General features: G+C 39.0%; 1 protein-coding gene across 2 annotated transcripts; it reads right to left on the reverse strand.

Moving 5' to 3' along the window:
* Positions 1–25,843: 25,843 nt before the first annotated feature.
* LOC124283074 (glutamate receptor-like) lies at positions 25,844–54,799 on the reverse strand. 2 transcript variants are annotated; one of them, XM_046719094.1, is made up of 17 exons: positions 54,117–54,799; positions 45,047–45,205; positions 43,168–43,416; positions 40,733–40,932; positions 40,122–40,175; positions 39,141–39,305; positions 38,514–38,675; positions 38,078–38,185; positions 37,289–37,393; positions 36,251–36,457; positions 34,975–35,327; positions 33,258–33,456; positions 31,726–31,973; positions 30,330–30,441; positions 28,857–28,994; positions 27,903–28,016; positions 25,844–27,165 (listed from the first exon to the last, which is right to left on the reverse strand). In XM_046719094.1, exons 1-17 carry the CDS (start codon positions 54,181–54,183, stop codon positions 27,094–27,096), a joined length of 2,712 nt encoding a protein of 903 aa, XP_046575050.1. In that variant the 5' UTR covers positions 54,184–54,799; the 3' UTR covers positions 25,844–27,093. The 2 variants fall into 2 exon arrangements, with proteins under 2 accessions (XP_046575050.1, XP_046575051.1); XM_046719095.1 differs by having other exon boundaries at positions 27,859–28,016.
* Positions 54,800–72,089: the final 17,290 nt, after the last annotated feature.

The following is a 72,089-nucleotide window of genomic DNA, read 5'->3' on the forward strand; positions in this document are numbered from 1 at the left end:
TGGCCAAGATGAATAGATCTATGTATTGACCTACAACTCTTAACCAGCATTCATGGAAACCTTTAAAAAGTATCCCTTGTTTCAGATTTAAATTGATAATTAAAACAACACTGATTCTATATTCGATTTAACTTAAGATGAGGAGGAGGAAATAGTAAACTATGAGTTAATTTGAAATGTGCAAGTGATCTTACGTATTACAATTATGTTGTGTTCGCCGGAAACCTTTAAAAAGTATCCCTTGTTTCAGATTTAAATTGATAATTAAAACAACACTGATTCTATATTCGATTTAACTTAAGATGAGGAGGAGGAAATAGTAAACTATGAGTTAATTTGAAATGTGCAAGTGATCTTACGTATTACAATTATGTTGTGTTCAAAGTCACATTATACCGATATGAGTTCATATCTTAGCAAACCAACCCGACGTAGATGCTTGCTACTATAGCCTCTGTTAGCAGTCACTGTTAGCCATAAAACAAACTGTAGAAAGTGTCAATTGTAGTTTTAAACTTATGGATAGTTATGTAATTAAGATCATGAATTTGGTGAAGGCGGATTCACCATCCACCTCAGTCCATTCTCAAAACAGATGACAGGCAGTTTTTTGTGCTACAAAGCTCGATAATCAATAAATACATATCTGTTCACAGAAGTAATTACGTTTATTGATAACTAATTGTTCAGAATATATATGTGAACCAATAAGTGAAATTCCTTTAATACAATCATTCAAAATCGATGGTGACGCGTGTATTGATCGACATGTCTTAGCAGTAATTAATGCTTTAGATATTTTCCCCGAAACTAATGTCGGTTCTTGGTGATAATATTGTTGAGGATTTATAGTTCCAAAACTAATTTTTTTTTTTTTAAATTCTAAATATTGTTGCCTCTTCCCAGGACAGGTGTACACACTTCCTTAAAATAGTCCTTGTTTCTTCCAATCCGTCCTTTTCCTATGTAATTACTTCCGCTTTGTTATCCTTAGCATATCGCCTTTTAATATGAATCAAGAGAGTGAATTTCATGTTATGGTGGCATCGGTATTATTTCAGTCATGTATCAACGAGAACATGCGTCATTAATGTCATCATTATGATTGAAACCACAGTTATCAATCGAACACCTATAACAGTATAACGACACCATTTACATCTGTTTTATCACACGTGTTATAAGCCACAGGCACCTAAAGCTGATCAGCATAGCTGGGGATCTTGTGGACTTACAGTGCGTCATCTTCCTTATGTCCCTAAAAAAGTTTGCTTGTTTTTGCAACATATTCCACACTGAGGAAGTGTTAAATTTCCAATATGCCCTATGTTTTTTTATTAGGGCATTAAGAAGATTACATAGAGATACAACCAGGATCTGATAGCCCACGAGAATAGAGCTTTCTTATGTCAAGTTGACCAGTTCAGTAGCTGTAGAAGAAACGTATCTTGTCTTGCTTGTTGCAAAGGGTTTTTCTTTTCATAATTACATTGTTTGGTTTCTCTATGCTTATATGGCAGTGTCATTTATTGCCAGTAGTTATAAGCACAGCACAGTGATACAAAACTAAAAATGCGAAACTAAAAATCACTCCTGATTTGTCTGTTACTTCTGTCACTTAAGGTTCATAGATTTCATTACATGTTTATGGCTATACAGGTTCATATAACTATACTTTGTGTTGATCTGTGGCGCGAGATTATGGCTGGATGTATATCATGTATATGTTTGTTTCAAACTGTATTAAAAGTTTTCAACTTAAGCATCACTGTCTGTGCTTAATACCGTAGGGTTTACAAAATAACAACATTCATTGTAAGTGTATTACAATGGACTTTAGGGGGTTTTCAGTGAAGTTTCATGTTAGAATGTGTTGGCAATATTTGGTTGTCATCAGTTTATTACTATGTAAGAAGTGGTGGAGGAGATACAATGTTTTTATCCTTTTGAAAGAAGTGAGATCTAGAATCATTTCGTGAGGGTCTTTAGACCCTAAATTGGGCAAAGACATCAATCAATCAATCAAATTAGACATTTGTATAGCGCTACATATCCAGAGTCCTGCTCATGTGCGCTTAGTCGAATGTTCGTTTGAAGAGGATGGTTTTGAGACAAGATCGGAAACTGTTGATAGGTCTGTAAAAATAATAAACCGGTGTTTGCGTGAAGTTCGCTTTTAAGTTCGCTTCGTCATATTTGGGAAGCTAGAATATGAACATTGTTATCGTTGGGTTTATTCCTGTCCCTCGTTCTGTTGTATTACTGCCAATGTAAATGTACAGTCAGTGAATGTTACTGCCACATTCCTGAGTACTACCATTGTAATTACTTTGCAAATAATTGTTTTGATTAGCTTTATTGTAAAATATAATCAATCATTTATATCATTGCTATGTTATTTGATGTGTTGATACCCAATTCTTGTTCTTAATGATTTCCGGGTTAACTTAGTGTTTCAGTTTGGAAGTCGATCCAAAACACGTATTATGAATATTAGTTAAGGAAAATCATGTTCTCATCTTTACTGCCGAGGGTATTGCATTCCCACAACAACTGAACAGCTGCAGTGACCACGTGTACATGATTTAATCTATTTTGACTCAGTTTTCGGTATGATGACTGAATGTGACCATTGTAATCTAACATTGTGTAGTTTGTTCTGGAATCACACTGGTTGGAATATGCACTTGCATACTGGCAAGAAAAGATTTCATGTTGTTCTACTTCCTGTAGTTTTGTTGAATGATTAATATTGATGGTTTAAAAACATGGAACAAAGTATCGCAGCATATATTTCATAATATTCAATATGGTACCATTAAACGTAGCAAAGCAACTTTTCCAAACCTCAATTAGCTTACTATGTGGCTAAACTGACCATCAGGGGCTACTCAAAAGGCAAATCTAACCACAAAAAGAACGAAAAACTGTAGTTATTCACAGAAGCAAGCATGGCAAAATTGACTCATACAATTGGAATACAATCCTATAAATCGTATAAATAGCCGAGCACAATATCAATGTCTTGTGTAACCTGTAACCTAACAGCAATAACATCCCTGATCCACCTCCTAATTGACTGTATCAGACGTTGAAGTATTTTGTCCTATTTTTCGTGAGTGACATGTTCAACTGCATCAATATTTTTTACTTGAGGATCTCTCTGGCGTATTCTGCGACCATGTTCCAACCGAGCTCTACAGGATTGAGATTTAGCGGGCCAAGGTAGAAATCACCAACGGCACGTGCACGTTGTGACCTAGCGTTGACGTCCACGATTACTGGCCTTCTGTTCTGAGGATTGACATCGAAATGTGGTACCACAACCCTGTACCATTGTCCATTCAGATTTTGTCAGATCGTCACAAGGTCGAGTTTACAGATGTGAGAGGCACTATCAAACGGTACTTTCCCCATATTCTCAAAATCCAGTGACGTCGAGCTTGAAACCCCGGGTAGTCGTGCTGCTTTGTGCTCTTGGGATAACAACGGACGTCTGGTACAAAGGTAGTTCGTCTGGTTCTATACACCGTCGATGTCGGGCTTGTGTGAAAGCTACTCTGTTTTAGCATGCCACTTGACATGAACGGATGAAGTCTTGTGATTCTGAGAAGGGGAGTATGCTCGCTAGGAGTTATCACTCGTGGTCAACCTGACTGTCCTTAACGTCATTAGTTCGCTGATGTTTTCCAACCAAACAGCTGATATCGATCATGATAATTTATCAAGCTGTTAGGACAGTTTACTGGAACTTGATGTTTGCCAAATGACGTTTACACGTATTGCACGTGGTGCTGGCATTAGTTCGCAGCACCTGTATATCTAAAATCAGTGTATGGTGGGCCATTCATCCTCTTGGACTGATAGGAGAACAGTTGATCCAGATCTCCAGTGGTTCGCACAGATACACAGAGATCTGTGTGTTCATCCAGCATGGACATTGTCTCGGGAAGATCACCCGTACCGAACCTCGTCCAGGTTCCTGGTGCAGGTATGTTCCAGCATCAGAGACATTAAAGAAACTGTGTACCTGTGTGAGAAGTGAGGGCGGATATATAGTGATCTGTGTGTTCATGCTGTCGTGCAGTGTGATAACTTACTCTCTGTGAGAGATCAGCTGTGGTGTGAGCTTATCAATATTGGCCCTGTGGACTTAATTGTATGGTTCCACAACTTGTCAGACATTGAGATGGTGTTGTGTCTTCTGTCATGTAAGCATCAGTATGGACTGAATGAAGAAGACCAGAGAACATTTACCAGTGTGGCTGTAATTTACATTCATCTGATGTGCAGAGAAGTCACACAGCACTAAGCAGTGGAGCCAGCTTTCTGAGAGACATTGTGCCACGTAACGATCTGACAGTGATGTAAATATGACCTTTTGCAACATGTACTTTGTACTCTCCCAACTTGGAGGATAAATACAGAATGTATCTAAAATCAGTGGGCCTGAAGAGTCACAACGATCATACAAACAAACATAGTTATATATATATTATTGGTTCCCAATATTACAATGTCATATGTACAATTGTGATGTACAAACAGATAGAGTGAGTGAGTGAATGAGTTATTATTTAACGTCACATCGGCAATATTTCAGCCGTATCGTGACGAGGACATATGTGCATTGAAATGGAATAGATACAAACAGATAGATGATGTACAGGTACTATGTCAGTGTCATGTTAATACACATATGTAAGTCAATAAAAAGAGAATATTTCTTTCAGAGTTTTTATAAATAGAGTTTTGTTTGGATAAGTATTCTTAATACTCCATACGTAAATGTGTCTTTTTGGTGCAATGATGATGTGATTTAGTAATTTAAGCCAAATTTCTTGGTTTTTCCAAAGAGTTTGTGTCTCCTGACATTCTCAGTACACATGATTAACACTCTCATTTAGATCATTGCAGAAACAACATAGAATGCTATCAACCTTTTTCATTTTAAGCAATTCCCTTTTTGTATAAATAACACCTTGCAGAAATCTATATTGAAAATCTATAAGTTCTGTGTCTTGCAATCCTTTTCTGTACACTGTAAATATAGTTTTCAAATCAAAGTCTATTTCAGGAAATAACTGCTGCCATTTATTACAAATATTTGGGAGTATATCATTGGAAATACGTTTATCATAAAAGGTTCTGCAGCCTTTAGATGTTTTTTTCTAGATAGATCGGGCATTGGTTAATATTTAAATCCCTGACTGGTATTAAATGACAGTGGTTAAGAGTATTTTTCCAAGAGTCAGGTCATACACTTAGTAAATATCTTTAATCTAAAAAAGTACATTTGATACCATATATTTCTTGTAAAGTTTCTATTGACATAAATCCAGTTTCACCACAAATATCCCTAATATTTTAATCCCTTTATCTGCACAGTTCTTTATGAAGTTTAATGACTTTTTAAAATTATGATTAAACCATAATATATTCATGTATATATTGATGTGCGTTACTTTGTTTCATATGTATATATCAAAATTTTCTATTGTGACCATATGACAACGATTTCCCAAAGGACACTTTGTTGCCAAGTAACATGTCAGTTTTAGTTATTTAAAATTAAAGACCAGATACTAACTGAATTATTTGTGTGAGAGTTGGATAAATGGAATGTAATTCCATGATCTCTGTTGACCGAAAGTAATCTGATTACACTTGTTCAGTTATATGTTCAGTATGAATAAACTTAACTCGACCCACATCTGCAACAAGCAGAATGTTTTCTGTATCTTCGATGCAACCATTTTCAGAATCAGATCACGACTCACTTTTTATTCCTGCTCGAAATAATCCCCCATGATGTCTTTTTTCCAACGTGTTAATGCCGCTTGAACATGTACAAAACATAAAACAGATCAGCAACATGTCAGTGGCTCCCCATCAAAGCAAATCATAAGTGATATTTTGACAATTCATGTGCAGTACATTGGCGATGATACCAGAGGCCTCACATACAAAAAAGCCAGAGGAATATTGTGAAAGGAGCTCAGTGCTTTCAGCGATGATTGATAGACATACAGCCGAAAAAAAGGCCATCATGGAAACCGATACTACCATTACAACGTGATATTTGGCAACTATTTTAATTGTATCGATTAAACATCACATCTATTAACCTTTAAATTCATAAGAACGTTTGAACATTTGTATCTGTTTTGGGGTTTTTTTTGGACAAACTATATCGTATTACAAGTTTGTCGACTCACTTGAGTCGGCTTACTTTAGTTAAATATCAAAAATGATCTTTTTACACGCGTAGACTCTTGATTATATGCTATCATTGTGTATCTGGGAGTGTCCTCATATACACGAACAATATAGTCCTCAGTCCGGCAGGTAACTCATGAAAAATGAACATAATGTTCACAGGAAGTTATTTTGTATGAATGAAACTACCATCACAATTTTAGTAGCATAGATTTTAGAGTAATTTCAATAATAACAAACGATGAGACTGCAAACAAATAACATGTGGTATACCTGTGTAGTATATACTTGGCGCCGCGTATGTTTATTTTTTTTCCTTTTTTTTGCAATATTTGAAACTGTTATCTTGATTATGAGTCTGCAATCGATTGTCTCAAACGCATATAGGCACAAACATGCTCAATTTGGTCTTGTTTGAAACAGCTTTTAAAATTATGTTGTTAGGTGCCAGTAGTGTTAGCTGCGGTAAAAGTTGTTGTAAATATGTTTGTAGCAATTTTTAGCGGGTGAAAGATATTGAAATGCTTGTAAAACATTTCAACAGTCGACATGTGGAGTGGAGCTATCCTGAACGGAATTGTTCTGTAATTATAAAGTCCTTCAGATGTATCACCCTCGTATACGTGAGTGTATAAGGTTTAAAAGTTAGGAAGGTTTTGTGATGAGAAGCTTTCTCAACGGTTCTCTGTAACCTACATATTAATATGACAGATAAGAAGGCAACTAGAATGTTTTTCGACGTGTGTGAATACAGAATCTGCTAGATTTCAATTCAATACTATACTTGATTCAAGACACTGCACTGTATCAAGACTTTCGACACAAACGTAATGCTATCTTCTGTTAATTTCATTGATCTCGTATAGTCATACACTGACATTACAATTTAGTTATGTACCGATTTCCCCTTTAATCTGTGTGATTCAGTTTGGACAACAACTCGTAACAATGTATTCAACCGATGCATATAACAGTAATTACTCGTATTGATCACCGTACTTTATATGTAGTGTTATAGTATGAGTAAATGGACGTATTTGCCGATAACAGAATAAAATACAGGGTACAATCAATAGATATTTGATGTTATGATTCCTAACGTATCGACTATTTTATCTCCATCCTTTTCAAGAGTCAATAAATCTGATTCCTGGTTTAGTCTCTTTCGAACCGAAGTTCGACCTTGGTATTTCTTCGCCATAAAGAGGGGAAGACATCCTTTGCTTTCAATGATTCAGTACCCCTCCGTATATTGCTGGCCACATACTCGAACGTATGATTTACGCTATTGCCTCGTCACAGGTATAAAATTCTTTGGATGCCTCGTATCAAGATGACCTTTCTCCAACGTGTTACGTTAAAAGCGGAATGACGAAAACCAATTACCAAGCGTTGTTAGTTTTAGTGCGCCCTTCATGAAAAATGCAATAAATCTGGAAAATGGAATTATTTAATTTATACATCACGTCTGTAATGGCCTGAGGTTGCAGAAAGTACTACCATCGTTCCGGCACTTCAAGAAGCTACCAGTAAACGTTATGTGTGACAGTTTAGGCCACGTGACCTCAGTCAGAAGTGTCAAATAAGCTGTGATGAATGTTCCCATAGGGCCATTCCTCGGAATTAATTTTTCCAATTTTCTTTCATCTGAATGAGAAGATTCCTGGAACATATACACAGTATAAAAACATAGTTTCAATCTTGCCAAGAGTGCAAATCGATATAGCCTAAAGTTTCTGTTCGAGAAACACATGTAGATATAAACCCCATACGTGATGGCATCAATGGCTCTGTATTAAAAGTCGAAGTATAAACCACTCGTTGTTGGTGTTCGGTGGTTGCCATCAACATGACTGCGAACTAGCATAGATTCTGAACCACATTCAACTATATGAGGATTCATAAGCGAAGATATTACATCGACAACATTCTGCAAATGAATACTAAGCATAAAATGTCCATATCACCTGGGACGTTTGCAAGGAGAGGAAAACGAAATTACTTCAGAAAAACTAAAGAACTAAATCACGATGAAAACGTGATTCTCCCACAGAATATAACTGGTATTACATTTACAATTTTCATTTTCCACGATCAATAATTTATCATGAGTTAGAGGGACTGTCGGCGTGGCATAACACGTATTCTGTTTTGTACTTCTACAGATGTAAACTACAGTTGTAACGAGTGAGTGAGTTTGGTTTTACACCGCTTTTAGCAATATTCCAGCAATATCACGGCGGGGAACACCAGAAATGCAATTCGCAAATGTTAAGTTTGAAAACCTGAAGCATGGGAGCTAGCAGATCTTGGATTGTTTTGCGGTTATTGAGAGTGTGAAGAGAACACCAACGGATCCGGTCAGTTAACTAAGGGTAAGCGAGCGAGACGCTCAAACTTTGACCACTGGGCCCCCTAAATACAGTCAGTTTTCATCAATTAGACCCCATTTGGATGTAATCAATCCAGCAACAGTGAGTGACTGAGTTTAGTTTTACGCCGCTTTTAGCAATATTCCAGCAATCTCACGGCGGGAGACACCAGAAATGGGCTTCACACATTTTACCCATGTGGAGAATCGAACCCGGGTCTTCGGCGTGACGAGCGAACGTTTTAACCACTAGACTACCCAAATCCCCTCACATTTGTAACGAACGCCTGTAATGAAATGCGATGAATCAAACTGTCCTGACTACTTACTGTTTATCTGGGTCAAAATGCGTGTCATGCACTACGGTTATAATGAACTAAAATGAGGGATCATTTTGAGTTCTGCTGATTTCTGTATATCTAACGACCGGAAATGTGTTTACTTCAGCCGATTTCGTCACGTTTGTAATGGTATTGGTGTTGATGAAATATCAAATGCACTACTTTACATCGGTGTCCATACCTGTCCATTATCCTGGCAAGTATTGTATGTCATATGATTAGCAATTGTATTCCAAAATGAACTAAGTTTACAAATCAATGCCAAGGTGTCACTATGGCAGTACACAAGTGTGTGTCAGTACACACTCGGAGGTAATATAATACAATACCAGTGATTAAAGCAATAAAGACAACTTGTAACTATGGCTAGGCATTGTAAATGATCATCACTGACAATGCTCGCCTGCTGGTGACTTCAGATGTAATGTGAGATCAGAAGCAATAGCCAACCTCCATGACGAATACTTATTTTATCGTATTTACTCTTTAGAATGACATTATCATGATCAGGACTATCAGTCATCATATATAACAAATTACACGAACTTTTAGCCAACAATAGTACTAGTGTTTTTTCGCAAATTGTTTAAGTCGAATAAACATACAGAAGCTTGCGAAAACCAAGTGCATATAGCTATATTATGTTGCAACAACTGTTCACCCAAAACCTAAACATGTGAAAATTGGTAAAAGTGGCCATTGTATCGGATCGGGTAATTGAAATGCAGTCAACATGCCTAGAATAACCGTCCCACACAGGTCCCGATTGCTTGAAATAGGAGCAACAAAACCCTTTCCACATCCATAAATAGATCTCTTCTAAAAGCTCTGAGTCGATTGTACTATTCTGACTATATCATGAGTATGTATTTTATTCAGCAGTATAGCATCTGTACGATATTGTTTGTAAACAATCAAGTTTGGACCAGTCAATCCAGTGATTGTCACCATGCGACAGAGTATATGTTTATGAATCACTATCACATAATGCTGATAAGTTTCGCGAAAAGGTCAGCGTATCCTGTTCCACTGGTGGTAAAATCCCGACCAAACAACCCCGATCAAGAGTTTAAATACAACACCCTGCTAATTGCATGAATGTACTAGCATCGCAAAAAATGCCATCCCATATTTCCGGGGATATTTAATTGTCATATACGCCAGATTCAGAACAAATGCCCTCAAGTACCTGCTCATTAAACACTTGTGTTCCTTAAAATTACAATCGTAACTCCCTCTCCAAATGCTTGCGTACCACATGCGTAATAAGACATGAACTCAGCAAAATTGGTTTGATATATAGAGGATACTAAACCAACTTCCGTGTAATACCGTTTTTAATGAACGAGTTAATGATTTGGTATCAAAAAAGCGAAAGCGAGTTTGATACAAATCCTTCACGAGTTAATAAAATTGGTAACCTGGTAAAATTGGTAAACATGTATGAAACGTTTCATATAAAATTCAGACATTCCGTTATGTTTAAGCACAATTATGAATACTTGGAAATACTTCATGTTATGACCACGCATTACAATCATTTGGCACATAAAGACCAATATCATTTACTATAGGTAAAATCGTCCATGGACATAGAAACCATCAAGTCCAAACTTGAGGGCATACATGGAAATGCATTATTCCATGCAGTATTTGTTGTTTTAAGCTGTCGTCAGTCAACAAAAACCATTACGACCTGGAAATATATGACGACAAAATGCAATTCCAAGTGGACTTCAAATGCCATCGCTGGGACGAAGCCTAATCTTACTCGCCACCAAGCCCAACCACAAGATCCATTCCAGTGAACTCACACACGCGTGGGAATCACAGGAACGTGTATCATCCCGATAACAAGAATGTTCAGGATATGAAGTTTGTTTAATCCGTTTCGATCTCAACACCTGAACTGTTCAGATGAATACCAGTAGTAAGTCTTCTTGCAGGTATATTGCCATTATGGTAATAATACGTCAATCAATTTTCAATAATAACCAGCTGCTTAGGGAAAGACATAAGTAATACAAATGGTGTGTTTCATGAATTAAGACAATTGTTTCAGGTTTTACAATGTACTTTCCATTGTTCAAAGCGTTTGAACAAATCTTACGAGTGAAATGTCTTTTGATAATTTCAATCAGAAAGTGGAGCAACTTTCGTCTCCGTCAGCAAATTGATCGATGTTAGCAAAATAAAGATACAAACAGAGACGAGGTCTCAGTTTTACAAACATATTTTATTGAAATTAACGTCGGTTAGATGTACTATTTGCTTTTCACAACGACCGTTGGGAATGATGTAAACGTATAGTCAGTGTTACCAAATTCTGCATGTTAAATAAGATCACTAACGTGGTGTAACAAGCCTGTGTCTGTCTGATGACGATGACCCATGTTCGGCAAATCTCGATTATATATTGGCTAACCTAATGAGATAACTGTTGTCGGAAATAAAAGGGCTCTTTGTTCTTTAATTATTGAACAACATTGGACAGTTTATTTGCACACAACTATGCCCCAGATACTTACAATTACACGCAAATGAAAATTTCCAGAAGCTCCAGGCGTTTTAACGTCAGTTGATTGTGCTTTATTTGTCTAAACCCTCATTAAATACGTAACCCACAACGCAATCTCGGCACGGGATGGCATGCAGTGTGAACAAATACCTCACGGTTCCAACATGTCTATAGCACAGTCATATAGCAGCAGGACTAAAATAAACATGGGCTGTACAATCCCTAAAGGTCATATACATGTACTCCACAATTTTATATCATGAGCGCAATGTTAGACATCTGACTCTGAAATGATAGAAATGTATCCATATTTGGTTCAATGGCGCATATGTGTTCGCAATATTGCTGCACCCTACGTCAATCTGAATTCGATGGCTCCGCCTTGAGTTGTTGCTAAGAACAACATGCGTGATGTCAATCCGTAACGGTCCGGGTTAGATTTGGTCTACACCAACCAATGTTTGTTGTAATAGGCAACCACAAGATCGAGTGGTCAGGATCACTGATTTGGGTGAAGCCTGTCATCGTGTTCCAATTGAACAGATGGTCATGATTTTAATCACTGAAATCTCTGGTCCAAACTTGATTATTTACAGACCTGCTTTATCTAGCTGGAGTATTGCTGAATGCAACAAAGAAATAAACCAATGTAATGTTAGACAAACAAATAAAAGAAAATATGTTTACTGTGGTCTGGTCGAGTTTTTACCCTTCTGTTTGAAGATTCACCGTTCCAGTATGTTTGAAGTCAACGTTTACAAGAAATGGGATTTCCTCCAAAACCTTCAAATGCTATTTCAACTACAAATTACTGGCAGCAATCCTGTCAACTTACACGTGATTGCGTGTCATCACCATTGCAGGTGACCGATGTGTTTCTTGCATCCTTGGGAAAGAAAAAAAGACAGCATGACAACGTACATGGAAGCGAAATCCAATATATATATACTCTCCCAAAAAAGAAACGCATATATGAATTTCAACTGTATTTTTATGTTTATTTTGAAACATCTTGTAGGCTTTATGAGTCAATGAAATATAGCGAAATTGCACACTGGGAATGCAGACTTATCCCTCTTTGGCACAAACTCGAGGAAAGTCAGTTTGAGTGTCACATGGAGACGTGTGGTGGCGCTGAAGTCAATACCTCGTGTGACCACCGTGGGCATCCAGAACTGCACGGCATCGCCTCGGCATCGAACGAATAAGTCTCAGAATCTCGTGTTGCCCAGTCGCAGCCCACTCTGCCTGACGTGCCTGTGCGAGTTGCTGAAGTGTCTGGGGCTGAGGGTTACGGCGTCGCACCCGTCTGTCCAGGGCATCCCACAAATGTTCGATCGGGTTTAAGTCCGGTGATCTTGAGGGCCAGGGGAGCACATTGATGTTGTGCTTCTGGAGGAAGTCTCTAGTGTGACGTGCTGTGTGGGGCCTGGCATTGTCCTGTTGAAACAACTCCCTCTGGCGATCAATGATTGGAAGGAGGTGTGGGCGTAGGATTTCGTCACAGTACCGTTGAGCTGTCAGGTTGCCCTGGATCATCACCAAATCAGTTCTCTTCTCCGGCAGGTGATCGCTCCCCGAATCATAACACTTCCCCGACCGAATCTGTCCCCCTGGGGAACGCAAGCGTCGGCGAAACGTTAACGTCGACGTCTGTACACCCGCATTCTTCCATCGCGTCGTTCCAATAGAAATCGTGATTCATCACTGAACCAGATTCTACGCCAATTTGGTAGGTTCCAGGCCTGAACGTTGGTGCACCATTGAACTCGATGTCGATGATGTTGTTGTCGAAGCACAGGGCCAAAATAAGGTCTTCTGGCATGTAAACCAGCCTCTTTCAACCTGTTCCTGACGGTCTGTGCAGAAAGCCTCCTCAATCTGGGTATTTGTCGAGCGGTACTGGTCGCCGTAGCTGTTCGATGACGCAGGTGATGTACCCGGATGTAGCGATCCTGCGCCGCAGTGGTCGCTCGTGGTCGCCCACTACGAGGGGCATCTGCTACCGCATTCTGCCGGCGATATCTCTCCCAGAGCCGTGAAATGGTGCTTTGGTGAACATTCATGCGTCGGGCAACTGCACGTTGAGACTGGCCAGCTTCAAGCAAACCAATGGCGATATGACGGTTGGCTTCCCTTAGACGTTGCATTTTGCGTTCGTCAACAATATTCCAAATACAGTGAATAATCGACAAACAGCGATCAACCTTTAATACCCATCACTGAGACTATCTGATCCCCAACTTTCACGTGCATTGCATGTGAATTGTGTATTCTGTGACACTACACGCCGAAATTGAAAATCATGCTGTTAAATATGGGTATTTTACTGATGGTGCGCTTTGTTGTGATGTTTCAAACATAGGACTCATAAACAGAGCAAAACCTTTTGTAAAATGAATCACGTTTTAATTCATTGCTACATGAAATTGCTATTTTCATGATGCGTTTCTTTTTTGAGAGAGTATACATGTTCTCTTTGTTGCTTCAAAGTTCAACTGCCAGACCAAGACCATGTTCTAGTAACATTCTAAAAAAGAAGCTGGAATCGTAGAACTTTGTTCGTGAGTTTTCTTTTTCTTACTGTATTTGTACATGTACGTTCTCTTTTCAAGTTACTAATGCCATTAAGATTAGTATATTTATGTTTCAAGGGATATATATCAAACATGTCATTCTTTATTGTAAACCCAAAGTCACCGCGTTCTTTAATATTATTGGTTGAAAAACATGATCGAATGGTATTCAATTCCCGGAAATTGCAAGGCTATTTACTGCGTATTTACACGTACAAATATCGAAGACACCATTGTATTGTTGCGTCGGCAGTAGTGATGACGTCATTCAATCATATTGTGACGTAAAGTCGGAATAACGTCACAAATGAGCAGTTCCAGATGCTACCATGGGGGACAGCTGAAGCGGCCGGCTGATGACACTTCACTGCGGTACCCGTACTCGATGTCAATGAGTACAGAGAGTAAAACCCATATGGGCCTTTTGGTTTACTTTTGTGTTTACAATGTCGATAAACATCATGTGTTGTCCAATGTCCGGATGTTATTGAGTATTTGAAGCATGGGAATTCATTTGGAACCGACGGTGTTAGTCGGAAATTGGCCACCACATGATGTTTATCTCCTAAGTAATATGTGAAGCAGGCTGCATGGTAGGAATCGAGTATCATATACACATGACGAATGCAAAACAATTACATATCATTTTCAAGTCTTTGGCAACAACTGTTCTTTCCTGTGCAAGAAGTAAATTGTTGTTGATTCGATCCCAGATTCGTATCGATTATATTTCAGGTTTGTCAGTTCCATACCATACTGGTGGGCATCACCGAAACGTCATACAGACGTTCTCAAACCAAACTGAAAGCTTCAGTAAAAAGAGCCAAGCATAACAGGTGATGTAAAGCCTTTAATAGGGGACAGCGTTACTTTCTTTTATCCTTAACTATATATTTTTTTGTCTTGTGAGTCTTCCTGTCATCAATCTCGAAATTTCTTTGGAGATTCAAGGGCTCGGTCGTGACAAGATTTCATCCTAAAGTTCTTGTTTGTCCGTCTTGTGCCCATCGTGTGAGTCATTACTGTCTTGACGTAAACCCACAGATCAGGATTGTCCGTCATTTACAGCTTCCAGAAGGATGGGATATCTCAGTCTCCCTAGGTTTTTCATTGTTTTCACGTGTCACCGTGACATACATGTATTCGTCTGAAAAACAGAAAATGAAATGAACCTTCGTCCTCGCTATATGTTCCCCATGCAGTGGGTGTTCATTGTGTTAGTTCTCGCAATATTTATATATTGTGTTATTTGTATCAATATATCAAAAGTTACCAGTTACACTCCACTCCTTTAAAGAACGAATGGGCCAACAATCAAATTTATATTTTTTAAGTAACACAAAATACAAACAAATTTCATTCCTGCTTTCTTTCTTGACCACTGTATTTATGTGCACTCTTATGACGGACATGGTTAAATTCAGGTTCAAATATGTTTATACACATGGTTATCCAACGGTGTGTTCGAATCTTTTAAAAAGATATACTTAAATACTGGCTGAATGCAACATCAGTCCCACTGGTGTCCGCTGGTCTTTGTCCAAAGGGTGAACAGTCAGTATATCATGACGTATCAGCGGATTATCAGACTTCTCATCGCCATGTTGGAGAACGTAACGGTATACCGCTCGACACCCTCACCCAAAGCGAACACCTGCTGCCATCACTTGATAACGATTCATAAAAGAATCCTTATGGGATTGTCTGAATCATACAACTGCGTTCAACCCTTATATATGATTAGAGAAAGCTGTTTGTCGCTTGTATTTATGGTATGTTTTAACAATATTCAATGTAACCACAAGGAGCACCAATGTTAGGCTCTACACATTTTACCATGTGGAAAATCGAATACGGCCTTCGATGAGACGAACAATCACCTTACCTACACACGACTATCCCCTCTCTTTCTATCAGTGAGCAATAACGACTGGTACTGAAACCTGCTAGTGTATGTTTGTATGTAGCGTAATCATTTGTTGGAGCATAATATCGAAGGGGAACTACCAAAAAAGGCTCGACTTCACTCAAACCAAAGGCTTTAAAAAGGGGGATGATGAAATTCACTGCGCCCCAGCAAAACGGAATATTTTCCTGTATCTTTAATGCTAGCTTATTGAGAATCAGGTCATGACAAACCGACACGAATCAATTTGCCCCTTGCGCGAAATGATTTTCCGAGATTAGTTTAGCCTACATGTAAATGCCGGTTTAACATGCACAAAACATAAAACATCTCTCAGACGTGCCAAGGGCGCACGTCAAGGCAAATCATAAGTCATAACTTTCCCTCATACTGCCCATCAACGTGCAATCCTTTGCTAATGATACCAGAGGAATTGCATACAAAAACGCTGGATGAATATTGTAAAAATGGCCAAGGGCTGTGATCGATGATTGGTATACATAAGATGGAAACGACAAACCATCGTGGAGACTCATACAACCCTAACAGCGTGAGGTTTGTTAATAGTAGGGATCACCATATAAACATTCTATGTATATATATAGAATACATATCATGCATTCCACTTCTGGTTACGAATTTCAATATGCAAGCAATCGCAAAAAGTCAATCACGAGGCATAAGAACATATTAGATACACTTAAATTCATAGATTATTTTAAACTTTGTCTAGAACTTTCGAAGTTGTGATTCCAAACAGACATGCACTTTCTGCACCTCGTCTGAATGTTTGACGGCACTATTTGATGCATTCATAAGAATTGGATGAGGTTGGTTATACAAGAGGTTGGTTTATCTATATATCCTTAAGTAATTAATTGCATCTGAAATCATGTTAACGTAGCTGGATCATGTGAAAGAAGAAAGTTACTGTTCACTAAGAGGTTCTATGAAGGAATTTGTAATAACGCTATATATGAATGAGCAGTATATTGTCTTAGTTTAAGGTGGTGTGATCATGTGGTGAAAAACACATTCGTATTATCAGTGGCATCGATTTCAGAATAGAGTCTTCAGAAACTCAACATGAATATCAACAAGAATGTTCAACCGCGGGAGTGCTGGTTGTGTGATCGTTTCATGTAACATGACATTCAGAAGTCCGTATAAGTGGTGAACATGTCATTTAGATATTAATCATTCTATGTAATATTGCCTCTTTGGTCTAACATACATGTCAGCATAACCCTGCTCAAAGTGCTTTCGTCTGAGAAACCGTACTTGTACATGTACCTAACGAGATCCTTGTCTGATAGCAAAAAGGCCAATTTCCAGGTCTAGACGTGTTATGTGCTATAAGGAGGAACTGAAAGCTTATCAGTAATAAAGGCATTTCCCTTGATTAGTTTGTCAATATTTAGTGTGAAGTCTGGCAAGGATAATCTCGCCCAACAGGTAATAGCTAATGCTCCGATGCTATGGCAACACAGAAGGAAACACAAATGCATCATCAAATTAACATCATTAAATGGCAGCAATTACACATGGTATTCATCTGACCCAACAAAGTGATAATGATAAATAAAAGTGCCCAAATCCTTTCAATTATCACTTCATAAGAAATCGCTGTAAAAAGAAAAATCGATTGTACGATTCCGATTATATCGCGAGCGTGAGTTTATGAATAACTATCAAATGTGGTGATGCCAGGTGTATCCTACTCCATCGCAGGCTACCAGTATTGGCAAATGACAAGCATTGAAGCAAATCAGTGAAGCATTGATGACAGGTTCTACGACAATCCTCAAGAGGTGCAAGAAACTATTTGAACTCAAAGGAGTAAGTGAAATACAATATATGCACGACTGACTAAGTTTGGTTTTACGCCACTTATAGCAATATTCCGGCAACATCACGGCGGGGGACACCAGAAATGGGCTTCACACATTGTACCCATGTGGGGATTCGGACCCTTGTCTTCGGCGTGACGAGCCAACGCTTTAACCACTAGGCTACCCCACCAATATATGCACGAGACACACGTACGTGATGTGTTCATAACAATTATGGTTATCATCACAGCATGCAATCGTCGTGCTGTGAATATACATCGCTGTCACGTATTTTTCGGTTTCGCATTGAAATATGTCAATTTATCCCGAAAGAGGAAATGTCATCTACTCTTTTCAGAGGGTCAATCCTGCCGACATCTCCGACAACAGGGAACGCGTCTACCTTCAGAGATGTACATCACCAATGCCAGTGCCCCCGCGACCTGTGAGACAGATATCTACATGACAGAATACCCTCCTGGCTATGCGTGTTGAACATGAGATCCGTTTAACGGAAGATAATGTGGATTTATTGCGTTTTTTCTCTCTAATGTACGTGACCTTTGGACCATGTGATTTTCTCTATCGTTTTCCCGTATTTCGTTCCGATGGAATACACACGTATACACTTCAAGGGATACAAACAGGCTCTGGCTGAAAAAAGTAGTGTAATGATTTATGACTTATCGACCCGTTTATCTCCATCCTTTTGAAGTGTCAATAAATCTGATTGCTTGTTTGGCCTCTTCCAGAACAAAAATGAAGATCGGCCTGGGTGTTCCGTCACCATGCAGAGGTGATGACTTACGTTGCTACATTCATCGATTCACTCGTGCAATCCATACCACAGGACACACATGTTCTTGTACATTTTGAAGCTATTGTCTCATCGCACAGTTCTACGTAGACTTTCTTTAAACATGACCTTTCTCTAACGTGCTTCTTTAAAAGGAAAATGACGAAACCAATTAACTAAAACCGTTACTTTTTTAGTTATTCATATAAAATATAATATATCTGAAAATATACATATCTTTTCACCTAACATGGCGTGTGTAAGAGCTTTAGCTTGAAGGCAGTTAAGGCGATCGTTCCAGCACTTAAAGGAACTAGCAGTAGATGTTATGTTTGTCAGTATTTGACACGCGATCTCGGTGCGACACGTCTAACACTATCGTGAATGTAGGACCCTTGCCTGACATTAGTGTTTCCAGTTTCCACCCAACTATGTGAGATTGAAATTGTACCATGTACATACTATAAACCATGTTTGGTCCCCCGGCAGTAGTGGAATCCTTCTGCCTACACAACGTTTCCATTTTCAAGGTATAAACTCCACGCAGAATAATACCAGTGGCCTTACATTTACAACGTGGTGATAATATAAAATGTCCCCAAGGGCGGTAAATCGATGATTGCTACAAATATGCTGGCGAAGAGGAACTAGCCAGGAGGATGAAGGACCACCACTGACGTGAGGGATTATCTGAACACTTTCTGAAAGTATAGACCAAACATGATATGTTGATTTCAGCCTGTAGGTAGAACTGCACGAAAACTGTTTTAATGTAAAGGCGGGGTTTGGCGGAGTAAAAGCCATGTTCTTCTTGTGCATCAGGTTAGGCTTGCATTTAGTATTTCAAGTTGTGTCGTTTGATGTTTAATGCTGCAATAGTCCAGCTATAAAAAGTCGACTGTAAATAATGGCGTCATGGATAGACAAAGCAATATTATGTCAATTTTTTGGTAATACTCTTTAAATTAAGTCAAAACAATCAATTTTACAAATCATTTCCCTTACAATTTGTTCACTTGTCCTTTTTAACCATGAACCTTACGGCGTTCACAATTTGTAATATGTCTAGTCGATGGTATCAATGTGCCCTATTCATGGATTCTCCACAGTAAAGGGTGAATAAAATTCGAGTGCACACTGATTCACAGATGGCTTTGAGCCTACTCAGGGTGTGGATTGGGTGTAACCATATACAGTATAGTTACTGTTTGCATATATGTTCTCAGGCTTCCCAAATACTTAATTATAATGATTATTAACACTGAATGTACTTAGTCTAGTGCGTACAGTTGCATTCGGTTGATAAATATTCCGTTTCTAACATTCCCGACTTAGTTAAAGATTGTGTGGTGTTGTAATATAATTATCAATGCAGTAAGTCAAGTTACTGATGAACACACATTTTAACTTTTATCGTGGCATTGCATTAATGGAAGATTCGTGTTCACTGTCCTTGTTTATGTTTTCAAATATCGTATCCTGCCGCGACAATGTGCCGAATCTCATTGCATAGAGAGATATCGATTTGTATTGCTAAAAGTGACCTTGGCCATGGTGATGTTGTCTGAGCCCATATTGATTCGAAAGGAGAAGATGGAATAACAACTCAAACGAAAACGAATCTGCAACTTGTGTGAAGTAAATCGTGTTGGAAATAATATCAATACATTTTGAAATGGACACACTTCAGTGATCAACGCTATTAGTCACGTTGTACATCCAAGGGTCCTATGCTATCCAGTTGGGAATTTATTTAACTTTCTTAAGGTTCTTAACCAAATATGTAAATTTAAAGATATCATCACAGGAGCGGTCAACTCATGTCCATCAATACAGTTTTATTGAATTCTATGCCTCCTTTGCAGAAGTTCCCGTCTTCTGAGAAATGAAAGGATTATCCCCCTTAGACCGTGTCTCCCAAAAGCACTTGTGTCAAAACTTATGAGTATTAATTAACCTGTACGAATAAGAGTACGATTAACTTCACACTATATTACTTACTATTAGTATTGTTGTACTGGTGTGTAATGACCAATCATGTCCCATTGCAAATATAGTAAAATAACATTGAAATTGTTGAATTGTGCATGGTGAAGCAAAGGAAAATTCTACTGATATAGATAGTATAGATTTGAAAACGGGATATGTCCAACAATCAGATATGCGCGAAACTTTTATAGACTATAAACAGTTGCCGAAACATTCCACGAGTAAGTATTTTGTGGAGTGTTATTTTTCTTTTTGTCCTAGCAATTTATGTGTGGAGGTGTCTTGTAGTATGTAATAAACATGTTACACTAAGCCCACCAATTTAGTAGGCTGTGATTAGAACGGGAGTCTGTACGCATGACAAAAGAGTTTCAGTGTTTTGCAGGAGCTGGTTTCATGTGCCTGCTTGTGGTTGAGGATGGGTGTACTGGTGTAGTCACCTCTCGGTGTACATGTACTCACCTACTGGTGTACTCATCACCTCGTCCGAGCGATAAAAGTGGATCAGTTGGTCAGACTCGGTCACATGTTCTGTCATCGTACACCGACTTTGAACAGTATGACCAGCTTAGTATACCTGGAACGATTGTGGTGTAACACAACCACCAAAAAAACAACCTTTTATACTATCGGCGAGAAGGCAGAGTTGTTTATCTTCGAAAGCCATCTGAGACTGCAATTCGCTGACATTGAGCATCCATTAGAAGCTACACGTGTTTTTATTTAAAGGCTTCAACGGTCGTTGCGTTGTGGTGACAAGACAAACAAAAAAATTCTTCCTGTTGTAAAAAGTCACATTTTCAAATACACATCCGCCGGTAAATTCCCAACCTGATAATGTCACTCAAAGTTAATCAAACAAAGTCGTTAAATGCGAAATTAATCACAGCTATTATAAATGTGAACGATTTGTCACTTCACCTGCAATAGAGCGTTTCTGTTATCAACAACTGTGAAATTCATCATGCCATCTTGAACTGAGATCAATTACAGTATCGACAAGCTTTCAGCAACCTGTCAACTGAGGATCTGCATTGCTCTAAATCCCTTAATATCCTCTAAGTCGTTAGTACCATACGTTAATAATTCAATTTCGCGAACTGTCGATCATTCTTAGACGAAATTATTATCCCAAGCATCACTCTTGACTTCCCTTTCGATTTCAGTTCTCTATCACATCCCTTCCTGTACATGGATAAAAAATGTAAATGCACGTCTTTTTGTCCTAAATAAACATATACAGTCCGTATTGGTTTCTAAAACATCAAACTTCAAATTGAAGATTCAAAAGTACAGAAACAAGGGCTTTGAAGTTTTGATGTTTCCAGTTTCTCTCAAAAAGGAATGGAAGAAACCGATGGAACGTTTGTGGCTACTAGTACATTCATTTACAAATTACTTACAAATAAAATTAAGGGAACACAAAGTCAGGATTAGCAGACGGTTTTGACGTTTATAATGTAACTGAGTTCAACAAACGAGACATCATGCTGAGTCTTTGCTTGTCTTCATAAATGTTTTATGCCTTTGAAACGCCACTCAGCAATATTCATTTATAACGAAGTGGTATGTAAATGGTCGATTTTGGACCGGGCAGTCGAGTGACCAACATCATGACCCGGATCTATCCATTTGGGATACGATGGCATGTATCAACCAACTGACGGAGGACTACCCGATCCCGTTCATCGCCAGCATGGGTTGCTGAAGACCAATTCTTATCCGCTATCAGTTGTGTATTTGTTGCCAGATGACGGCGTTCTGAAAACTGGGCCAAACAAACCAGTGACTGATAACAATAACAATATCCTTCGCTTTTGCCATGATTATCCTTTTGATACGGAATACTAGTTTGCAGAACATCTATAGTTCTGTGAAACCTGCGGGGCAAACTAATTTCATCGGATTTTCCAGGTCAGATGAAAAGGTCTACTGCACCTGAACTCAAAAATATAAAATGGTACATGTAACCTTAGTTTTCCATTGTCTTTATGTGACAATGCACAAGCGACCCCGATACTGATCTATAAATGTCAGAAACATTGTACATTCCATGTCAACGATGTCTGTGAGAAAATTATACTGTCGCTCAAGCGCATACCTTCCTTTCGAAAATACATATGTTACAAGACAAACTTCACACAGCACCTTTGCTTACGCACTTTCAAATACCCCTAGGGACCAGTGACGATACATTCCCCTCTCCCTTCATGTATATCCACTACATCCCGATAACAGGCCCTGTAATTGAGGTTACAAAGGACACGGCGTGAATGTATGATGATGTATGACAGTGATATATAAACTGTCATCATGAAGGTTGTTCCATCCAATGTAATTCCACTCGCATGTATTTCTGCTGATTGAATTCATCGCATCTTCTGCCATGTGTATTCATGTGGACATCTTCAGGAATTCAAATGCGTTAACTGTCCCTTTAAACAAATCCAATCGCAGCTAAAAACTAGGGTTCATTTATTATTGACACCGTTGCTCCAAAGTCTAGAAGACCATATAAAGATGCTGCCATCGATTTTCCTCACAAGCTGCGTCCCTGCCAAATTTTGTTCAGAATTCAATTACTCTGCCCCTCTGTACTGACAAAGCGAAATGTAGTGGGTAAATTTCTCAAGTGACGGCTCACGGTACAAAGAGTGTTATGTATATCAAATGACATCGTCTGGCGCATCGCAGGGAGGAGTGACTTGGTGATTCATTGGTAAAGAAAGAGTGCTGACGTCAATTTCAAAACCGTAACAGGAACAAAAAACAAGAGTGACCACGAGTATGTTGAGACGTTTTCATCCATGTAAATAGAGTCTGTACTTATTTACCTGTATCTGACGTATTAAGCGTATGCCTTCCAGCATTGATCCCGGGTTAGAATCGGTCTTCAGTTACCCATACTTGTTGTAAGAGGCGACTAACGGGATCGGGTTGTCAAGCGCGCTGACTTGGATGACACATGTCATCATATCCCATTTGCGTAGAACGATGCTCATGCTGTTGATCTCTGGATTGTCTGGTCCAGGCTCGATTATTGACAGACCGCCGCCATATAGATGGAATATTGCTGAGTGAGGCGTAAAACTAAACTCACCTTCCAGCATTGGCGAGAAATTAGGTTTGTATCTTGCAAGATGTGCAAGGTGAGATTCCTCTGTTTAGAAACCAATTGTATGACGTTAATGAAACGAAACATTACAATACAGTACTTCACATATATATATATGTCAAGTATGATTCGTACGTGATAGTTGCACGTTAGAAAATCTCTTCACTTCTCTAAAGATCTGGCACCAGCAAGGCATGACGTTGCTGGAAGCATTTGTTAAATGCAGCGTTGATAAAATCACAGTCGCTCATGTACCGGGGGATTTTTGTCCGTCCATAATAACAGGTTAAGCTTTTTTGAACATTTGTTCTTATTCTTACAACAATTTTACAGGTTTATGGTACAAATGCCATCTTGGAACAGCCAATTCTCCTCATGCAATGCAGTTGCCCTTTTGTACACTATTGCCGTTTACATGTCCTATTTGTCCTTCTGCAAGTGAGCATTCGCTGTCTGTTCTTTGGCCTTTCGTGATAATTACTGCTTTATGAAGAACAATGAACGAAATAGAAATAATCCATTTCAGAACTTGTTTTTAGGAGACCTCTTAAAAGTATTCTCGATGGGATAAAAACAAATAAATTAAATTGACAGTGATGTTGGCTTGTAAACGTCAACGGGATAACTTCCGCCCTAGCTGATTCAAATTCGAATTCTCTTTATGACTCATGTTGTGAAGCAGTGGTATTCGTTTTGCAACAACGTTTCAGGTGTTTTTACCTGTAGAGCCAATGAGGGACAGTTGTGTGCTTTATTTAGACAGGAATGTTCTAGAACCCGATGCAGAGAACCATATTCTATACTGTTGTTGGGTATATAAGAAGAGCGAATTATTGCCTCTCATCTCACAATACAAGAAGACCAGAGATGTATAGGATGATTATTACATGGATAGCCTGTGTTTAGCCCTTCATTCCAAGTTGGATTTTTTTATTGCAAAAATAATTGTACTGTCTTATAGCGATTCATGGGTGTTGATTTGTAACGTTTTTAATACAATTGTTAATTACAACATATTTCTTTAATGTTTGTTGTTTTCACGCATAGGTCTCTTACGGACTGATTCGTGAATCAGCATGTACCACTCCATTATCTTGATAATATACATGTATGTTCTTCTAGAGAATAATGCCTTAGGATTTGAAAGATCCTAGAACCATGTATTATTATTCTTCTTCTTGTTTTTTTTGTAAAAAAGAAAAAGAAAAGAAAAGAACACGTTGTCTTTGTTTGTTCGATTGCTTGATGTCTACTGCCACACCATGTGACTGGGGTCCTTGACTAACCCAGCCTGGAAAAGAGTGAGTGAGTGAGTTTAGTTTTACGCCGCAATTGTGTTGTCTCAATTGGGCGTTGGTTGACGACTTATCATATGGTCGTGGTGGAGACATACTGAAGAAGAAGGCATACGGTTGCTGACCGGTAAATGTTTCAATTAAACATATTTTCCTGGGCCTCCTTTCACAAAGCACTAAGGTGATCGTAAGTCACTAATATAACCTTAGTGTAATGTTAAAGAATGGGAGTTATGGTTAAACTTTGTAACAGTTGCTTCGTGAAAGGAGGCCCTGATTACAAGAGTGTTCCAGTTAAATGAAGACAGCAATTCAAAGTGATGCTATTCGTAAATGTTCAGTTTGAAAACCGGAAGCGTGGGCCTGGTGCTGACAGATCTTGGATTGCCTTGCAATTATTGGGAATATGAAGAACACACCAACGGTTCCGGTCAGTTAACTAAGGGTAAGCGAGCGAGACGCTCAATCCTTGACCACTGGGCCCCCTAAATACAGTCAGTTTTCATCAGTTAGACCCCGTTTGGATGTAATCAGTCCAGCAACAGTGAGTGATTGAGTTTAGTTTTACGCCGCTTTTAGCAATATTCCAGCAAGATCACAGCAGGGGACACCAGATATGGGGTTCACACATTATACACATTTGGGGAATGGAACCCGGGTCGTCGGTGTGACGAGCGAATGTTCTAACCACTAGGTTACCCCATCGCCCCAATCCAGTAACCCCCGTGGAGGCATAGTTATGGTCTATCGATAATAGCTTTTGTATATTCGCCATTCACATTAGTTTATGCACAAAGTGAACGTTTTAGTCAACTCTGATCCTTCTAATAATTATGTTCATTAAATAAAATGTGTGAAATTATCGATTGCATAGGAAGACAGTTGTTGTATAAAATTGGTTTTAATACTATTTAAGGCAAAACAACTTAATCTAATATAAATATCACCACCGACAAGTCAAAGAACACATCAGCTTTGTGCAGTACAATTTGTAAACAAGTAATACAGATGGTATTTACAATGGAGGTCAAACACAACAGCTAAACTACAACACACAGACAAGTGATTTTCTTTGCAACTGATCACCTTTGGATGATTCCGGTATAAAATATATCAACAGGGCATCTGTACATATTATTTACAAATACAGACTCTAAATACAAAACAAGCTGGGATTATACTTATGATTAGTGACTTCAGAAGTCTAATATTTATTTTAGAGATTGAACAAAACCGTATATTCACATAGCAAATCCTTGGCTTCATGTAAATATCTTAAAGTGGTTTTCCGAGTATGTCATTGAGTGTTACATGACTACCTCAAACATTTCAACAGTTATCTATTAATGTGTCATAAATGCAGTATTTCGACACTTGGGTATTTCTGACGCTGAAAGAACCAGTTTAGTTACTAGTGGTTTGTGCATTTATGTGAAAGTTACCATGACAACACCTGCAGAGAGTAGAGATTTCAATAAACCATTGAAGTTGTGTACAACAAAACGTGTCAAGTTATCACAGTGTTACATAACAAAACAGTTAAGCATTGGAAGAATGAATAACATATGTACCATGATACAGATGGACTATACACACATGGAAATGTGGACAAGTAGTGCTGGAATGTGTGACTGAATAGCACTAATCTGAAGTCTCTAGTTCATGATAAAACATTATGTAAAGTGTCTGCCATTGAAAACCCATTAAAGTATGCCTCTCTTTTTCACCTTATCAAATAAAGAGTTTTTCGGAAATAGTGACTGCATCCAGTCTGTATTAATACCAGTTCTACCTAATACAGAGTCAAAATGCTCATGTAATTTAAATAAGTGTCACATGTCACATAGGTACATTTATGTTGTGACTGATGTCTTCCCATTTTTCTCTTGCGTTGACATTTGTGTTGTACCAAGTATTATCCGCCAGGGTTATCCTCATATTAAATGTCTCTTTGACGCAAACCTAGTATTGATAAGACACATAGAACATCATTATTATCCATTGTTCAGTGAAAAGGATCGTGCGAATTTAATAGCACTAAATTCGTCAGAAAATAGTTGCTGGAAGAATCATACACTGTCCATTCATCAAAGAACAGAGACTTCATGGGAATAGTTTGGCAGTTTGTGATATGTTCAGATTTCCGTTTGGTTACCCATCGGCGGACTCTCAAAGGTGATGAGCTGCCCAGCTGGTGCAAAGTGGTACTGAAACAGGAGAGTAAACGTCCTTCACACTGTGAAATAAATTCATTGCACACATGAAAATCGTTCAGGAAAAGACCGTGTACGAAGAAATAATTCAGGTCCTGATGTGTATAAAATTATTGTCCTTGTAGTTGTTTTAGGTACATTTTATGTTGAATTTTCATAGAACATTGCTGATTTTGGACTGAAATGTATCATCCAAGATATGAATAATTCATTAATTTTCTTTGACATGTGGCCACTTGCTATACTGCTATTGCTTCAGTTAATTAATGTTACTTGAAACTTTGCGTAGTATGGATAAATAATGTTTTATGAAGTAAATTTAATCAAGCTTAAAAGTATATGAGAGAGCAGATGAAATGTAGGTAAAGATGAGAAAAACATGCTTTGAACAAATAAATGCATTTATCAGCAAGAAACACTTTTAAAATAGTCATAAGAATATGATACGATATGAAATACAAGATGTAAACCCACAAAATAAAGGATTGAAATGATTTGTTTGATAGAAAGGAAATAACGAGCATCAAGTCAATAGATTTGCATGAATAAAGTTGACGGCGCTTCTTCTGAAAAGTTTAAATGTCATGATATTATTATTCTCTCTTATTGAAAGTATAGTTAGCAGTAATATTAATATCAGAGTTTATTTGCCGTCTGACTAATGCAAATCTGTTGACGTTGACGCACCTTCTGTTTGCCTTGTATCAAACAAGTCATTGTCGAAACAGTACCCCTCCGTTCTCCTGTTCAGGAGAAAATGCAGCGCCAGCATTAAAGGATTCAAAGTTTTCCCTTCTCACTGGGTTTTGGTTTGCATTTGTACGTGCTTGTGTTTTGGCATTTTCCTGAAAAAGATTCCATTGGCAAAAATAGGAACAGTGTGGTCATGATATATAAACAGGGTTTATGAGTGACTGACTGAGTGAGTGAGTAAAGTGTCACTCCTCCAATCGCAATATCAAACCAATTTAACGGCAGGGACAAAATATATAACATCAGTCTTATCCTGGGAAAAAATAGATCGGAAAATTATATGATTATATTAAAATCTGTGGACGGCACCAGATCTTAGAAACAAAGCTCCTCATGGTACACGTGTGGCGAATCGAAGCAGGACCCCCTGGCGCGAAGATTGAATGCTGTGACCCTTAGGCTAATCCAGCACCCAAAAGTTTATGGCTACAATGGATGAATCAGGGGTACATTTCCTGTGCAGGAAAACGTATTATGTCTTTATGTTGAAAGTCGCACTTTTCGCTAGTTGCTACTGTTCACGTGTAGGCTACAACATCGATTAAGCAGTAATTGATAGTGAAACACAAGCACGTAATGTTTCTAATTCATGTTTTTGTCTCTGGTGGTCATTTAATTTCTATTCGTCAATGCTCTCAATCGTACATATTACGAACGTATCATATCACAAGCTTGTAGAAATAATACTGGAAGATGTACCACATGAACATATGTGATCCTTCTCCACATTACAAAGATATTTTAAAACCCGGATCATAGCATATTCTTGACATAAATTGATGCCACATTTCTGTTAAATCATTTTGCAAAGAGTTTGATAAAATATTAAAATCAGACTAGAGTGTGTCGAGATGGTGTCATTTGCAAGGCGTGCACATATATTTAAATGTTCGTGGTGAAGAGAGTTTCAGATTCAGATTTAAAAGAATTACCTTGGCACGGTTTGCTTTTAATTTTTTCTGTGCTAAATATTCCAAAGATGATGTAATCATTGCCAGGACGAGTCCCCCGATGAGGATGTGGAAGATTCCAGATACATTGCTCAACGTTAGAGCGCTCTGGGTAGCGTCCTGAAAAGAAAGTATTTACGATCTGTACAACCTCAAAGCGTGACAGCTTTACACCTGCATACGTGGAAAAGCCTAAGAACCAATGACAACACTATGCTGGTGACAACCATGATTGTGCCGGAGGCACTTAAGTCATATTCGCGGATCCTGGCAAGACAAAGGGCGGCAACCCATGACTGAAAATTGCGGAGCCGGGAATAAATATGGCACAATACTCCCTTGCTAGCTTTATTGTCTTAAATCCATGGGTACACAGTGAACAAAGGCCTTCCAGTTAAGTCCAGTGATCTGTGACAGGTAATAATTAGGGAAGCACTTTTCTGACATGAGCGCAGGTCCCAAGCGATAATAAAAGTATAATTTAGAATTTCAGTGTATTTGGAAACAGCCACACAGAACTTTCATCTGAGAAAATCACATTGTCCCAGTTAAAATGTCTATGCTGTAAGCACCAGTTCAACCTTCGCTCCTTTTGTTCAGGTTTCATGATCTGTGATGGAATTCCTCGACCTTTCTGCCAACCCATTGCATGCAGCTCAGTTCTAATTGTCTCCTTACAGACAGCCATAGTTCCTCTATCAATCATATCCAGCCTTAAGTTTTCTAAACTCCTTCGTTTGTTTTTTAGAAACCAGAATACCAAGCCGCCTCCTGTCACCGACAGTCAATTTTCTGGGCCTACCTGCGCCTCCCTGGTGCTCAAAGCCATATCCATTTGCAATATATTTCAAACAGTGGACAAGGGGATGCCTGTTCTACTTGAAATCACTTTAGCTGATCTGAAATCCGTGTAATAATACTCTAAAATCAACTTCCTCTTCTCTCAATCATCCCTACTGAGGATCACTGAAAATGTCGTCTGCTAGCAAGAAAACAAAGGGGGGATAACTCCTCAAAAACTAATTAAAAAGGATTAACGGAGTTGTCTCTCTTGAATGAAACCAATCACTTGATAGCTGGTCGAGGTTGTTTATACTAGAAATCCAATTAAACATATACCTAAAATTCTCAATAATTTCTGGTCATACTATATGATAGCAACACTTATGACATTAATGTCAATAAAAGAAACAAAGTCAAATAAATATTCAAGAATAAACTGCAGTGCGTTTTATGAAGGTTCCAAATTCCTTGTTTTCATTTTTCATTTTTCATGTCTCCGAAATAGTTTAGCTAGCCATCGATACAAGCATAACTACTTATAGACGTATTATTGAGACGAAAGTTCACCAATATCAGTAGTGGCTTACAAGCATGTAAAATTATGCTTGCATTACACGTTTCAAATAAAATAGTAAATATTTTTCAGTAATGTGATGTTATTAAGATATTTACCTTTGATCCATCAACGTCTCCACATTTACCCTTGTCATACCACCACTTTTTTCTGAGTTTGTGGAGTTCTCCTATCTCTCGTAGCTCAAGCACAGCAATATTAATTTCATCTCTGCAACATGAACAATACGTAATATCATTCATCAACTATATTGTTCAATCAGAATAATCCCTGGCAGTTAGAGGTATAAATTAGAATAAATATAAACCAGTGTCACTGCTCATCCGAATAAATATACATGTATTTCACAGTTAAGGTTCATTCAGCATTATGACACACGTTATCTATATAGCAACAATATCGTTCATTCCGGGTAACTATATATCAGCAATATAGTTCATTCAGGAACACTACATATCAGCAACGGGGTTCATTCAAGAAAACTATATGTCAACAACGTGATTCATTGAGAAGAACTATTATATCAGCAACATGATTCATTGAGAAGAACTATATGTCAGCAACATGAATCATTGGAGTAACTATATATCAGCAATATGATTCACTCAGAGTTACTATATATCAGCAATGTGCATCATTCTGAATAACTATATATAAGCAACAAGATCCATTCAGAATATCTATATATCAGCAACATGATCCATTCAGAATAACTATATATCAGCAACATGATTCATTCAGAATATCTATATATCAGCAATATGATTCATTCAGAGTAACTATATATCAGCAATGTGCATCATTCCGAATAACTATATATCAGCAACATGATCCATTCAGAATAACTATATATCAGCAACATGATCCATTCAGAATATCTATATATCAGCAATATGATTCATTCAGAATATCTATATATCAGCAACATGATTCATTCAGAGTAACTATATATCAGCAATATAATTCATTCAGAGTAACTATATATCAGCAATGTGCATCATTCAGAGAAACTATATATCAGCAACATGATCCATTCAGAATAACTATATATCAGCAACATGATTCATTCAGAATATCTATATATCAGCAATATGATTCATTCAGAATAACTATATATCAACAACATGATTCATTCAGAATATCTATATATCAGCAACAAGATCCATTCGGAATAACTATATATCAGCAACATGATTCATTCAGAATATCTATATATCAGCAACAAGATCCATTCAGAATAACTATATATCAGCAATGTGCTTCACTATGAATAACTAAAAGACACAACTCTGGACAGGTCCTTTCACGATTGGGTCATACGTTTCCTCTGTGTAAAAGTTCCTCAGTGGCAAAATGACAAACTAACATAACATGTCCTAAATACAATAATCGGTAACTACTTCTGACTATTACGATTCGGACAAAGAAGAACCCTGTTCATACATTAAAAGCACAGAGCCTCATCAAAACATTTATTCCGCAAGAGGACCTCACCTTAAAGGATATCCTATGGGAGTTGCTATCCCGTAGCCTTTGTTGTCCAAGTTGACACCAACTTTCATCGTGTCACATGGTTCTTGCTGACTGTGGAAATCGTTCATCGAAGACTCCAACATAAACGCATACTTTCCTTTTGACTGCCTAACTTTCTCCACTCCAAGCTCGACGTCACTGAGCAGCACTTCGTTTTTATTAGTTTCCATTGTCTCATACATTTGCCTGAAAACCTGGACTTCTGAATCCTGCAACAACGTGGGACAAGAGTGAATCGTTAGGATTGATTGATTGATTCATTAAAGCGGCGGTCTGTAAATAATCGAGTCTGGACCAGATAATCCAGTGATCAACCGCATGAACACCGATCTACGCAATTGGCATACGATGATATGTGTCAACCAAGTCAGCGAGCCTTACCACCCGATCCCGATTGTCGCCTCATGCGACAAACTGAAGTCCAGTTCTAACCGGATCTTCACGGGTCAATCATAAGGAAGTATTTTATGGAAAATGACTGATTCATAAACGAGAATGGAAGCAACGGCTACTTCTGGGCATTGACACTTTTCCAAACATGTTCAAACTGGCATGAGGACAAGAATACCAATTACAAATAGCGTTTCATTAATGTAATAAATAATAGTTGTTCGTGCATTCTGTCACGGAAACGTACGGATGTATCCCATCTGGCATTACAGCACAGTAACACTACTTAATGTGGTTACGATGGCGACGTCAAAGTGTTGTGGGAATTTGAGGATAGTATTGAGTATTTGCCGTCGTCACCAAATAACATTATTCCATATTACTTATAATGTGTACCCCCAAAGCAATGCCATTAACCGTTAATTCGGACCTTGTGCAGTCCTCCCTATAAATCACTTTCCGCATTGTCGAATGGTCCTCCTTATACATATATATTGAGGTAATGGTGATTTCACCTCTTTATGATCTGTATTTTTTCATAACATATTCCAGATATATGACGGTGGTCTGATTGAAGGTGGTGATTGATACTTATCTGACAGCGGATGTTCTGGGTAAACAGGGACTTACAACAACACACGTTCTAACCCATTACTGAGTCCCGGGAACTTGTGGGAAACACTTTGAGCAAACTTTTCATCCTTACTGATCATGTTATTGTCAACGGTTTATGCCGACTATCGGAATCAAGTATCATAGCACAACAGGTCAGGATAGAGGATGTTAAAATCTACTTTTACATTTTACAAAGGTGGCTGGCCGTAAATCCCCAATCCCCGGATCCGACGATACATAAAGGCACAAGCATTGTAGCCGCCAAAACAGCGACACTTTGTCCCACCTTATTTTGATTATCTGAAAACCATTTTAGACAGGTTCGTAACGATGTTTCAGTAATTTGGAATTCAGTGTATCTAATGTAAAGACACAAACTATTAATACAAAATTCTAGGATTACTCAAAATGTTTTTACTGAAAAGACCATCCACGTTAGCCTTCAAAGCCTTCATGTTATTACTTTTCCAAACCAAAAGTATTCTTACCTTAAAGAACTCCCACGAGGTTCCTGTTTTTAACGTTCCATATTTGATCTCTTTCTGATTTACTAAATCATCTGCGGAATCAATAGGTGTTAACATCTTCTCAATAGTCAAGAAGGCTGCTAAATTGGCTGTGTAGGAAGATATTATGATAAGAGTGAAGAACCACCAGGCGCTGCCGATCACCCGTCCAGACAGAGACCTAGAATACATTGCATGGTTAGAGAAACAACAGCAGCCACTGACAAGAGTGATATAGGTGAAGGGCAGGCATCGCCATGCAGTTAGGGTGAAGCAAGTTATAAGGAAAATCTACAGTTCTATTAAGCAACCTGTCTTCATTAATTATCGTCTAAAGCATATTGAACAATACTCAAACCATCCGACTTCATGGTCAGCATCTTGACACAATGTATGGGATTCAAACCAAGTCAAGGTTACAGATGAACGCTTTGACGACAGGACCACCACACAATTCTCGCTGAGTTTTATGAATGTTTCATAAGCATTTTTTTGCTGTTAACGTCACTTTGGACAATATTCCAGCTGTGTATAATATCATACGCAACGATCCTCGCTGTTGCGCACGTTGATAAGCTATCAACCAAGCCTAACCACCCAATCGTCGGTTCGAACAAGCATAGGTTTGCTTGTGTGCAATTTAACCCGGAATTCCTATGGAAATATCTGTGTTGCATGCTCTATAAAAAATCAAGCATTTTCATAACATTAATGATTCGCGGGTAGCATGCATTGAACCGAATGGTGTAAAATGGTCTGAGGGATATTGAAAATAAAAAGAACGTAAGTTAAATGCGAATGACAACAGAATGGGACAGGTCATGCATCCAAGCACTGATATATCTCCAAGATTGATTCTTGGATGACTGTAATATATAAACTGGGCGGGAAGACCCAACATCAAGCGGCCTTAACATGATCGGGCACTTAATAGATACAGTTACAATAGTCAATGGTCGTTTTTCTTCGTTTCTGTTGGGATATATTTTTTCAGATGTTTATCAGAGTTGTTTTCAACCGCTCAGGGTCATCATATAAAAATGATTTTTAGATATATAACGTAGGATTTTAAAAATGGCGATATCGATCCATATATGATGTAGGCGAAAAAGACATGTGTGGGTGATGAATGCGGTGTGCATTGTAAAGCTTTTAATGATGTACATTTACCTGTTTGTGTGAGAATATCATGGTTTGGGGGACAGCTAGTGAGGAGATATGATGATCACATGACTTTTGATCAAGGTGACACCACGTAAGATATTTAAAAAACCCATTAAAGATAGGTTTCTTTTCGACAGTTATGTGAAGGACATTTCCAGAAGTGACAAAACATATTTCCGATAAGGTTCTCCATTCAGATTTGTACCATATGATATCATGTTTATTTAAGGTGAACGATTAGCTTGCCTTTGAAGGTTGTTTTTGGTAACGGGTGCCGCAGGTGGGGCAGGATACGCTGACCTTTGGTGAACACCAGGTATTTGGTGGCTGTTCATAACATATGCGCATGACATACTCATACAATTGACTGTATAAGTGTGTAAAACTAATAAGAACTAATATTTCACAAATGTCAGATTACTTATGGAAAACCAAGTATTCTATTTTCGTTCTTGTACTTCTGTACCATCTCGGTATTTATCCAGGATTCAGAAGAAAAATGACCATTTTCAACAATAAGCCCGGGGCCACCAACCTTGGAGATATATCAGACCCTTGCTGCATCAAAGCTCCCAGAGAGAACCACATTGTGTTGGAAATAGTGAAGGTATTGTTGGCTTCTTTCTTCCCATTGCCATCCACAGTCCATTCGAAAGGACTGAAGCGGCCAACGAAGAAGAGCACAAAGCTGACACTCAGGAACCCAACAGCTATGCACAGCCAGACATATCGGTCCAACGGTTCCATGAAGGAGAAAACGCCTGGTTTCACTTTATCGGGTTTCTTGATCATGATACTGATTCCTGTGTTCATGAAAGGCTTGGAGAAGTCCACTACCCTCTCCCGATCTTCAGTGATGGTCAGAGGTGCTACAGCAATCTGTCGTGTCTGTGGGTATATAAATGAACAATACGGGATTTTATTTAGTAAGAATTAAGTGACACCTCGTAAATACAAACTCCCTACACTTGATATATCATTTATCACTTGACTTTCATAATACTTTTGTTGTCAACTTGTTTGTTTTTTCTCATTTTAGTTTCTTGTGGGCAGGTTCTGGTGGGCAGGACGTGAAGTTAGGTCTGGTGTATATTATTCCACATCATATTTGATAATATGCTAGAATAATATAATGTGCTAAAATAATGCCCTTTCCCTACTAACACAATGCAAAATACACGTCTCTGTCGTATTAATAAAGATGATTTAATCTACAACTTGTTTGAACTGCATTGGTGAAACATTGTTGTATTACAAGACAGTGCCTCTCAAAGAAGACAGTGTTCCATTGAAAGAAACGTTGCATGAATCATGTTTGACCACAATACTTTGCCCATCTTCTAATCAAATAAATGTTTATTTTTCAAAGGTAGAGCACTTTCAACGAATCCTGATAATAAAGACAAACGTGACACTGTACGTTTTGTTGCAGTGAGTGAGTGAGGTTTAAGGTTGTTTCCATCAGTTAGTTTCTCCCGTACTGATATCACGGGTTTTGCATCAACCAAATGACATATATATGTATACTTCTAGATTTACACTCACTATTATTGTCAACAGTGGAAATATGAATCCATGAGGTGTGCTTGTTAGAACCAAAATAATATTCCCACATGACGTTAATTTCAACAGAGCAGGAAGCACGGTTGGCAGCGATGCCAAGCGAGCGGTAAGTTGCGGACTTCACCACTTCAGCTTGCGTGGAACCTATGATCGTCGATTTGAATCCAAGAATCCCAAAAGCGTTCAACTCTAATATAAAAGACTTCATGAAACCCAAATCACTCATGAATTAACTAACTGACACTTACACGATTGATAAGTTCTCCAACCATGCCTGACCACTGACCGGTGGTTTCATTCTTTCTGCCATAATCGTGGGCGATATTAATCGCAAAGTCAAAATTCGCTTGTTTGGCGACAAGGCGTATGAGGTCTATACAGAAGCCTTCCAGGCCATTACCGGAGACTTGAGGCTCACCGTTTGTAATTTTTTTCTTCATTACAAATGGCGATACCTGAAAGGAAATGAATTAATTATTGATGGCTTTGTTCTAGGACTGATTAGTAAGCTTCAGCGTTTTATTCGTTCTGCTAAGCCTGGGTGAGCATATAGAGGAACATCCGTGTCAGCATCGTTTCTAGCTATTGGAGTCAACTAAACAAACAGGTAGCAGACAGGAGTTTGGTCTTCCAAATCGTACTTCCATCTGAAGCGTGTGTGGTCTCTTATCTTCATAACAACTGTACTGTTATACAAAACCTGTTGCTGTAGCACTATATAGTCTTGGACCATCATACAATTAAGCATATTCACGTCACCTGGAGTTTACCAAAAAGGGAAGACAATTACGAATTACTTAAATACATAATATAAACGCCAGAAATGAACCAGTCTTGATTTCACTTGTCGTTAAATGCAATACAGCAGTGGCAATAATTATGAAATGATCATTGAAAATACGTGATGATATACGGTATTTTGCACTTTTGATGATGTAAGAATTGATCTGCAACAGCTCATGCTTACTGGAAAAGTCGACTAAAATGATCGGGTGGTCAGACTCGCAGTATATGTGGACACATGATATCGTATCCCAATTGCGTAGATCGATGGTCATGACGTTAATAGCTGGACTGTCTTGCCAAGACTGGATTGTTAACATAACACAAGACCTTCGGGGTACTTACAGTTTGTTAAAGCAATCATTGTTTCACTTTGCAGGAATTGTTTGTAGATATAACTGTGCATGATACATAACCTGTCTAGGGTTAACTGATTAATACTGGATTTTCTTTCTCTGTTTAAAAAATGCGATTATATTTGTGTGAGGATGCATTCTTCTTACCATGATCGTGGTAACTTGTTGAGTCCTGTTTTCAGCTGAATCATTCCTAGGTTGATATAGCGTCTCGTTCACTGCATACAGCTCTCTTCTGTTCCACGACTGTTTCTGTAAAACAAGCATCATGTGAGACTATAGGATAGGAGATGTGACACGCGTTGATTGAGAGGATCTTGTAATATACTCAAATGCAAGGTAAGCTGTGCTTGCGTTATTAATAACTGTATATCGATGTTTAGTGAGCGGGTGAAACGTCTGTAGTGTGTGGTACAAATCAGAAATCAGAGACACCCTTGGCAAGGGTAACGCGCTGTCGTTTTCGTTCAGTTGTGAGTAAACAAAGTCACACTAAAATGTTGTTTCCCTCTAAATGACATCTACAATGGAAATAAAGTAACACATCACAAGCTCCAGCTACGAAAGTAGTAGACATTGGACCATGCCACCTGGCCATGGGACAGACAAATCTGTGTTCGGACCCTCTACCATACGTATCTGCCATCGTAACGAGACGTAGCCTGCTGAGCGAACTGCGTCGGTACCAGTCGTGCCCCTCCACACGTTTTAAGAAGCATGTAACAGAATCATTTTGAGCCTCCTGTCTCTATCACTTCTGCATTAGACTGACATGCTGCATTACAACTGGAAGCCAAACTTTCATTCACGCTCAATGTATATCGACATGTAAATCAAATTTTTGTCATTATCAGCTATTAATCAGCTATTAATTTTCAGAAAATAATCGATGTATGCCTGTATTTGTTTTAATGCTGCATCATGACGTATATCTACCTGTGTAAAGTCCTTCTTGTGGGTTAGTTCATACACATCAATTTTAAAGTCGTTTCTCATTCCCGTTATATCGAATGCAACACCTCCTGTTAGTCCATTAAATGATGACTGCAAAATACAAAGAAGTGACTTTTAGAGTACATCCAAGACTGTTGTAGCTTATTGGCATATATGGAAACATATCATTAGTATTAAGGTAATAGATTCAGGAGATATCTGATATTCAGATCAAGGAGTAAATAGGCATATTAGATTCGTGCTATCTGGAGAACCTCTTACAGCCTCTGTCGTTCAATATCTTACTGGAAACACGTCACGTTGTTATTAGTTTTATATGCAAGGCCTAGTAACTTCTCATGTGACAGTCACTAGAGCATGACTTCCGATACCGCCAAATGTCACAATCTGACAATGGAGTTCTTGCTGACATTTATACCTGTTTTATCTTTTGAAGAACACGTGGTCCATTCTCCGACTTGGAATGGCCGGGTCTCCAACAATGCACGCTGTCCACATCACCCTGCTTGTTCCGGAGCGCACCGATTTGTAACGATTTGTGTACAGCTGCCACCGTGTCGAGAAGCAAGGCTGCCTCTGTCTGAATAAAAGAGCATATCGCACGTGTGGCTATCCCATTCTTTACCAGCATACACGCACGCACATACATACATACATACACATACATACATACATACATACATACATACATACATACATACATACATACATACATACATACATACATACATATATATATATGACCTCACAGCAGACAGGGTACATGTATGTATGCCTCAGAATGATATACTCAGTAACCATGTAAATATAGAGTAAATTGAAGGTTACAAAGTACTCGTCAGACATGCTTTATGCCGTTTGAGATATGAAGACTGAGAAATATGGTAATCTTTCGGCATAACTGTTAACAACTGAAATACCTCAGGTTAATTTCAGCTAGGCCAGTGTGTTAGAGGAAAGTGAATGAGGAGGACTAAGGTGTCATAATCGTATAAAGATGAACCTGGGAATGGAGACAATGTAACTCTGTGTCCACTGAACCTACCGATAAAGGGAAGAGGTCCGGATAGTACGATTTGTGCTGTTTCCACAACTGCTCAGCTTTTTTATACGCGTCACTTGTATCTTGTATGATTTTAAAGGCTGTTATGTTTACACCTCCGTATTTAAATACATCAAAGAATTTTTGATTATTCAGGTCATAGGCGGTCTGAAAAAAACAAAACAACAAGAATTAAGCAAAATACATTTATGTCAATATTTGTTCATTGTAACAACCTGACAGTAAAGGGTCATGAATATAGACTGGTTTCCACAAATCTCCTCAAAACTCCCAGGCTCAAACAAGAAATATTTGGCAAAACAATGTTAGTTGAAATACACAATGCCATTTTAGGAAGTGGTCAAATGTAACATATGCTATATTTGGGATTTACTGAGAAAGTGTAATCCCAAATATAACATATGTTATAAATGTTAGTTGAGTTTTTCGTAGAAAGTGTCAGTGATGATGCATGTGTATCACTGGGCACGTAGTTACCGCTACCAATTGCAATGTCCACAATAACCCCACTAAATGGGCGACACCTGGTAACAGTATTTGGCCCTGGAAGACGCTACAAATGGATAGTTTTACACATAAATTCATTTGCTTACGTGTTGATATTATGAGTCTTATCAATATTCCATGTAAATATCCATTGTAATAGTCACAGTTTGCAATGAAACTTCATTAATACGAAGCAGTCTTGATCTTCAAACATACGTATAAAATATCTTCAACAACTATTATCTGACCCGAGACTGAATATTGTTAATCCCACGAATTCACTGAAAATCATATAGTATCGGATAACAATCTTAACTATTACAAAATGACATATGCTATACTTATATATACTATTAGGTTGGTTTGTAAATTCTGTCTTACAGTAAATCTCAGAAATTTGACTAACTAATAATCAAGGTCTCGTGATGTCAAGACCATAGTTCGATGTCAGTTTTGTTCCAAGACGATGTCACTCACCAGACTGGCTAGGATATAGTGGTAGTTTTCTCTGTTCATTCCAACATCTATAATCTGGAACAGAAAATTCATTTACATATATTACAAGATAACAGTAGACGTTCGTTAAAAAGTATGGATTGGTTAGACACACAACTGAAATGTCAACAAGTAAAGTCGCTTGAACAGGACCATCAAAACCAAAGGCCACCTGCCCACTCTTACATTCACTCTCTTATGTAGCCACTTGTCAACCAAATCAACCATTCTTCTCACCATGTTACCCGCATCATCAACAACCACACAGCGGCACACACAACACCCACTCACACCACATCACAGCACCCACTCACACCACATCACAACACCAACTCACACCACATCACAACACCCACTCACACCACATCACAGCACCCACTCACACCACATCACAACATATATGTCCAGTTACACACACCATTTCACCCAACACCACAACACCGGCATCAAATGCCAATCACCAACATCATGTAATACCACCAATGGACATCCGTTATGACCGGGCACGGGGAAATAACATTTTTTTTAGTTCAGTTTTATAACAGCCATGTCAACATCTAGGTCTGTGGACCGTTGAAGTGTGGAAAATAGACCTGGGTAAGTATCTTCTCGTAGGCACTAGTCGACGATAGATCAAGGACGATTCTACGTAGCGAATCCTCCTCGTCTTTGTAGTCAAGGTGACGAAGCAGGTCGTACGAATTGTTCACATCCCGTATCCGGAATGCGTCTAACACCCGGGGAAACTTCCGTTCTTGGATGTGGTTATACAACTTCTGTAGACGCCATAAACCTAGAAAAATGACACATGATTTGCTGTTTTAAGTGCACAATAAATGATGTGATGACACACTGGTTCCGATGAACGACACATGGTGATCTTTACATTGACCCAGATGAACGATACGAGGTGAATTTCACACGGACCCAGGTAAACGATACATGGTGGATTATACACTGACCAGATGAACAATACGCATTGAAGTATACACTGGCTTAGATAAACAGCACGTGATAAAAGAATCACCTAGGGTGAATTACACACTGACCCGGATAAACCACACATCAAGAATTACACACTGACTCAGATGAACAATGCATTATGCATTACACACTGGTTTAGAGGAACGACACGTGGAGAAATTCTACATTGACCCAACATGAACGACACATGGTGGAATTCTACATTGACCCAACATGAACGACACATGGTGGTATTCTACATTGACCCAACATGAACGACACATGGTGGAATTGTACATTGACCCAACATGAACGACACATGGTGGAATTGTACATTGACCCAACATGAACGACACATGGTGGAATTCTACATTGACCCAACATGAACGACAGATGCACGCCACGTAGTGAATTTGCCTTAAAGAATGAAACAGATTGATGTTACACTGTAAGAGTGGAAAGTAACCGAGATGATGGTTTCATGACATGATTATTCATATGCAACATCACATAGTGAGTATTTTTCTCAAAAGAATGGATTTGTGATATAATAACGCTTATTATGAGAAATATCTATATATTATATTGCCTTTCATGACACATGTGAGTGGCAATGTTCCTTCTTTATGAATATACTTGTGATCTACATCCGTGAGGCGTACATATAATGTGTGTCGGTCTGTCGTGATTATACGCCACAGACCTGGAGGAATGGCACAAGGATCTAACAGACTTCGAGCTGTGATGAACAAAGAGATTGTAGACAGACATAGTGCTATGACGCACGAAGGGAATTTGGAATAGCCTAGAGGAATGACAAATGAAGCGAGTATACACATGACTTGTGCTTCACAATAATTTTACAATTTTCTTTCTAGTTTTCGTCAGCAATCTGTCTAACAAAAATAATTTTTATTTTGACTTATCACAGTCCCTTTTGTTAAATGGATCCTTAAAACAATGTTCCAACATACACATGTAATCATAATAAAATAATTATTCCTGAAATCATAATCCTTAACTTCAAAGAGGAAATGTTTTGCCAATACCGCCTTTGATTTGAGTCTGTATTTTAATCTTCATGACGTACGTGACCTATACGACTCCTGCAAGCTTGCTATGTGTCGACTCAAACTCGTCAATCACAGTAAAGAGTAAAACTTAAGAGGGCTCTTCGCTACATATCAAACAGAATGTGTAATCCTTGTCCTTGGGGTCAACGTAATTGAAATCTTCTTGACGCTTTAATCGGGCTAATTCTGACTGTTAATATTTGAAGGCATGTCTGGAGAGGTTCCTACAGATTCATACATGTTTACTCGTCTCTTGTGTCGTTACCTAGTGGTTCCAATTCTGACTAACGAAATTGATTGTGAAATCCTGATGGGAATCGTAAATAGAATTCTGTCAAGAAACGTTTGCTGAAAAGGCATATGTCGTTTTTTATCTGACTCGTGATCTATTCTTGTATTTTAGCTTGTGTATGTACGATGTGGAAAATTACCAAGAAATCTCGTGACTATTAAGTTAATATTGCCATTGTGATTGGTTTTTTGTGGACGATATGTGTCACCCGCTCTTGAAAAAAGAACAATGTAGAAGAATCGTGTTTGACTACGATTTCTTTTGGGATGTATATTATATTCAATTTCCAAAACATATTGTATTTCAGACTGCGAAAAATCATTATGACATTCAAATTGTTCACATTGTTCCTTTTAAGAGTGTATAATATCATTCGTTATTTACATGCTTTTCCATGTTGGCATCGTAAAGTATCACCGAGTAAATAGCAGTAAGTGTACGTCGGTGAAGTCAAGATTTTGTACCGATGAAATCCTTTATGACGCGACGTATATAATCGGTATAATCCTTTTAACAAAATACATATTGTTTTCATTCTTGCTGACAACGGTATCTGGGTCTCTACCTAAAGGTATTTTGCATTTATAGCTAATACATAAGAACAAACTTAAGGGTAGGTTCGGATAAAGAAAGCATTACAATAGGATCAAGAATTTATGTTCAAAGAGGCGTCCAACCAAACTTTTACAGCCTTACTTACCATCATCCGAGTCATACACATAATATATTTTCTGCCAGTAAAGAATGTCAATAACTTTGATCACTGCATCAATCAAAGGAGGTGCCATGGAAACTTCATAACCATAATAGTCATATGGCTCAGATCTCGTGGAGGTTGGGACGATGTAAGGCACTTTGAGGGCATGGCTGAATGACTGGATGGTGTTGAACGACTGTGCGTTGTTGGCACCAATAATCACTGCCACGCCTTTGTTCATCAGATTACACACTGAAACAATATACGTTGTTTTACACATCATCATTTATACAACATTGAATAAAATTCACACCTACAATGCTCCCAGAAAACATTTATTAATTTGGAAAAAAACATCATTATTGAAGGAGATATACATGTTCCATTTGACACCCGTACTGAGTCGATAATAGAAAGACGTTTTCAAATTAAAATTTTCTATCAAAGTAAAATCCTTTGATTATTAAAGATATCGTGTGTCCATTCTATTATGATGCATAGTTGTACTTGGACCCCAGACCGTGTTTCGTTACAGATGTCATAGAATCTGTCACTCCTATCTTAAACGTAACAATTTCGCTCTCTTGAGAGTGTTACTTTAGACTTGAGCTGCTGGACACAGGCTACGAAGAGCATGACAGCGCCTTATTAAATGATAAAGGTAGGTTTATGAATATCAAAAGAGAGGATAGAATATCTAGATGTTGTAATGATAATATTATAGAAGACGAATATCATTTTCTTCTAATATACCAAGCATATAATACTATACGTAAAAATATATTAAAGAACTCTGTTTTGTCCATCCATCAATGGATATAAATTTTCTTCTCTATTGAATTGTTCAAATGAATTTGTAATTCAAAATGTTACTGTTTTCATTTATCAAGCCATGTTGATAAGAAAATTGTATATATGAAATGTACTGTAGGACTGTGGCCTCCTCAGAAATACTGAAATAACGATTGAGTGATTGACAGCGCCTGGGTCTAGTTTAATATCGTAAAAAAGGAAAAGTTAATTATAGATAATGATTAAACAAATACTTTGACGACTAAAGCACACTATGAAATTGTAAGCTGTAGGAAATATTTAACATGTGGGGTAAGTTTGTCAAGGGTAAAATACAGACCACAGCACGACAAATTCGGTTAAAACTCATAGAGCTTTGCTTTCAAAATATACCACTACAACTGCATGACAGAATAATTATATTAACATTTGAAAATCTGGTCATCTCGAATTTTGTTATAGCAATATATTTTTCCTGAACACGAATTAAATTCAAGAATTGTTATTCTCTGGTGTTATTTTGTTATTTATATTTACAGCTCATTAATCGCTCTGTGGGCCTTACGTCAAACAGCGATTGTCGTGATTTGTTTTGCCTTATGTTTTTCTGATGTTATCACCACAAAGTGGTGCCCCCACAAAATGGTAAGCGTCCAAGACTTGCATGACTTCATGCTTCCCTCCTACATCAAGCGGAGAAGCTGGGGTATAACTAAAAACTGTTTCAACGTTGTGTTAAACTGACCTTACTTACTCGTACTCAGGTACAATGTGGGAGCCATAATAGAAGTCAAATACCGCTCAAAGTAGAGGTCAAACAAATACACTCAATCACTCACACGGTACAAAAAGGATAAGTATGCTTAACTATGTGCGGAATACCGAACAGATGGTAAAGGCGCTATTAATAACATGAAGTGAAATAATATATTTAATAAACAGCCATATACTCATCGCATGATCACTACGCCGCATAATATCTGGTCAACGGATCATGTACATTGTAACTGTATTTTATACTTTCTGGAGAATATATAATCAAAGTTGTGTTGTTTTGAATTCACTCCCTGTCGGGTACCGATATACTTACATGTTTCGCTCAACTTGTAGTTATCATCCATATCTGTCAGATTGTCATTCAATATAGGATGCCACCGATACGCGTTGCGATTTTTCATGCTCTGTTCATTTATCCGTGCCGTGGCGAAGTCGTAAGCTCGTTTCATGTCAGGCTCGTTGATGACTATTCCTACAAAGGAAATCAATAAAGATTCTCAGGTACATATAGGGTTTGAGAAATAATCGTAAACACACTCTTTTGTTTCTCCCTTTTGTGCATTACGATGAAGAAAATAATAGCAATGGCTAAATACCATCACTGATATAGGTACATAACAATGGTTTATATGATGCATAAACTCATGGTGATGATTCGTATCGGTCACATTATCACTTCAAATAGTATGCGAGTTCTCCTGGGCATCCCTGGTTGCGCGATGGGGAGAAGAATGGCAACGAATATCATGAGAAGCGAACGTAAAATCCTCATGAACGACTAACAAGACAAGCATTTGGTTGTGCGCCATACAGGAGAAGACGTTCACCTGGTGGTCAATGAAAACATCTTAAAAACATCAATTTACACCCTTTACGAAAGCATACATGAAGCGCAGTTTTATGTTTGTTTTTTTTCTCTTGGTTTGTGCCGCTCTCAACAATATTCCAAGAACATAACGACGAATGGCATGGCGATGTAACGTCACATTAAGGTACAATTTCGGTCTGAGCAAAGTGGAAAGTTTGGTGATTATATAGTACTTCCAGGAATATATACAGTAGGTAATGTGATATCTAAAATGTATTTGAAGGAAAACAGTCACTTTGAAACTACAACGTTACCAAATCTTGTGTGGCATCGAAAAATTGGCATTCTCATCGGGTAAATATGTTGTTGTTGTTGTTGTTGTTGTTTTTGTGAGATAGTGAATGGTATTTGCCGCCGTATCTGCAGCATCAGTGGAATCGAGTCCGACTTTCCGAGTACCGTTACCCTTAATCATCCTTCCGGGAAGATCTATAATAACTTCATATGTTTCCTTCATGTCAAAATGTACTTGAGAAGAAATGTGGTCAAAAGTATATCACACACTAGCCAAGTGCATGTGAGTGCGTGTTTAGCGTATGCAGTAACGTGAGTGCACATCTGTGTGTGTGTGTGTGTGTGTCTCTCTCTCTCTCTCTCTCTCTCTCTCTCTCTCTCTCTCTCTCTCTCTCTCTCTCTCTCTCTCTCTCTCTCTCTCTCTCTCTCTCTCTCTCTCTCTGTCTATGCGTGCTTGTACTCGTCCGTATTTATCTTCATAGAGCTAACCCACTCAGATACCATGTGTCAGTTTAACACCGTCACGACAGTTAGCCTCGTCCTTGTTTTATCTTCACGTGTCAGGAAGGTTACAAACAAGTACCGCCCTTGAACGTCTTTTGGCATCACGCTGCTACCACCGACCTATTACATTCCGTGTAGACACTTTATTTACTACACCACATCTCACAACAAAACTGAGGACATTCAACACATGCAATTGTTCTTACTTGACGTCTGCAGAACGAAATAAAACCTTTCACCTGCAAAGAAGGTGACAAATTATTCATTTAATTTGTTCCTATATGAGCTGACATTCTCCGGAAAACACTTTCATGTTCACACCTTTCGTTCATATTTCGATAAATATGCCTAGAGAATGTGCATTCTCTTCAAACAATGAAAATATTACCATGGTCGATTAGTTATATTGTCCATAATTGACAAAAGGCAAGATGTTCTAAAAGAAAATAATAAAAGTTCATCAAGTCAACTACAAAGCCGTAAATGTTTCTTCGCTTCTGTATGCCCATCTTCTATAATTCATACGTTTCGTTATATGGTGACTTAAGAGCTAGACAAGAATAAAGATATTGATCCGAGGCATTGACTGCTGCAGTCGAGATAGCGATAAAAAGCTGTAATATTTCTTCACATTCTTTGGGCAGACACCGGAATGAAATAAAATCCAAATTACCGGTATCATTCTTTGTGTGAGAGTGATTCTACGATCCTCCAGTCGTTATAAGGCAGGGCAATTTACAATTCACTGAACACTGAAATTAAATTCCGCGAAGTCCCGTTATCTTTGCCAAAGATTAACCCGAACTAAATTCCCTCGGCAAAGAATAATTAGTTTCTAGGCTCAGTTATCGCCTAGTCTCGCCTCTCAAGGGACTTATCGATTAGTTCCTCCATCATGATTTTGCATGATATATTGAGCTTGGTGAAGCCCGTTAAAGCGATTGTAGGAACCGAAAAGCTAGATTTATTTATAAAGTAAATATAAAGTGTGTTTATAAACGTGTAGGTGTAGACACGTAAAGTAGAATATAAACACGTTTTTAAGTCTCTGAATAAAGTATGACTCATATCGAACTGGCAAATTTCTAATCATGTCGAATTCTTTCACCTTTCTTTGTATTGGCCTCGAATGTTCTTTGTGTGTGTAATGCAACATGTGTACAGTGAATGCCTGTTTCAGGAACCAGTCTGCCGTGTGATATTAATTTCTGATTTGACATTTACTTCTAAATGCCATAGGAAGGTGTTGATCTGGTCATTTTGGACGTTACACATACAATTTGTCTGATGACAGCTGCAAGGGATTGGCAGGCATATAAACTGGCATCAGGAGATTGATTTTAAAATACCAGTTACCAAAACATCTTCAGGCCACAGTCTAACATCGCGGCTTTAGCTTGTGTCATTAGTGAAAGGTAGCATCAACTGCAGTGTTGGATGAACAAGGTTCTAGAATGTCTGATGTAAGACGAGACAAGTATCAACATCAATACAGGCACTATGTAATGGGTTCGCTCGACTGCATGTACTGTTATTCCATTCTAGGGCTGATGGAATGTTATCACGATTTTAGTGAGACTGAAGTACACACGGACAACGATCGAGAATGGTGTATGCTAGACGACATAATCGTTGCAAAAGATTGTCGAATATGCCGTGATTGTTTCATATTTATATATTTATATATTGTTGTATATTTACATACACTCCAATGTCCAGAACGATCGTCAAATACATAAGCTTCAAAACTCAAATACTTATTTGTACCAAGAAATCTTCAGACACTTATTCAATTAAAAATACCATCGAAAATAAATGGTTTCCTTGTTTTAACGTAATGAATGGATGAAGATTCAGTTAACGCCGCATCATGCATATGATTATCCAGGATAACCAATGCCCTTGTGAACCAGATGTAACCCATCACCTGTAAATATATACTTAATCCAGAAACAAAAGACTGGAAATGATATTGATTAGGTAGAGAAAAGGAAATGGGACAACCCCTTTGAAACTGAAAATCAATACAAATTCAACACCCTCTTTGCACAGCTTGACGGAGATGCAAACAAAGCAAGAAATCAAGTTAACTGCATCAATATATTCCTGCTAAAATCAAACACGCTGTGTGATAAAGTTATGCCAGAGGACTTAATTCCCAGGAAGCAAAGCTCTGATCATGACAAATGGACGACGAGCTTGAGTGCTGAGACCGGTCAGGGCCAGGATATGCAGATGATTCATGTTGCACGGTCCCAAAGCAGCTCTTGGCTTCAGACGAGGAACACATGGCTCCCACAAACATGTTATTAGTTTTCGGGACTTAGAAGTAATGCAAAGATGTATAATTGAGTTCTTATTAGTATTCCATTACACTGACATGTGGGTTTAGGGTTCCCAGGTTGACGCGATGGTGCCATAATGGTTTAGGTTCCTACATCATGGTGGAATGTTGACCTTGAATACTTTGTGTTTTGTTGGAGAGTGGTCCTGCTTTTTGCTTCATTTTCAGTACGATTTACCACACATGGCTAATCACAGGCCTCCAAATGCCCTTGCCAATCGGACCAGGCTTATTTAATTTGCAAATATATCATTTGAAAAATATGGGTCTTATTGCATTTCGCTGACTGACACCAAGATGCGCTTTTCCCAAACGTTCTGGGAAAAAAGATTTCTTCAAAGCAAAACTTGTCCTCATTCCAAAAAGATCTCAGCTGATTTTTCTAATTAAGTGTCGGGGAGACTTTCATAGCATTCCGACATCAAATTAAAATGCCAGTTGCACATCCAAGGACGACGTCGACGAAATGAATCTCGGATACGGAATAAAAATCTAATTATTTTCTACTAAAAGACCATAAAATTCCAAAGGTTCTATTCCACCCACTCTCCGAGCAAGCAGAACGTCTAGTGAAGGCAATAAACTCTCCGTGGTACTGAACAGCTCTCAACAGCCAAATCCCAGGGCACAAACCGCTACGGTAGCCAACAGTCTTCCCTCCTTTCATATTATCGATCTCCCAGGCTCTCATAATTGGTGTAAATAGTCAGATCAATACCTCCTATAGGTGATCATTACGACTTCTAAATCCCAACACAGGCACAGATACGAGATCGCCGGTAAGGAGATGTTAGCCATTGTTAAATACAAACATGCAAAATTTGACTGAGCGCTAACAAGCAGTGAGCCCTGGAGGGTCTGTCCTTGTGTGGCGGCGGTAATCCACTCGATATTCTTGACGGTAGTGAAGATGCGAGCTTGGGGTCAGTGTGTCTTTATATAACAAGAATGTCTTCACAGGGGGATAGTGGTTGATGTGGCACCCGCGCACAAGGGGAGACATCGGCGCACACATAATGGCGAAAATATCCAGCGAAAATACTGTTGAATTATTAGATTTCTTGATGGTCATGAATATAGAATAGTATTCCCATTTGAGGCGATCATTCCATAGAATGAAAGTCAGTTCCACAAGGCACTGTAATGGTTCTCCAAGTAAATCATAAAGCCATTACTGATTATTTTACTAACATATTATTTTATAATAAGGAGAAATGATACATAACCGCATATTTATTCCATCAATTTTCGAGCAGTATTATATTCTCATTATGCTGCCAATATTGTTAGTGATTTTGGTTTTTTATACGGTTTGGGTTAGTTGGGTTTTGTTGCTGTCTGTTCAGCAATTTTACACATTAGCTATTATCATCACTTTGTGCTTGATTAGGCAAATCTAGATCTAAATCTGTATTTGGCATTGTTGTAACAACACAAACGCTTTTGAATAGAGAAACAACAAGAACCAATCCAGAAGCTATATAATCTAATGTCGTCAAACAGGAATAATACCTCCAGCTGCACACATTTGTGATTCAGATTTCACAAACCTAAAAAAATACGTCACTTTTTAAATAATATGGATGCATACAGAACACGACACGTGCTTTGCTATTTTCTAAACATTCCACTTTATACATGAAGACAAGATCAGCTTATTATTCTTAAAATCTATATCTCTAGTGATTTCTTAGTAGTTTGTCCTTACATTACACATATGTTCATAAAGTTTGTTTGTTGGTTTGTTGTGTGTGTTTGGTTTGGTTTTGTTTGGTTTTATATAGGGGGGGGGGAATCATTTTATTGAATTAAAATATAAACAAGAAGAATATGGGAATCTGAGGTAATTAAAATACCGACATATTTAATATTCTTGTGCCTCATTGTTTTGTGTTTTTGTTTGGAAAGTTCGCACATATATCATAACAATGTATTTGCGTTACATATAATGTACATAATTCATAATATGTGTTTCTTAATTTATGACTTTCTTACATAAGCCCTATTTCATAGGCGATTTTGGCACTTATATATCATGCATCTAGAAAGGGTTGTTATTTCAGTAAAGCTTGACTATGTCGCTCTGACACTTACACTTACACATGCTAATATCTCATTGTGATCGTAAATGCAACTGGAAATGTAACTATCCACGTGCCGCTGACGTAAAATGACCAGATATAGTTTCTTTGTAGCAACGTTCATTCTAACTTGTTTTTGTGTATGTATTCTTGGACACGTAATCACACCCGAATAGAGAGAAAGATAGTTAACGTAGTGTTACGAAATTCCTTTGAAGTATGTATTCGCGTTCCGATAAGCGCACGTTCTCAAGTAAATATATTTACTAAACGAGCAGGTGCTTCAGTAAAGCGACTCTGGCGTCTTCAGTTTGATCTTTAATGTGATCCGCGGATTCACAGTCAGGGTCATACGTGATTGCAGAAAGTACAGCAATTTCGCAGTCAAATTAGATACAAATCCTACCAGATTGAAGAAGATTGAAGTGAACCCATTGGGCCATCCTAAGAAAAGGTTCAACATTTAATCTTCCAACTTCAAGAGCAGCTCTTTTTACATCAAAGTGAAGCAGGTCTTTGAATTGTTTTTCACAAGTTTGATTCTACACTGTAGATTACAAGTCTGATGTAACATTGGAAGCAGTTTGTGTCGTTTTAAATGGAAGCAAATGAACATGGGCACTGATGTTTTGAAATTGCTTCCTGTTTTTATGCTAATATTTTGATACATTGATTTAAGTTTCACTGCATTTTCATTCCCATTTTCGGGGGCTTATCTGTTGTAGACAGGTTGTGAACCGTCCACAACTTGAACACAAAACTAATCATATTTGCATACGTGGACACTGACGAAGTGAATTCAAAGAAGAATGAAAAGGGATGCTAAGAAGTATTTAAACCACGGAGAACTTGCATAAAGGAAAAGCTACTGGCATATTTCTGTGCATCGTAAAGATGGTTGTTGATGTCATTTTGCGAACGCTTCACTACGCTTTGCAACATGAACGTATTTTATCAGTTTCTGTAAAGCTGTTGCAGGCATTTTCTAATGTGTCCTTGCTGTACTTGATCTGAATACCACGTTTAGTTGTGTACACAAATGCCTGTGCAATCCCCGCAGCTATTGTCACAGAGATTTGACCAGATTGACCGAAACTACTAAGCTTATCAAAATCTCAGTCCTCGCCCAATTCATGTACATTTGATTGTTAAATTTAATCTATTACAATGAATTATTGTGTCTTCTTAGAGCAATGCGTGGTCGTGAGTACTCGCTGACACCACACTGCCATAGACATCTACTCCTTTATTGTCAGTATACCTCGATTCCTTCGAAAACCTAGCACTTCAAGGTCTGACTGCTTTGTACATGGACAGAGCTTCATTCAATATTCGCCGTATCCTTATTTTAAAACGTTATGTTGATACATTATAATGAAAACTTCGCTTAGCATTCGCAGCTGAAGATCTGATTGAAACTGCGTTTCAGAGAGCACAGCACAACCTTTTCAAAATGTAAAAATGCATTCAGCTAAGATGATGAAACATTAGGAATGTGATACCCTCTTCATACCAACAAAATGACAGTAAACAAGCTTCACTATTTCAGTGTGACAGCCCTGTCTTAAACCAAACAAACATGAGAAAGGTCGGAGGTCGGAGGTTGTAATCAGTGTTAGGTTTTGTTGAGTTTTTCTTCTTGCTAACGTATGGTTACGGATTTCAAATTTCCAAAGTCGATAGAAAAAAGTCAATTATAATTTTCAAAACTAATTTGACGAAGAGACGAATATGACAAGAAGTCTGATATAAATGAAGTTCGTTCTAACGATACGGTGTTAGGAAATATAATCTGTACATTACAAAAAGTGAAAAAAGAGCAAACAAACTGCTTGGGCAAAATGCTGATTATTGCTTAAGGGCGAACATGCGACCAGGTGTAACTATAACGAGAAATAGCCCGCGACAACACTAGATTAGCATGTTCTGTTTCTCTTCAACAGCATAGCACACAACTGAAGGTGATGTGTTCTATGACATATGTGAAAAGTATATTACGACATATTTTGTTCAAAATACATAACATGCTTTCGTTCTGACACATTGTGTGTTCTGGAAAAATGGAGCTTATCATGGCCGAGGGTTCATTAACCAAATAACATCATAGTCAAGAAAAGAGAAGACAGCAGTTGTTTGCCAACTCGATGAATGCATGCTGGCATGTTTAGTAGCCCCTCTTTTATTTAATAACACACATACACTTGCAAATACAGGTACACATATACATAATGACCATGGTCATATGTCATGGACCAGATAATTCAAAGTGCAAAACACAGTTCAACAACGTATTAAAGGAGACAACGTATGTCTCCAAAATATAATATATTATAGTGTATCATGTCACGCTTTGTGTCCTGTGATCATTATATGGTATTAACAACAACAAAGAAAACTCCAAATTGTACATTTGTTAATTACCCTCTGAAAACATTTTGAAGGCTGTGAAATTTGTGCTCCAATTCAGCAACAAGGATGCCTTTAATATACATGCAACATACGTTTAATATACATTTCAGTGCATTTATTGTGAAACGACTGCAGGAAGCGGGCACAAGTAATAGCTGTTATCTGTGTAAAATCAATAATCTGTTAAGCGTTTGATATCATCAGAAGTCATGAAGTCATACTGGAGTTGTCTCCCTTCTTCCATTAAATGTTTTGACTTCAACATAAACACTATTTAAATATAATCTTGTGGAATATTATGGCCTTCGTCAAATACAAAATAAACAAGCCGGTGTATCGGGGTATCATATATTATAGTATGTTCAAAGGTAGGTTATCCATTTGATAAACATAAGCATTTGTAATAGATCATTATCAACCTACATGTGTTTCTGCGTATGTTAATAATATGACATATTTCTTTTTGATGCATATTATGCAAAATGTAACAAGTGAAACGCCATAGTTTGGAAGAGGCCATATGGGGACCATTACAAATAGTTTGTAGTGACAGGGAAACATTAACCTTATGTGTCCCCACCAATACATAGATAAATATGATACCAATATTTAAGCGTTATGATGTACACATATTGTCCCTGCGTTTCAACGGACGGACAAGTGCCTTTGCCCTGGCGAAGTGAAAGAGAAGCTCCTTCACAATCATGCAAAGAACGAGTTGAAAACACAACATTTAAAACTAAACAAAGCGACATAAAGGACAGCAGTAATTGGAAACTGCAGTATTAATTCTATTACCACATTAAACGATTACTAGGATTTACACAAATATGGAGACAAACTTTTAATGATGCTATTAAATAACAATTTCCCAATCGGAGAATTGAGCCATCATTAAATTAGATCCAAGAAAACACATGAATTAGATTTCTTATTGACTCACCCACAGGCAGCTGATATCTCGCCCCAACTCCCGCAAGAAAAATCCACAGAATTGAAAATGAAAACATTTTGTCAAAGTCTGAACTGGAGGCCTATGAAGCGCTGCCAATATGGCGGCGTAGCCAACAGTGAGACGAGAAGAGAGTTTGCGAGAGTCTATCGGTATGCTCTGATCAAATCCTCGGGATTTCAAGGCTTTAGATGGCGCGATCACCCAAGCACCTTCGATGCTGTCATCTTTCTTTGTTTTTGGCCGTCCATGGGCCGGAGAAGGACGCGACTTTATTCAGAATCCAACTTTTGAAGAGACATTTTGCCTCAGCATAAGCACAAAGGCTTTTCAGATACAGACCTAGCCATCAGTTGGCAAATTATCCGCGGAGAGTATGCGATGCACAAATAATCAATTTAGTCCAAGAGTGCTCCATCCAGCCACCAACATTCTCCATTATGGCAAAGAGGAACGCATGACACGTTGGAAAGCAAATTGGATCTCCCTCGTCAGTCTCCCAGGCCTGACTACCGTACGAACCGTTAACTGTAAAATATTAATGTCGTTTTTAGACAGTTCTTGTGATCGGAGTACGCGAGGTGTGGAAATGATGAAATGGAAACCATGGATTCCTGACTCAAATGCCATAAAGTTCTGCCTGTTTGACAACTTTCTTTTCTCTAAGGCATTCATACCCTGTGTAGCGTAAAAACGAAACATTTGGCAGGTTGAGTGACGACAAACGTTTTCTGAAACGCAATTGTCATTCGGGAATGGCTTGGACAAACAACTTACCATCATTAAAATCCCTAACAGCTCTCTCGGGTTCTTGTCGGTTCGTTCTTCCTCATTTGCGTACGATAATAAAGTGTTCGTTGGTTACAAAATAGCATAATACATGTAGCTTGTAAATGAATACGGCAAGGACTTCAAAACTACATTAGGCCCTGGTATTTGCATTGAATTGCTTTCTACTACAGGGACAATCATGTCGCAGTGTGTACGTTCCTCTCTGTAGTAGAACTTCCACAAAATATATTAAATATTATATCCTGATTTTAAAACTTTGCGCCTATGTTTCCTAAATGACTTGTTTTGGGCGTACTGATAATAGTTCATAAATACAAATGTAAGTTTGTAAATATGTACATAAGGTGTCTCAACATGGCATTGAATCTATTCAGTGAATAGAAGTAAATGTATTGATGTTTTCATGCTTTGAAATGTATTTTCAAATTGGTACTTAAAATTCATTGTATACACACTTTATCAACCATACGATAACGAACTTCGTTATTTAGCTTTGATTGAAAGCTGCGCCAAGAACACTACTCCAGTTATACAATGGTGTCTCTGGATGATGCGTGTGTGGAAGTTGGAGGTGATGCTGATCTAATTTGTTTCCAGATGAACTCTTTCATCAACAGATGCAGTAATAGCGATGGTTCACCAAACAGCCCGTATTTTTTATGATCCTCAGAGACGTATTTCAATCAAATGAAGACTATTAACACGGCCATGTGTTGTTAAATATGTTCTGTAAATACGTTTTGGCTCTACGTTCATTAAGTAGGCAGAAGCTAGTGTAAAGCTCAAATATGATAATGATGTTAATAATTGTAGTCACTTTGATGAAACCCAGGAAGACTGGCATCCTGCTGACAAGTCATGACGCATACCAATATCGAATTTGGTATCGAACCCACGATCGTGTTATGGTGACAACGGAATTCAACTGACATCTCAAAATATCATTTAATACAACGACTGGACACCAGTTGCTTCTGCTGTGTCAGAGAACAGGAGTGTATACCGTCACGTGACATTAATCCTGAATATATACAGTATATAAACCGTGCCATCAATCACTGTCTATATTGAAGGGTTGCGTCTGCTTCTTAGCCGGGCAGTACCATCCTGGCGAGCATGTGCAATATGTTCGCGAAAAACCCATTGGCAACAACTGTAATTACAATATTCGTGAGAAGTTGCATGATGCCGTCTACCATCACGGACTGTCAGTAGTGACGCTTTGGCGCTGCGCGTTAGCCATCAAGCATTACCCAGTCCATGAGTAATTGCAACAACATCGACAATGTGCACTGGCAACATAAGAAGATGGAATGCATTCGCCGGCAGGCCTACACAGCATTGGAATTGAGTTACATGTTGTTTACCACGAAGCTGAAACCTGACACATGCTGGCGAGTAGGTCCAACATGCTGACATCATGGATGCAGGTGTTTTCAACGCACTGTCAATATTTGGTGGTAGATGCAATCACGTTTGACACCGGGTTTCTCCAGGGTTTTTTCATCTTTGTTTACATCGAGAGAATTGGTACACCATGTTTAGCATCGTGCATTACCATTACCGGAGGACAGATGTATTATTGTTTCAGGCACTTACAGTACTGGTTGGCAGATGCACTATGTTTCCTATTAGTACTGGATGGAAGATGCACTATGTTTCCTATTAGTACTGGATGGAAGATGCACTGTGTTTCATATTAGTGCTGGATAGAAGATGCACTGTGTTTCATATTAGTACTTTTATGGAAGATGCACTATATTTCTTTTAGTACTGCATGGCAGTTGCACTATGTTTCCTATTAGTACTGGATGGAAGATGCACTATATTTCTTTTAGTACTGCATGGCAGATGCACTATATTTCTTTTAGTACTGCATGGCAGATGTACCATGTTTCCTTTTAGAGATTGATGACGGATGTACTATGCTTCCTATGATGCAGTATTAGTACTGGATGGCATATGCGCTAGCTTTCATATTAGTATTAGATGACAGATGCACTATCTTTCCCATTAGTACTTTATGGCAGATGCACTATATTTCTTTTAGTACTGCATGGCAAATGAACTATGTTTCCTGTTAGAGATTGATGGCAGATGCAACATGTTTTCTATGACGCACCATTAGTATTGGATGTCAGATGCATTGCGTTTCCTTGTAGTGCTGGATGATAGGCGTATTGTTTCCCATTCGTACTCGATAACAGATGCGTTATGTTTCATCGCAGCACTGAATGACAGATGCATTGTGTTTCCTATTAGTATTGAATTGGGGATGGATCACGTTTCTTAGAAGTACCTTTGGCAGATGCACTATGTTTACTTTTGGTGATGGATGACAGACGCATTGTTTCCTATCAGTACTGCATGGTAGATGCACTCTGTTTCCTGTTGGTGATGGGTGGCAGATGCATTGTTTCCTATCAGTACTGCATGGTAGATGTACTATGTTTCCTGTTGGTGATGGGTGGCAGATGCACGATGTTTCCTATCAGTACTGCATGGTAGATGTACTATGTTTCCTGTTGGTGATGGGTGGCAGATGCATTGTTTCCTATCAGTACTGCATGGTAGATGTACTATGTTTCCTGTTGGTGATGGGTGGCAGATGCACGATGTTTCCTGTTAGTGCCAGGTGATATAAGCATAACGTTTCCTAATAGTACTGAATGGCAGATGCATTATATTTCCCATCACGCACCATTAGGCCTTGAAAGAGGATAAGTAACGATTGACATCTTTCTCGCCAAGAACCATTACTTCTGGCGAGAGAACAGATGACTCATGCTCGAGATTATGTGACGTCGTGTTTGCAAAACATCTTACGTTCACAAGAAGTACATATGCTAATGAATATTGCACGTTGTTTATCTCTGTTCTATGTGTTTGGTTTTATAACAGCTTACGTATAAAATGCAGAGAATCTCATTATGTTACTTTTATAAATCAATTTCTGCCTATCCAGATATAGGCATACCAGTGAAGACCTAATTTTGGGGTACATGAAAATTATGTTGCTCAGCTTGTAGCTACATTTGTTACATTTCACGCCAAATTTAGTTTTAATTGCGGACAAAGATGCAAGCGTTAATATTGCTTATAATTGCTCGAGGGATACATCAGCTGCTTCACTGCAGGGACAAAGGATTATTTGTGTTTCACTTTCACCATAGCTTGTTATCGTGCGAAATAAATAATCCCCATTTATATTTGCAGTGATAAAATGTGGTTCACATTTAATCGTAGTGATTTCAGTTGTGCTTGGTGCAGGACATGTGTCCCTAACCGATATTTCCGAAGGTCGTATGTTTTTTTAAACCAGACCAATCCTTCTTCCTTTTCGCAACCGTAATGCACCGACGTCTAAATTGCTACGATTCCATTGCTTCTGTGTATGTGAAATCGATGTCCTGAAAATGAGTCTCATGAAGATACATTTCTTCTTCCAACCATTCCCAGGGTATACCTGTAACGAACATTGTAGCAAAACGCTTTTCGTCATTCCTTAGAGGAAATTTACTGCCCATGCAAATTGCAAATGAACACGCCCGTTTACCAAGTGCCAAGCATTTTCCAGTAATCAGATTGGAGTACACAGAAGCGTGATAATGAAAATGTCCTGCATGTGGCAGGGTCGACCAAGTGTGCAGCCGCTGGTGACAAAAGCTGATTGCTGTCGCCACAAATGGTAAGAAAATTGAAAAGAAATTGCTCTTTGGGTATTCTATCTGGTCCCTCTGTCATGTCGACGGAACTGGTGTACATACAGAGGAGACAAAGAAAGGAACAAAACAAATCCAATGGAACGATTATACAAGACCATATTCTTACTAATTACAATTACATTGATATTACTTCATAATTCAGCCATATATTGAGAAAATTATTTTCAATCTTATTTTGTATGCAGCATTCTCCGTTTATTAGCGTGAGATATGATTACACCTACTGCGTTGACATTTCCAATCAACCTCAAGATATTGCCAGTCATATAAAGAAATGGCATCATGACAACGCAGATTTCAGGGAGTCTTGTGCTGGAGCCTCTGCCTTCCAACAGCGGTGTGCAATTATTTCGCTTCAGATTTTGCAATAGTCTGTACTTACGTTACACGGTCTCGTCTATATCCCTATTACGAAGTGACAGTTTTTTCTTTACACTTGACAGGTAGTGGGAGCCAATCAATATACGTAACCTGAAGCTGCTTTCTCTGTGGAAGTCAGTTAATTTGCTATAACCAAGTAACACATCCATTATGTTCATTTTTTCTCTAGCAATTGCCAGGAACGCATGCAAGGTGTAATCATAAGGCTGTACTCTTGGCTTTCTTCTAAAGTCAGGGGATACATATCTGATTGAAACATGAGCGAGTGTACAAATAAGAGTTTTGATATGTAACATATGTTGTTTGTACCACGACAGAGTAAATATACTAATGGTGTGACAATAACGATCTAAATATATTGATGCTATTCATTTTGGGTTGTTATTTTTGTTGGTTCTTGTCAACGAGTATGGTTGAAACTGCTTTGTCACTACAAAATAATAGGAGCGTTGTTCTGCCATTGTCTTCATGCACGTTTCATTATGTAACTTCACCCTTTTACTTTTTAAGTATATATTGTTTTAAGAATTCCATCCATGATCAGGTCAGTACTGTCAATGCTAATGACATTTCTGTGTTCTCAGCTATGCAAAGCTGGTGAACATGCAACCGTCAATGGATGCATGAGAGGCCATACTCACTGACGACGTACGATGGTACACAAATCTAATCTGCTACACATTTGTATGTATGTAACATTGTAACCTTTGGAATACGCTTTGTTGTTTGCAGATTTCCCGGCATATAAACACAATGTTACCATATGCAGTTGTTGGTTGTAAGATCAAGGTGTCTGTTGTTATGTTGTTGGGTGGCACAGACGGATCATCAAAGGCTAAAACATTGACACTAATTGAGAAAAGATCTCAGACGAAAAAACATCTAAAATACAAAAAAATTGATTAAACTAAACCACAAAAAATATGTTTTTCGAAAGAGCCAATACAATTACATTAAATCTAATTTTCCAGCCGTTCCCGCAAACGTGAAAATCGTGTAGCTTTCATATTGTCAGATACGCCGTTGACTTCGGCCCTGTTTATTGAATTAAACAATGTGGCAATCTGCATGCACTAGCATTACGGCGGCTTGGCTCGACGTACCCGACCTCTTTGATCTTCTCTGGGAACCTTCGATCATGGTGTTTAGTGCATGTAATATCACAGGCGCCGCAAGGATGGCCGTTCTCTTCAATGCATTGATTTACACTTCTGCTAGAATTATCTGAATTGTGACTGTATGATTTGGTGGTGGTGGAGATATTTAATTGGATTACGTTACAATTACATGATGATTATTGCCATTATGGTTAAGCTTTGCACTAGATTCTGCCTGCGTAATGAGTATGTAGGCAAAAGTTCAAAAGTACATTTAGAACACTTGCTCAATTCAATTACATGTCTTCTTTGAATTATAGATAGTTCATGGAACTGTCTATAGGATAACATTTCTGCACGTTTGCTTTGCAAGAGGTGTTTCATTTCAATGAAATGGGGTTATCAAATTATTTGGATTGTTTTATGAACCATTAATTTTCTTGAATTCATGAATGAATTAACTTGTCAATATCCAAGCCAGCATCGCATCCAGCATTCCTCCTATAGAAGGAACGCAAAACGCGGACCTAAACTCACTCAATCACTCTGTCACTCACTCACTGACTCTAAAGCCTTCCTTGTGTCACCGGGACTTCAATATTGTATAAGGAATAATTCTATACACATATGCAGTGCTTCATTACGCTATGTAACATTGAACAATATATAAATGCTCACCGTATGGGCCGACGTTATGAATATCATCAAAGTACCACTGAAATATCGGTAATGACCCTGTCTGTTTCTGACCTACATCACTATGTTAATTTCCCAAGCCCATTCGCACCAAGTGATTCCCAATAGCACATCTTCACAACACAAAGGCAGTAATGAATATGAATGGGAACTATAATCAACTTACATACAGTGTTCTATATATTGTTGACACTCTCGCGTGTTCTGACAGTATTGTGATGTATTTGATCAAAATGGATATCATTTCATCATCTAAATGTATGTTCCTCCCTCAACAGACAATATATCACCAAGAGTCATTGGGGGTATTTCTACTGTCGTTAATATTGTACTTACTATCACTCCCCCATAGTCTTCATTTTTATGAGAATACTTATGTTATTCTGTATTAATGTAGAGACAAGCGCCACTTGCTGTCACGTAACAAATCGTAGTTAGATATGTTGAGCTCATACCTTGGTCTCTGGGGCTCATGTACTTGTATCATCTTTCCATTTTAAGTGGTATTGGACAATGTGATTGAGTAACTTTGTTCCTGGATTCAACATGGCAACAATCATACGCACCACTGCACAAGTCGTGATAGACACTTTGCGAGAATCTGGCTCCAGACCGCCTGTGAACACTTCTTCAGATATTTGAGAATACGCACAGTGAATCTGGATCTGAGTCAACCTGGTTCCAACAGACGTGCAGCACTAACACATTTGACATCACAACCACCCAAACCACCAATACAGGGCAACTACGGTACTATGCAGTGCAATGAACTTCATGTATATTAATCATTTATATTGACGATAACGGCCTACCTCACTTCAAACTTTTGATACAGACAACATCACATACTGTATAACAGTAACTTAACTAACTCAAACCAAAACAATATTCTGTGCATCTGAAATCGAGGCACAGGAGGTCGAGTCATCTGGAAAGCTACAAGATGCAAAGCTTATTAACACTGGATCATGTGATCGGAGACACAAAACCATGGCGACATGATATCCGAACTCATGGGTTTCACCAACTGGATATAAGACCAGCATCTCGTTACCTCCCTGCAAATTCCACACACACCCTACCCACGCACCTCCCACACAGCCTCCTCCCCCACTTCCCACACCCTCCTAACCTACCTCCCCCACACCACACACACTTCCCACACACCCTCCACCTCCCACACACGCCTCCCTCACCCACCTCCAACATACCCTCCCCATCCACCTCCAAAACACCCTCCCCATCCACCTCCAACACACCCTCCCTCACCCACCTCCAACACACCCTCCCCATACACCTACAACACACCCTCCACATCCTCCCTCACCCACCCTCCACACCAACACACCCTCCCTCATTAACCTCCAACACACCCTCCCTCATCCACCTCCCCACCCACCTTCCACACACACCCTCCTCACAACCTCCCACACACCTTTCCCCACCCATTTCCCACACACCCTCCTCACTGTCTCCTCCACACACACTCCTCCCACACCTATTTCCCACACCCCCTCTCTCCATCCACTTCCCACACACACCCTCCCCACCCACTTCCCACACAAATTCCCCCATCCCACTCTCCCCACCCACCCTCCCCACCCACTTCCCACACACCCTCCTCACCCACCTCCCACACACACCTCCTCCTCACCCACCTCCCACACACACCCTCCCACCTACTTCCCACACACACTCTCCCTCACCCACTTCCCACACACACCCTCCCCACCCACTTCCCACCCACTTATTCTCACCCACCTCCCTCGCACCCTTCCCCAGCCACCTCCCACACACCCCTTTCCCACCCACTTCCCACACACTCTCCCTCACCCACATCCCTCCTCACCTACTTTCCACACACACCTCCCACATACCCCCCCACCACCACACACACACACACACATCTATCTATACCCTAGCCACCCAAACACACCTCCCTCACCCTTTTCCCCAAACATAAAGCCTACAAGTCGAGATATGCCTGAAATACTGTTCAGAGCAGCGCTATAACCAGCTTATTTGTATCTGTATCACGACAATATTCAAGCAAAATTTAAAATCAAGGTAATGAAAGAAGTTTTCAGTCTCCCTGGTAAACTACATTAAACAGCCACGTTCAGCTTATCTCACACCCTCGTTATGGGTTTCACCAACTGGATATAAGACCAGCATCTCGTTACCTCCCTGCAAATTCCACACACACCCTACCCACGCACCTCCCACACAGCCTCCTCCCCCACACACCCCCTAACCTACCTCCCCCACACCACACACACTTCCTACACACCCTACACCTCCTACACACCCTCCTCCAACACACACACCTCCCTCTATCCACCTCCAACACACCTCCCATCCACCTCCAACACACCCTCCCTCACCCACCTCTCCAAACACCCTCCCCATCCACCTCCCCACACACCTCTCCCCATCCACCACTCCAACACACCCTCCCTCACCCACCTCCAACACACCCTCCCACCACCTACCACACACCCTCCTCACCCACCTCCAACACACCTTCCCCATTAACCTCCAACACACCCTCCCTCATCCACCTCCCCACCCACCTTCCACACACCCTCCTCACAACACCTCCCACACCCTTTTCCCCACCCATTTCCCCACACACCCTCCCTCACCGTCTCCCCACACACCCTCCCCCACCCATTTCCCACACACCCTCTCCATCCACTTCCCACACACCCTCCCCACCCACTTCCCCACACAAATTCCCCTGCCCACTCCCCCACACACCCTCCCCACCCACTTCCCACACACCATCCTCACCCACCCACCCACACAACCTCCCTCACCCACCTCCCACACACCCTCCCCCCACCCACCTACTTCCCACACACCTCTCCTCACCCCCACACCCCACACATCCCCACCACCCACCCTCCCACCCACCCTCCTCACCCCACCTCACCTGCACCCTTCCCAGCCACCTCCCACCTACCCCCTTTCCCAACCACTTCCCACACACTCTCCTCACCCACATCCCCTCCTCACCTACTTTCCACACACCTCCCACATACGCCCCCCCACCACCACCACACACACACATCATCTATACCCTAGCCACCCAAACACCCTCCTCACCCCTTTCCCCCAAACATAAAGCCTACAAGTCGAGATATGCCTGAAATACTGTTCAGAGCAGCGCTATAACCAACTTATTTGTATCTGTATCACGACAATATTCAAGAAAAAATTAAAATCAAGGTAATGAAAGAAGTTTTCAGTCTCCCTGGTAAACTACATTAAACAGCCACGTTCAGCTTATCTCACACCCTCGTTATGATTGATACATGCACTGATCATTTCCTCCAAGCCCACTACGATATATACAACCTTATTTATGCCACTTCAATCAATAGTTCAACCTTTCTTTGGGCGCAGAGTGCATACATATCACAGAGCGAGTGATCGTTTATGGTATTATAGACGTCACTGTCGCTTCTTCTACTCCCAACGCAGTTTAAAAGATAACCAATGAGCATGTAATCGCAAGCCAGTTGATCGGTATCTTCTCCGCTACACTATTCCAATCTACCAAGCAAGTGGAAGGTAGGCAACTAGAACTTGAAAAAAATCGAATTACATGTTGTATGGAGAAAATCAATAGAAGAATCCAAAGGAAAACTTTTACCAGAACCTGTCTGACTTCAAAATCTGGCAACTTGAAAATAGATCGTGGGTTTTGTGTAAGGCGGACGTGGCCAACTGCAGCAATCTTCTCAGCTCTACCAGTTAATTACAACTGACAACAGTAATATCTGATCAGCACTTTAACCAACCCATAAGCAGTTGGCATTTGGCATATACGATCACGAAGAGTTTTTGACAATGTGGTGAATTCCTGCCTAACTGGCAACCTCCGACACGCCTCTGTGTCTCTGTGATGCATGCTCCACTTTACAAAGGGAAACATTATACAAAGTGCATAACTGGACGTGTTTCAAGCTATCATTTATAATCGAAGTCCCCTTAGATAATGACATTAATGTGACACCCATCAAAGCAACAACGGATACACGATGTTTCAAATGAAGTTTGGCAATTTGATTTCACTGCTGGAATATCCATTGAGAGATAGGTAATATAATCATGACACTTCTTTATCTTTTATCCATTTAATTGGACTTATTTGTTATACAGAGCTTTTGACGGTTCGTTTCTTTTTGCAAAATGCTTCGATTGTTCTGAGTTCAGTACCCATCTTGTTCTGTTCTTTTACCAATTCAGTACGGACGACAAAAAAGTGTCTCCTTACAACATAAAAACAATGTGTCTGGAAGGCTTTCTAGATACATAATTAAACCCACGCATGCCACACAATACCATCTCCACAGAATATTGTACCCCATAATAGCAACAAAAGAATATTTTAATCACCCAAACTCTAGAGCACACACACCAGCAGATGGCAATCCTGCACGGCCGGTATGGCGGTACTCTGACAGGCATTCAGTCTCGGTTGCACATTGTCATCACTACGGCCCCTGTCAAAAGGTTTCTGACAACAAACATGATTTAATGTGGACCAACGCGTATGCTCCCGTGAACTCTAACAGAGTTCGGTATTAGGGACCAATGCAAGCGTCAATAAACAGACAGTTGGATCCCATTTCCAATTTGACCAGATCACCCTGTAACTCCCAAGTCCCCGTTTGTCCGTAAATAGGAATTGACCAGGCTATCCCATTTTACAGAGAATCTTAAGACCACCTGTGAGGCCACCTGGTCTAAACTGGTAAAACATCCACCTCAGAGCCCTCTTCATGTTGACAATCAAATGACAGCGCAGGGCAGGTGGGCATTGATGTTTCTTTTCCAGAATGAGCTGGTCCAATTTCTTCAAGACCGTTACCCTCCTATTTGGTCCGTTACACGTCATGTATCTACTGACTCAAGAAATTTATCAACAAATATCACTTTTCAGATAGGTAACGATACGCCCCATAACATATTCCGAGTAGTTGTATGTTTTTGGTAGTATACACTTATTCAGGGTTGTTTGTTTTCTTTCTTTACCTGATAAATCAAACTTCTCATGTTATGGACTGTAATGGGCGAATCCACATTATGTGTGTTATATAAACAAACTTATTCAGTTTATTGATTTAATTATCTTTATTTAAGTTTATATGAGTAAAAGCAATGTACTGGACAAGTATTGCTATGTGATAAAGGCCCAATGTTTAATATTTACCTGATGCCTGTGTCATAGAAATTTAGAAGAAGATGTCATATTCTCACATTAGTAATTTCATTGACAGATTAGCTTTTCAAATTCATCACAAGGTTAATACTTATAATACTTATAAGCCACTATGTACTTCTAACATTGGGAAAATGACTGGAAATGATCCTCATTTTCTATTTCTGACAGGCCATATTTCATACACTTACTAACTTATGGATCTATAGTTAGGTGTTTTACATTCCATCTGTGTCCTTGGTAAATAAACATACATACATGTGTATGGAGATCTTACATGGGAGAGTCGATATATATTTCTCTGGTACATGAAGAGGTTCATAAGGGTAATATGCTTGCCAGAAACGGAGAATTTGTTACCACATAAAGCCATTTTTGTCAGTATCATTGAATCAATAAAGCCATACAACACTTCACATTGCTTATCTCGAGATATCCATAGAAGTGTAATACAAAAGGAACCCATTATTTTTTTCACAAGACAATCAGAGTCCATTTTGCAATTCAAAATATATAATAAATATGTGTTTATGGTTTAGCAAATAACGGTGGCACCGTGCGTTCGCGAAAACGTAAGTGTATCCTCGCCCACAGGTAACACAAGACAAACATAAGGCAAGGAAGTTGTTCATTTGAAAAAAGACACGGGAACGTGCCGGAGTCATAAATATGGAATTACATCAGATATCATTATTGCCACTGATGCATCAAATTTGGAATTGTTTAATGGTAATCTTATACAATGATCCATTCAATTTTGTTGATGTTCCGCATCATGTGACAGGTACATTTGTACATCAAGAACATCATTTTCAGAGCAGGGTCCTTTGGGCACGCCAGAAACCCGTGAAACGTGGTTGGAATCCCGTGTTGTTCCGAACAATTTGTGAGTACAATATGCCAGTGTTCCACCAAAGTGGTAAAAGTGTAAGAACTGTGCCACTTTGGACTTTCCTCCAGCACCATGCTGACAAGCCGTGATAGGTTCCAAGCGGCCGTAAATCCAACTCACTCAGTAACTAGTAAACCTCCATACATATTTACGGTGTCGTCTTACAAAGACATGTCCTGATAGAAATCGCCTCATATTTGTCACCTTGTGGGATGTAATAGGGGTTTCTTCAAAACTGCTGATCATTACCGGAATCACTAAAAACCAAACCGTCAACATCACCCCCTTATTCTTATTCTAACCTGGATAATTTTAAGTATTAATTATGAACGTATACATTATCGGTGTCCGTAAGCGAGGACTTCCCTGGGAGACCGTACACAGAATCTAACATGGTGTAGATCATGTTCTCAGAGGAATGCAGAGTCAGCCAGAATTAACCCGTCAGCTTGAATTTGTGTAACAGTTGTGCATTACATTATTCAAATATGGAGGCTCTACTTCAGAAAATCTACTCTACAGTATCTCCGGGCAGATGATATAAAACATGTAAAGCCTGAGAAGATCATTCTTATTCTGTCAGTAACTGTCAGACTGCATGGTTTCTATCTACCCAAAATACTGTTCTCGAAGTAACGTGAAGTATATGAATGAATACTTCCATAAACACATACTCGTGGTGCAGTGGATATGGTACAGTTGACTCTGCTCTTGGCGGAGGTTCCCTATGGATGTGGAAATGATGTTATCTCTGTTACCTGTACATTCTACCCTCAGATAATACGAATTGTAAAGGTTTGACCGACTTCTCTTGCTGGCTAGATGTATGTCCCTCTTACAAGAGTGAAGGAGAGGAGACGAGCAGAACACCTCGGAGTCCCTGACTTCTTCACCCTCACTGAGGCATGGTTGGCCAGTCGCCAAGTGTTCTGCCAAGAATTCAAGAATCCCTACCTCATTTCTTTCTGTAATATCCCGTCGTAATTGTTACATGTCGATGACCAAGGTGAAGCATTCACTTTAGCAGAAATCTGCCCCTGAAAGAATTCCGTGTGAAACCAGCAAAGAACACAGAAATGTAATACACGTGCACTCTACAATTAACTAATATGAATATAAATTACTGTAAAGGAATACAATGGCAGTACAAAATAGAGTGGCAGGTTGATTTTAATGGCAGTACAAATTCTTTAATAGTATGAAATGAACACAAGGAATTTGGCAACTGATTTTCACCAAGCTGGTGAAGCTTCCAAAATAGCCAGAGTGATCTTTACACAACCACTGGTCATGACGTTATGCGATATGTATTGTGAAGAATCGTGTGCCCCTATATATGGCTTCCAGATTTGTCTGTTCTTGAACTTTCTGTGTAATGCTGGGTAAGAAGATGCTGGATTATTCTGATTACTCTAGAACCAGTCTTTAGCTCCAGTCCAAATATAGTAACTAGCTCCTCAGTGCCCTCTCCGGAATCTTATCAGAAACGATGTCATACAATTACAACGCTGTTTCAAAGTGAATAAGCCCACCCGTAACATAACCTAGAGTATAGATGTCATAACGTAAGATGAGCTAGTCTTGTCCTCCCCATGGGCTTCCAGAAAGTGTGAAATAAGCCCTTCTCTTGCCTGTCGTGTCACTAGAATGTGGGAGAATAAGCCCTTCTCTTGCCTGTCGTGTCACTAGAATGTGGGAGAATAAGCCCTTCTCTTGCCTGTCGTGTCACTAGAAGGTGGGAGAATAAGCCATTCTCTTGCCTGTCGTGTCACTAGAATGTGGGAGAATAAGCCTTTGTCTTGCCTGTCGTGTCACTAGAATGTGGGAGAATAAGCCCTTCTCTTGCCTGTCGGCCATGTAATTGTCTCCAACTCATAATCTCTAGCGCTTGTGAACATCTTCGATTTGTCTTTATAAGAGAGAAATTTACATATGAAATGTTAGGTTTTATTTCTTCTCCATGGGTGCGTTCAATACGAGCATGCCCAATGTCTAAATTGACATGGAGAAAGTTCTTCTGCCTGATCTTAAGATTCACCTGGTAGCATTTCAATTCCATGAATCAGAATGTTCTTACATCTTAGCAGAGCGATAGACGCTTCAACGCTTAGACACGATTCCTCAACGTTTTCTGATTTCATTAGTTCAAGTTTCACATTATCCAACATTTTCTTGCAATTAAACTTTATGATCTAATATTTTTGAAACTATCTGATATATTTTCTTCAGCATCGTCTTTATTTTTCTAGATATACTTTTTAACAATATATTTATCATGTTCAGTGTACTGAAGTGCTTGCGCGGCTTTATCTTCCTACAAGTGACTACTTTCATAACGTCACAACTGACATTTTGTTGGGTAACAAAGATGTAATTGCACCATTTTACTGCATGAGTAATACGTGGATCCACAACATACCCTCTGGTGGTATGTGCTACAATTATCTAACACCTCTCACGAGCCTAACACCAAGTCCGATCAATATTTACTCTGGCGAGAATCCCCAAGCGGTTTTTAAAAGTAGAACCGAAGAGTAGGCGTCGTGTTAATTTCAAAAGTGAACCCCATACATTGTCATACGTATACATCACGTATTGGGGGCGTACGTAACTCATACATTGTACGCATAAGCACGATCTACATGTATGTGTTTTTGTACAGTCTCGATAGAGGCATCGCAATGTGCATCGTTTTATGTTAAACCTGTTCTTGATCTTGGCTTATCGCTCATCCTGACGTGTCTAAAAAGCAACAGGGCAAGCTGGAATACATGCTTATATATCACACGGGCGTAAACTTAATATCTAGTTTATGCCCATTGTGAACTAATTTACTGTTTGTCTCGGGTTTACTGAGGGCAAACGTGAAATTATTTCCCAAGGGATAAACACTTGATAACAAATTGAAGCGAATGTAATATTCTATTTATTGCCACATTCCCACATGCACTTTGAAGAAGTAAACTTCAAGAATCAACAGTTTCATTGCTGTCTAATATAGCAATGAGGGAACGGACTATGTTTCATTCTACTTACATAAACCACGGTCATGGTGATCTAAAATAGTTTTTGTTCTATTGTTCTTCAAATTTAGTTAAACAAAAGATTTTTATTTTGAACTAAAGGGCCGTGTATGTTTTAAACAGAACTGAGAAAACTTATCAGAATATATTATTCATGACGTTAAGCGTAAGTGCGAACCAGACAACAATGCATTCGCTGCAGACAGCGACGTCAACTTGGCTTCGACTATTCCTTTCAGAGGTCGCATATTACATCAGTTGAAAATGCCAACAGTTACCTAACATACAATATTTCATGCGTAAAATAAGTCACTGCATACAATATAGAAGCAACTGTAAATGGTTCAATTAAGGCTGATCACTTCAATATGTACCTACACTTTTTGTGCATTCCCATTAACCAGCGTAGTTTGCAATCAAGCAACACATTTATGACTCTGCCAACCTTGTCGCCTTTCAACTGTGCGACGAGCGGTAATTCTAAACGAAAACGACAATTTGTCAAAGACATCACGATGTAGTATGTTACAGTAAGAGTAACGCGCAACTTGTGGTTTGCTCAACAACGACCATACTATTGAACGCGACCGTTGAAGTAAACGTTGATTTCAAGTGCATTGGTATCAGACACCATAATGGCATACAACACGCGTTTCTCTACGGTGTCCTTCAGAAAACTTTAAGGAAGATTTTGTTTTCTCCCTATGTAGTTTTGTAATTTGGTCCTAATTCATTTAAAATGCAATGTCCCCACTGTGTAGCTTTGTCAGACTTGATCGTTGTCAACCTGAACCATGCAAACAAGAGACGTTCATTCAACTGGACAGATCTTCACCTGCATATGGGTATTTAAGATAACACTGACTGACTGACTGAGTTTAGTTTTACGCTGCTTTTAGCAATATTCCAGCAACATCATGGCGGGGGACACCAGAAATGGGCTTCACACATTGTACCCATGTGGGGATTCGAACCCGAGTCTTCGGCGTGACGAGCCAAGGCTTTAACCACTAGGCTACCCCACCGCCCCTTTAAGATAAAACATTGTTTTCATTTTTGTTATAGTGCATGTGTCATGTGAAATTCCAAATTTACGTAAATTTACTCTTCACCTTAGACTCCTGCATAATAACGGGGTTTATGACGAATATGAACGTTTGAATGCTACCAAAGCTGTCGCGTGAAGGGTGGTTGTCACACTTAGTCAGATAAAATCCTAGGATAACTGAAACGTGATGTGGGCAGACTGAGCACATATGGCTGATATGTTATATCCCCGGGATAATAAATGTATTGAAACACTGTCATATTCACTATCTGTAGCGTGTCATGGCCTTATCGAATGTTTTCTTCATCGGTTTGTGATTATTACAACGTATGTTATTGTGGCTATGTGATTGATGAGCTGTATACTTAGAAGAAAAACGTCCGTTACAAACAGTAAGCCCATGAGCATTCGGATATCAAACCAACTGTAGCTTCATTTTCCTAAGCGCTTTTTGCATTTGTCAGAGAGGGTTGTGGTTATCTATATTTTTTTGCAGTTGGGTGTTGTCGAATTACTTAAGTCGTATTCATTCTTACTAAGCCTGAGTGAACATTACAAAGTGAATAATATTGCGTTTTCAAATTTTCAAAAGTTTTGAACAACTTTCCCTGGATGCACCCGCCATAATAACGGTGAGCCGTAAGTCGAGAATGTTTCATCGTGAAATGGCTTTAAAGAATGCTGCCCCAATATTTCAAACTCCCTGAAAGTTGCAAATCTGAACGTTATGTGAAATTTATTTTAATCACGTTTACCATTAAGATCTTGTATAAATGGCATTCAGAAATGTCTGATAGAAACCGCGTCGATTGTACGATTCCACCTACACTAATGATACCGGTTGTTTGTACTGAGATACTGAGATCATCGTATTCTTCCAACGGTCGCACCCATCACAAATATGTATGCCAGCTCAAATCTTATGTTCACCTCAATAGAGACGGACACATGTATTTCACCTGAAAATAGGCAATTGCCGCCACACATATTTTCTTTAGCTGATGTTCTAAAATTCATCCACATGTCTACCATAAATCGTTTGAAACAAAATACACTAGGGCATTGATTGTTATGTAAAGG

Source organism: Haliotis rubra, unplaced genomic scaffold (genome assembly GCF_003918875.1).
Source record: "Haliotis rubra isolate DU_JTF1 unplaced genomic scaffold, ASM391887v1 Scf31, whole genome shotgun sequence".
Lineage (NCBI taxonomy): Eukaryota > Metazoa > Mollusca > Gastropoda > Lepetellida > Haliotidae > Haliotis > Haliotis rubra.

Coding starts and splice junctions, on each gene's coding strand:
- LOC124283074 (XM_046719094.1), bottom strand. CDS start 54,183: ATGTTTTCATTTTCAATTCTGTGGATTTTTCTTGCGGGAGTTGGGGCG. Junction 38,186..38,513: donor TTCTTCAAAAGATAAAACAG/GTATAAATGTCA, acceptor TGTATTTTGCAG/TCATCATTTAATGGACTAAC. Junction 37,394..38,077: donor ACAAGAAGGACTTTACACAG/GTAGATATACGT, acceptor CTTGTTTTACAG/AAACAGTCGTGGAACAGAAG.